Below are 72,089 nucleotides of genomic sequence, written 5' to 3'. Positions count from 1 at the left end.
AGAAAGAACCTTCGGCCTCCTGAAGGCCAGGTTTAGGTGCCTGCATATGACAGGGGGATCCCTAATGTACTCACCAAAGAAGGTGTGCCATATCATCGTGGCCTGCTGTATGCTTCACAACCTGGCTTTGCAATGCCAGGTGCCTTTCCTGCAGGAGGATGGTCCAGATGGTGGTGTTGTAGCAGCTGTGGAGCCTGTGGAGAGTGAAGAGGAGGAGGACGACGGGGACAACACAGACAACAGGGACACAGTGATACAACAGTATTTTCAGTAGCACACAGGTACGAATCAACCACGCCATTTAACATTTACTTAAAGTCTCCTGCCTCTCTACTGTCTGAGTTCCCCCCCAGTTCCTGTTAACTGAGTTGTGACTTTCCCTTCCGTTTTCAGAGCTGAGGGCCCCACTGCGTGACCTCTGCTTTGTTTGCCCATGGACTACAGCTGTGTGACAGTGGTATGTTGTCATCACAATGTAACTGAACATTTTGGCACCGTTATGTCTAATACATTTGTTCAAAATTCAAGCAGACTCCAGATTTTTTTAGTGCAAGAAGTGATTTAATTAAAGTGCTAAATTTAAGGAACATGATTGTAAAACAGGGATGGGTGATGGTGGAGTAATGTCCATGGCAGAGTCCAGTTCTCAGTCGCACAGGTGCATTGTCCATATGCCTGTGGAAGGATGGAGCAGGGGCAGTTCAAGGTTGGACAGGATGACAATGTGGGACAGTGGGATGACATGAGGGGGTATCGTTTGCAGGCGGGGGTCTTGGCATCCTACTCTGTCTTCTTGTGAGATCTCAGGTTCCGCTTGCGGGGTGGTTCTTCTTCTGCAGGAGGTGGAGTTCTGGTGGCCTGTCGTTGTGTGGGGGCCTCCTGTCGACTAGCGCTGGCGGAGGTGGTAGGCTGTTCCTGGTCCAGGCTAGTGACAGGGGCCCTTTGTGGTGCCACATGGTCCCGCAATGTGGTGACTATCTGGTTGAGGGCCACTACGATGGTCCCCATTGCGGAACTAATGTTCCTCAGTTCCTCTCTGAACCCCATGTACTGTTCCTCCTGCAGTACCTGGATCTCCTGGAACCTGGCCAGTACCGTAGCCATCGTCTCCTGGGAGCGGTGGTATGCTCCCATGATGGAGGAGAGGGCCTCTTGGAGAGCCGGTTCCCTGGGCCTGTCCCCCCCCTGTCGCACAGCAGCCCTCCCAGCTCCCCTGTGTTCCTGGGCCTCTGTCCCCTGGACGGTGTGCCCACTACCACTGCCCCCAGGTCCCTGTTGTTGTTGGGGTGGTGGGTCAACCTGGTTGCCCTGTAGTGGTGGACACACCGCTGATTGACGTGTCCTGGGGACAGAGGCATGGGCCCGCTGGGTGGGAGCTGTGCTGGTGTTCCCAGAGGGGGTTAGGTCTGGTGTAGCCTGTGGCTGTCTGTGGGGAACCGACTGTCCCGAGGTCCCCGATGGGCCGGGCGGGTCATCAGGGTCCAGGGAGACAGAGCTGCTGTCGTCACTGGGGGCCTCTTCTGGGGGTGGGATAGACATCTCTGGACCCTCCGTGGCGGTGTGGTGGCGTTCGGGTCCTGCAGGGGTATAAGAGTATGGTTATTGCTTCTGTGTGTGGCATTTCGTGTAATGGGTGGGTGGCCGTGCCCCCCAGTGCTGGCATTCCCTTGTGGGGGCTTTTGTGACGGTGGCTTGTGGGGGTGATGGGTGTGTGCAGTGGGCATGCTTTGGGGATGGGTGTCCATGCTTTGGGGACGCACGCAGGGCTAGGTTTTGGGATGGGTGGGATGTGATGGTGAGCCATTTGCCAGGAGTTGGTGTGATGGGGGTGAGGGTGGGGGTATGATTTGGCATGCAGGTGGGGTGGGGGAATGGAGTAGTGAAGATTTGACTTACCAGAGTCCATTCCTCCGCCTACTCCTGCGAGGCCCTCAGGATGCAGGATGTGCAAGACTTCCTCCTCCCATGCTGTGAATTCTGGGGGAGTAGGTGGGGGTCCGCCACCAGTCTTCTGCACTGCAATGTTGTGCCTTGATACCATGGAACGCACCTTCCCCCATAGGTCGTTCCACCACTTCCTGATGTCGTCCTGATTGCGTGGATGCTGTCCCACTGCGTTGACCCTGTCCACTATTCTGCTCCATAGCTCCATCTTCCTGGCAATGGTGGTGTGCTGCACCTGTGCCCCGAAGAGCTGGGGCTCTACACGAACTATTTCCTCCACCATGACCCTGAGTTCTGCGTCAGAGAACCTGGGGTGTCTTTGGGGTGCCATGGGGTGGTGTGGATGAGGTGAGGGGTGGTGTATGTGTTGTAGAGTGTGGTGAGTGTGGTGGTGTATGGTGTTTTGTGCGTGGAAATTATGTGGGTGATGTTGTGATTTGCCTCTGTGTGATGGTCTACTCTATGCTGTGCTCTCTCTCTCTGTCCTTCACTCGCAATTGTGGTCGTAAGGGTTTGTGGGTGATGTGGGTGTGTGTTTTATATTTAATTGGGTGTGTGGGAGTGGTGTGTGTATGTGTCTCAGGTGTGTGTATTTTGAATTATCCAATGTGGTTGTGTTTTGTAAAGGTGTGTGTATTTTGACCGCAGCGGTGTGTACCGCCAATGGAATACCGCGATTGAAAGACCGCTGCAGGGATTTGTGGGTCGGAATGGGATGGGCGTATTTCTGTTGGCGTGACGGTGGAGGTATGGTCATCGCCAGTTTCCCGCTGACCTTTGGTGTGGCTGACTTTTGTGGATGTCGGGTTTTTGGCGGTTTGCCAGTTGCGGGTCAGAATGACCGTGGCGGTTTACTGCGGCCGCGGTGGTGTTATGGTGGCCTTCTGGCCGGCAGTAAGCGACTTTTACCGCCGAGGTCAGAATGACCCCCTAAGTTTACTCGAAAACCCAAATAACATGTAGTTTATTTAATTTGCACTCTGATGGATTGCACAGTTGCACCCACCTTGCTGCATCACCACGCTTTTATTGGCTTGTACAGATACAGTCCATCCACGTCAACATTTATTTTGCTAGAAGGGTTTTGTTATAGATGTTTTACTAGAAGTGCTAAAACATGATCTGAAGCATAAACACAATACCTCACATGTTTTTACAGTGCATTACTTAACAGAGGTCTAGTTATATCACTAAGGATACAGGGAAAAATCTACCATACCTGTATCGTATAAAAGGTTTGCAAACTATATGCTGCGTTTTCTCTCTAAACGAGGAGTCAAATCTGCAACAAAAGCGCTGCCCCACTGAAACCGAATCAATTAATAAACTTTCCGCCTTTTTGACATCACTTCCGGAAACAGAAGGCAACTGCTATTTAACGCTGCAGGCTTCTGCGGGGAGGCTAGAGCACGTAGACGCACGAGGTGAAACCCAGGACAAACGATGGCCGTTTGAACTGGTTGAGTCAGTGCCTCTTTCACTGAATGAAGAAGTAATGGCCGTAAATTTCCCAACCGCTGTGCAAAAAGTATTCATTAATTCTGTTCTTATCCCTCCGCCCAGTTGAAGCGACATCAAATTGCGTAGATAAAGCACCCAAATACGTTCTAGGTGGAAGAAGAGACACTGAAGGGGTTTTATGTGCCACAGACACAGCGTTCTTTCATCTGATAGCTTAATCTGGCTTTTTCGAAATTCCATGACCGAGCATGCAGACAGCTAATTGCTCTGTACAATGAATGGGAAGGCTAATAGAGCCCTAAGAGAGATTTGCCGTCTTAGAACAAAACTGATCGCAAAAAGCTCTAACTTTTACCATGTGACCAATCATGTACACTTTGTTAATGGCTTTTCTAAGCAAAGCCGTCATTATGTTCGTTCTTTATGTAGTTTGCTCTTTGACTGGAAATGGCAGAGTGTTTAATTGTTTTGGTAACTGAAAGAAGCCTCCCGTTTTTAATTATTTGAATTTTCAGATCTGGATTCCATTTTTGGGAAAGGTGCTTAATCATAATTCTTTTTATTATATTTTCTAAAAACATTCATTTACTTATGTAGGTGGCAGCGATGATGCTTTAAGCACATTTCAGGGAAAGTTACAAGGAAGCGTGCTTATCCTGTTGCATATGCTTTTCGTTTTTGAAAACAAGGACTGGAATTCTTAAATAACAAATTTGAGCTTCAGTTTTTTTTTAGTCATCACGAATAATGATGGTTTCTTAGCAGTGACAGGGATAGCCTTAGTCCAACAGGCAATGACAGGGATAGCCTTAGTCCAACAGCGCCGCAGGAGTAACACAAATTGGCACCATCTTTGAAGCTGTGCCCTGTACTTCCTAAACTGAACCTCTGGCAGCCCCTTCTTGATATTTGCAAAAAACTCTTTGTGCCTCTCAAAAGCAGCTGAAAATGTATCTGATTATTTCGTTGAACTGCCTAATGCACTATAAAATGTATCTCTGATGTTAGAAATTGGGTCTCTAATTGGCAGAGGTATGTACTCACTAGTAGCATTTAATTTACAGCCCCTGGTCACATCTAGTGCAATTTACTAGGGACGTTTAGGTAAATTAAATATGCTAATTGAGTATGAGTCAATGTTGCCATGTTTTAGGGAGAGAGCACATGCACTTTTGCACTGGTAACCAGTGGTAAAGTATCCAGAGTCCTAAAACCAATAAAAATGAGATCAGAAAAAGAGGAGGAGGAACGCAAAAGGTTTGGGATGACCCTTCAGAGAGGGACATTTTCCAACATCTGTTAACTATACTTTTTGCACAAGGATCTATTTCCTATTTTAGAATAGACACACTGTCTTGACTTGAAGTACTATGTTGGTTAAATGTTTTGTTGTTCCATGGCACTTCTTAACCAGCAATCGTACAGCCAGTATATATGGCTTTCTTGAAATAAATAAGCTGTGGTGCTATGAGTACATTTGAGTGAAGCTGTAGGGTTACATAGTGTAGGAGGCTGGCCTGGCTTGTAGTGGGTACCAGAGGTACTTACACCTTGTGCCAGGTCCAGTTATCCCTTATTAGTGTAGAAGAGGTGTTTCTAGCAGCTTAGGCTGATAGAAGGTAGCTATGGCAAAGCAGCTTAGGATGAACTAGGAGACATGCAAAGCTCCTACTATACCACTTATATCATATGCACAATATCATAAGAAAACACAATACACAGAGTTACGAAAAATAAAGGTACTTTATTTTTATGACAATATTCCAAAAGTATCTCAGTGAGTACCCTCAGTAAGAAGGTAAGTAATATACACAAGTTATATGTACACAAACCAAAATTAGGTAAGTAAGAGCAAGAAAAGTAATGCGAACAGTGTAGAAGTACAATAGGTTGCAATAGGCAAGCATAGGTATAGGGGCACCACAAACTATATACTCCAAAAGTGGATTGCGAACCTGGCACAATTGAAAAGAGGTCAGAAAATTGTCCAAGGAGATTGATGCAGTTGTCTTTCTGTTCTGCAGTCAGACAATCTGCCAAAACTATTCCCTCCACTAAGGCATCTGCTTCAGTGGTGGAGAAGAAATCAGGGAGATGGTCACTCTCTTCTTCCTGTCCCTCATCTGTTGCCATGAGCAGGGTGAGATCAGCCCTGTCATAGTAGGGTTTCAGACAGTTGACATGAATCACCCTAAAGGGACTCCTGGCAGTGCCCAGGTCTACCAAATAGATAACCTCACCGTTTTTCTCAACAATTAGATGGGGTCCACTCCATTTGTCTTGGAGTGCTCTTGGGGCCACAGGCTCCAATACCTACACCTTCTGTCCTGGTTGGTACTGGATCAGAACAGCCATCTGGTCATGCCATTGCTATTGCAGCTCCTGGCTGGCCTGAAGGTTTTTGCCGACCTTTTTGCATGTACTCGGCCATTCTGGATCTTAGGCCAAGTACATAATCCACTATGTCCTGTTTAGGAGCTTTTAAAGGTTGTTCCCAACCCTCCTTCACAAGAGTGAGTGGACCTCTTACAGGGTGTCCAAAGAGGAGTTCAAAGGGGCTGAAGCCCACTCCTTTCTGGGGTACCTCCCTGTAAGAAAAAAGGAGGCAAGGTAACAGGACATCCCATCCCCTCCTGAGTTTTTCAGGGAGTCCCATTATCATACCTTTGAGAGTTTTATTAAACCTCTCTACCAGTCCATTAGTCTGTGGATGGTAAGGAGTGGTGAACTTGTAGGTAACACCACACTCCTTCCACATTGCTTTCAAGTATGCCGACATGAAGTTGCTACCTCTGTCTGATACTACCTCTTTAGGAAAACCCACCCTGGAAAAGATTCCCAGGAGGGCCTTTGTCACTGCAGGGGCTGTAGTGGTCCTTAGAGGAATTGCTTCAGGATATCTTGTGGCATGGTCCACAACCACCAAGATAAACCTATTGCCTGAAGCAGTAAGAGGGTCAAGGGGGCCAACTATGTCAACCCCTACCCTTTCAATGGGCACCCCAACCACTGGAAGTGGGATTAGAGGGGCCTTTGGAGTGCCAACAGTCTTGCCACTGGCTCAGGCAGGTCACACAAGACTTGCAAAAATCTTTAGTGTCCTCTGACATCCTAGGCCAGTGAAACAAGGGGACAAGTCTTTCCCATGTTTTGATTTGGCCCAAATGCCCAGCCAAAGGAATGGCATGTGCAAGAGTTAGGAGGAACTCTGTACTGTAGGGGAATGACCAATCTCCTGGCTGATCCATGTTTTGGGTCCCTTGCCTCTGTGTACAAGAGGTTGTCCTCTCAGTAAACTCTATGGCTGTCACTGACATCCCCATTTTCCTGTTTTACAGCTTGCTGTCTGAGACCCTCTAATGTGGGACAGGTTTGCTGTGCCACACTCAGCTCTTCCATGGCAGGCCCCCTCCACCCAAAAGCTCAGCAGTATCTGCTGCCAGCTCATCTGGTGAAGGTTCTGCACAGGGAGGAAATTCCTCTTCCTCAGAAGGGGAATCATCTGTAGAGGGAGGGATAATGGGTAGGGATTTACCCTTGCTACCTCTAGCTTTAGGGAGCACTTGGTCCATTGTTCCAGGATCCAAGTTACCCTGTCCTTTTTGCTTTTTGGCCTGAGCCCTGGTTAAAGCAAAAATATGCCCAGGAATGCCCAGCATTGCTGCATGAGCCTCCAACTCCACTTCTGCCCAAGCTGATGTCTCTAAATTATTCCCTAGTGGACAGTCTACAGGTAAATCTGAGGCAACCACAACTTTCTTTGGACCAGTAACCACCCCCCAGTTGAGATTCACAACAGCCATGGGGTGGCTAAGAGTGTTGTTATGAGCGTCTGTCACTTGGTACTGCTGACCAAGTAGATGCTGTTCAGGGTGGACCAGTTTCTCTATCACCATAGTTACACTGGCTCCTGTGTCCCTGTAGGCCTGAACCTCAACACCATTTATTAGGGGAAGTTGCTTGTACTTATCCATTTTAAGGGGACAAGCAACTAAGGTGGCCAAATCAATCGCACCTTCAGAGACTAAAACAGCCTCTGTGGTCTCCCTAACAAGACCAACCCCAACTACATTGCCAATAGTGAGCCCACCTACACCCTTGGATTGGCTATTTGTAGGTTTCCCGCCACCACTGCTATTACTAGGGGCACTAGAATTTTCAGCAGGGGTTGTGGTAGTGGGAGGTTTGGTGTTTTTCTTTGGACAACTGGAATCAGTTGCCCAATGGCTTTTGACTTTACACAAATAACACCAAGGCTTTTTAGGTTGATTATTGGAAGAGGATTGGGACCCACCACTCCCACCAAAGGATTTTTGTGGGCCTGATGAAGACTCAGTATTTTTACCTTTGTCCCCACCCTTGTCAGAAGACTTACCATCCTTCTTCTTGCCATCCTTGTACCCCCCTGCATGAACTTTTATGTTCACCCTTGTTCTAACCCACTTGTCTGCCTTCTTTCCCAATTTTTGGGGAGAGGTCAGATCTGAGTCCACTAGGTATTGGTGCAACAAGTCAGACACACAGTTGTTCAGAATATGCTCTCTCAGAATAAAATTATACAGGCTTTCATAGTCAGATACCTTACTGCCATGTAACCACCCTTCCAAGGCCTTCACTGAACAGTCCACAAAATCTGTCCAGTCTTGAGAGGACTCTTTTCTGGTGTCTCTGAACTTAATCCTGCATTGTTCAGTGGTTAAGCCAAATCCATCCAAGAGTGCATCCTTCAATACTGTGTAATTGTTAGATTCACTTTCTCTAACAGTGAGGAGCCTATCCCTACCCTTTCCAGTGAAATATAGCCACAAAATAGCAGCCCACTGCCTTTGAGGGACCAACTGTACCATACAGGCCCTCTCAAGTGCAGCAAAACACTTGTTGATGTCACCCCCCTCCTTGTAAGGGGGGACTATCTTGTGCAGATTCCTGGAATCATGCTCTTAAACAGGATTACTATCAGGAATACTGTTCCTGCCACCATGGGGTCCTAACCCCAACCTCTTTCTTTCCTTCTCAATGTCTAGGGATTCCTTATCTAAGGCCAGCTGTTGCTGTTTAAGCTTCAGTCTGGTCTCTTCAACCCTCAACTTTTTGAGTTCCCTTTCTAACAAGTTATCCTCAGGGTGGGTGGGTGGGTTGGGATTGCTTTGACACAGATGAAAAATTGGAAACTTCAGAGGGGGACCTGTCCCTATCTGTCTGGACCCTGGTAACATGGCCTCTAGGAATAAAGGATGCCCTACTGTGATGGGACCCTCCATTACTACCAACATTACTAGGTGTCCTGCTACGGGGCAGACCCTGTTCAGAACCCTCCCCACCCTTCTCAGGGAACTCTCCTGAATCAGACTGGGAAGTTTCTACATGTTCTAACCTCTCTTTTGATGGGCCAGCTTGGGTCTCATCATCTACAATAAGCATGTTGAACAGAAACTCTTTTCTAGGGTTCTTTCCTATAACTAAACCTCTATCTAAGCAGAGACTCCTTAAGCTCTTGTAATTCAAACTGTCATAAGTAGCATTGACAGTGTTGGGAGCAGAATCTACCACAGACATGACAGCAAAAGGTTTAGAGATAGTGAGAAGAGAGAAAAAGTTTCAGAACTTTTTAAAACACAGAGAAAAAAAACTTTTTCTAACTTTTAGAAAACTTTTAGAAGTTTTAAGAAACTTTATAGAACTTTGTAAAAAGTTTTAGAAAAGAAAAGCAAACTTTTTTGGTTAAGTGTACATACACTCAACTGTTTGGTATATGATTCTCTTATGAAACGTACACAATGACAAAGTGGTAAGTAGTTACAAGTACTTATCCCACCGCTGCACATCCAATGTAGGAGGCTGGCCTGGCTTGTAGTGGGTACCAGAGGTACTTACAGCTTGTGCCAGGTTCAGTTATCCCTTATTAGTGTAGAAGAGGTGTTTCTAGCAGCTTAGACTGATAGAAGGTAGCTATGGCAAAGCATCTTATGCTGAACTAGGAGCCATGCAAAGCTCCTACTATACCACTTATACCATATGCACAATATCATAAGAAAACACAATACACAGAGTTACTAAAAATAAAGGTACTTCATTTTTATGACAATATGCCAAATGTATCTCAGTGAGTACCCTCAGTAAGATGGTAAGTAATATACACAAGTTATATGTACACAAACCAAAATTAGGTAAGTAAGAGCAAGAAAAGTAATGCAAACAGTGTAGAATTACAATAGGTTGCAATAGGCAAGCATAGATATAGGGGCAACAAAAACCATATACTCCAAAAGTGGAATGCGAACCACAAATGGACCCCAGACCTATGTGAGCTTGTAGAGGGTCGCTGGGACTGTAAGAAAACAGTGAGGGTTAGAAAAATACCCCACCCCAAGACCCTGAAAAGTAGGAGTAAAGTGCACCTACTACCCCCAGAGAGCACAATAGTAGTGATAGGGGGATTCTGCAGGAAGAACAAACACCAGCAGTGCACTGACAACGGATTTCTGGAGCTGAGTACCTGTAAGACAAGGGGACCAAGTCCAATAGTCGCAACAGTGTCCAGGGGGGACAGGAGCCCAGGAAACCCCGGATGAAGGTGCAAGGAAGCTGCCTCTGGATGGAAGAAGCTTGGAGTTCTGCAAGAAAGAAGAGGACTAGGAACTTCTCCTTTGGAAGACAGCTGTCCCACGTTGCGATGAAGTTTGCAGAGTGTTCCCACGCAGAAATACTACAAACAAGCCTTGCTAGCTGCAAGGGTTGCGGTAGAGGTTTTTGGGTGCTGCTGAGGACCAGGAAAGACCAGGATGCCGCCTTTTGGAGGAGGAGACAGAGGAGGCGCACAGCAACTCAGAGAGCCCTCACAGAAGCAGGCAGCACCCGGAGAAGTACCTCAACAGGCACTTAGAAGAAGAATGAACCGGAGTCCACGCGAAGTTACAAAAGGGGGTCCCACGACGTCGTAGGACAACTCAGAAGGTTGTGCACTGCAGGACCGAGTGCTGGGGACCCAGGCTAGGCTGTGCACAAAGGAAATCCTGGAAGAGTGCACAGGAGCCGGAGCAGCTGCAAATCACTCAGTACACAGCTTTGCAGTCTAACGTGGGGAAGCAAGGACTTACCTCCACCAAACTTGGACTGAAGAGTCACTGGACTGTGGGAGTCACTTGGACAGAGATGCTGTGTTCTAGGGACCACGCTCGTTAGGATGAGAGGGGACCCAGAGGACCAGTGATGCAGTCTTTTGGTGCCTGTGTTAGCAGGGGGAAGATTCCATCGACCCACGGGAGATTTCTTCAGAGCTTCTGATGCAGGGTGAAGGCAGGCTACCCCCAGAGCATGCACCACCTGGAAACAGTCGAGAAAGCCGGCAGGATTAGGCGCTACAATGTTACTGGTAGTCGTCTTGCTACTTTGTTGTGGTTTTGTAGGCGTCCTGGAGCACTCAGCGGTCGATCCTTTGGTAGAAGGAGAAGAGGGAGATGCAGAGGAACTCTGGTAAGCTCTTGCATTCGTTATCTGAAGAATTCCCCAAAGCAGAGACCCTAAATAGCCAGAAAAGGAGGTTTGGCTACCAAGTTCGGAGGATTGGCTACCAAGAGAGGTAAGAGCCTATCAGAAGGAGCCTCTGATGTCACCTGCTGGCACTGGCCACTCAGAGCAGTCCAGTGTGCCCCCAACACCTCTGTTTCCAAGATTGCAGAGGGCTGGGACACACTGGAGGAGCTCTGGGCACCTCCCCTGGGAGGTACTTGTCAAGGGAGTGGTCACTCCCCTTTCCTTTGTCCAGTTTCACACCAGAGCAGTGCTGGGAGATCCCTGAACTGGTGTAGACTGGCTTATGCAGAGACGGGCACCATCTGTGCCCATCACAGCATTTCCAGTGGCTGGGGGAGGCTACTCCTCCCCAGCCCTTCACACCTATTTCCAAAGGGAGAGGGTGTAACACCCTCTCTCAGAGGAAATCCTGTGTTCTGCCTTCCTGGGCCAGGGCTGCCTGGACCCCAGGAGGGCAGAAACCTGTCTGAGGGGTTGGCAGCAGCAGCAGCTGCAGTGGAGACCCCGGAAAGGCAGTTTGGCAGTACCCGGGTTCTGTGCTAGAGACCTGGGGGATCATGGAAGTGTCCCCCCAATACCAGAATGGTATTGGTGTGACAATTCCATGATCTTAGACATGTTACATGGCCATGTTCGGAGTTACCATTGTGACGCTATACATATGTAGTGACCTATGTATAGTGCACGCATGTAATGGTGTCCCCGCACTCACAAAGTCCGGGGAATTAGCCCTGAACGATGTGGGGGCACCTTGGCTAGTGCCAGGGTGCCCATACACTAAGTAACTTGGCACCCAACCTTCACTAGGTGAAGGTTAGACGTATAGGTAACTTATAAGTTACTTATGTGCAGTGGTAAATGGCTGTGAAATAACGTGGACATTATTTCACGCAGGCTGCAGTGGCAGGCCTGTGTAAGAATTGTCAGAGCTCCCTATGGGTGGCAAAAGAAATGCTGCAGCTCATAGGGATCTCCTGCAACCCCAATACCCTGGGTACCTCAGTACAATATACAAGGTAATTATATGGGTGTACCAGTATGCCAATGTGAATTGGTAAATTTAGTCACTAGCCTGTTAGTGACAAATTTGGAAGGCAGAGAGAGCATAACCACTGAGGTTCTGGTTAGCAGAGCCTCAGCGAGACAGTTAGGCATCACACATGGAACACATACAGGGCACATACTATGAGCACTGGGGCCCTGCCTGGCAGGGTCCCAGTGACACATGGACTAAAACAACATGCATATAGTGAAATATGGGGGTAACATGCCAGGCAAGATAGTACTTTCCTACACATAGTGAATACCAAAACAAATATATACATTTAAACAGAAGTATAAGTTTACCTTTGTTAATGTGGCCTATATGGTAGAGGTGTGTGTGAAATTGCAAGGCTTCTTACTTGCAACTTCATGACAGTTTATGAAAAAACCTTGCAAGCTATAAATATGAGGGACATTTTCAGTGGTTATTTACAGCCACAGTAACAAAACCAGTGGGACAGCGATGGACTGTGCTTGTCTTCTGTTTCTGGCTCCAATATGCTGGCACAATATTGCTCTCTCACACTTATTGTTAGTCATCTGATCCCGCCACCATCACCCAAGCTCCTGACTCTGACTTAAACCTCAACCCTCTTTTTAGTGCCCTCTTTCAGGGAGGCAGTGTAACAGGACACACTGCAACATTTGGTAAGCACACTGGTGCTGTGGTCTTTAACAATAATCAATTGGCATTGGTTGTGCTGGAGCACTCATGGAAACAATGGTCAAGTCTCTTCTGGACCTCTTCGGAGTGTTGAGGGAAAAAGAGTCAAACATTAACTTCAAATTTTCAAATCTGTGAAGGCCATTTGGCTATGCACAAAGGACCAGGAATCAGTATTAAAAGTTTAGTAGATTTATTACAGATTAGCAATCATTCCAAGATATGAACATATCAAGATCAGATTATAGAGCTACAAAATCAAAATTGCCAAGCTGAAACACCTACACAGATTTAGGACCTGATTTAGAACTCGGCGGATGGGTTACTCCATCATAACAGTGACAGATATCCTGTCTGCCGAAATCTAAATCCCATAGAAGATAATGGGATTTAGGTTTCGACGGCCAGGATTTGTGACAGAGTAACCCACCTGCTGAGTTCTAAATCAGGCCCTAAGTCTTTTTAATGTAAGGCATATAAGGATTATAATCACAGAAATGCAAAAACTAAGAAATAAGAACTGACATTCTATAGGCGAATCCAAATTACTTCTATCCAGCTCAAATTGAAAGAACCTCCAGTTAGATTCTATCTTAAATAGAGCTAAATACAAGGGTCTCTGGAAAAAGCAAGGTAGGTGTCAGCATCGCAAAGACTCCAGTAGAAGCCTTCAAAACATAAAGAGTTCAGTGTTAGAATGAAGCTAGGCACTGTAAGGACAAGGGGCCTAAAGGTCTTCACCGCTAAGAGTTTAAAAGAGGTATGCTGATATTCTAACAGTGTGGACACTAAATTAATGTGGAAAGTTCCAGGAGTATCTGTATCTTCTGGACACATCATCAGAAAACCAATTAATTCTCCTTTTTACAGAGCACACATGCAGCATGGAGAGATTCTCCTATCCCACTGAACATTAACGAACAAGTTAGCCTTGAGTTTCTTCTTCCGAGATAGTGAATGAAAGGCAGGCACACCAAATCAGTCCTCACCAATGTCTTCTTGCACAACCTTTCTATCTCTAATACACAATACCCCTTTCACTAGTTAAGCAACCAGAAATGTGCACCTACAAAGGAAAACTATGTGAAGCACATAAAACCACATTTCACACATTAAAATGAAGGTCTAGTCAGGGTAGCTTAGCAAAACACCATTAATAAGCATGGTTAATATCAGAGTAAATGTAAACCACAAGCAATCAATACATTGTTACATATGAAACATGCTTTTCAATAATGCAATGTCATTATGTAAGCATAAATGTGAATGAGAAATACGTATTTCATGTTAAAGGTAAACATTACATCTCACAAATAAAGGTGAAACCTCTAACTTCTACAGTGAATCCACTTTTAATGATATAGTTTGGTGCTTCCTTTTTCGTCAATAAGGTTAAGTCACACAGTACATATGATGATGATTGCATTGGAAACTTACTGTTCTAATGTATGGGGGCGCAGCCAGAATTACGCTGCTTCAATCCCCCTCTGATGACAAATCAAGTCATCTCAATTAAGATAACATCTTTATCAGATGGACCAATCAAAACCTCATAGGTTTCAGAAACCTTTACCTAGTGTCTTCAATTGCTTCATTGCATCATAGTATCTACAGTGACTCTTCTCAAGTCCAATTTCTTCTCTCTCCCTTTTCACTTCTTTCCTTGCCTTTACTTTCCTGTATACCGTAAAGGTCACAACCAAGAATATCACACACAAGGCAATGATCACCAAGGGTCCGAAGACAAAGTCTACTATTTCACTTCCTAGATTTCCAAACCATTTGCCAATTGCAGAAAATCATTTTTTAATAGCTTCCAAAGCACCTGTCACCTGTGGCCCCTTCAAATCTTCCTTTAATACTGAAATGTCCAAATCCTTAATTTTGTCAGGTGTATAGGTGCAACTTTTTTTAACCTTTATCATCCATTGGACTCACCATCCTTGGCGAGCAGAATGTCTAACGTAAGACAATTCAGCAAAAAACATAGATCTTATAGCTGCATTTCCGTGTCTACGACCTATAAGGCTCAAGCTGTTTCTACTAGACAACTTATCCACTATGGTAGATAACATTCTAATGTTTATTTCATTCAGGACCACCCCCACAGATGGGATCATTGCACCAACAATATCTCCCACTACTTCTCCAGCACTAACACCTTGTTTAGGCCTAAGATTCATTTCCCAAGCATTATCATTAAAATGCTCCACATGATACATTTTGGGGAAAACTACCCATAAATAATATGTACTGTGCCGTCCTTTCGGCAACTTCAAATCGGCATGTGCTCCACAAATAATGTAAACCCCAAGAATAACAGGATCATCTCCATCCAAAAATAACCTCCAATTTCCTCTCACTTAGAACATATGATCACATTCACTACTTCTCACAAATACAGTATCCACTGTAGATTTGTCTGGCTAGATACACAGTCTTCCCTTATGTTTCCAATCCAAACTCAAAGCAGCTAAATTTCCTGCTACTTAATACTCAATTTCTTCTTTAGCCCACTTATGCTAACTCCTAAGATCCTTTTCTGATTTTGACCTAGCTTCCAAATCTCTCCTCCAGTCTTCAACGGAATTTAGAAATTTCTTCTGAGCATCTGTTAGACTACAGGTCAAATTGTGTTGTTGTGCATAGACAGTATCTAATGTTGTAATTGGCGTAAAGAAGAACCTTGCAATGATGTTTAACTTCTTAGGAGCAGGATGCGGATTCAAATGCTCTAATGTAGGGATCTCTGAAATAATTAAATCAAAGTTTGAAAAGCAGTACTTAAAATGTTGTGTCCCATAAAATAAACTCAACAAAAGACTATTTGTAACTCCATAAGTCAGAGGAATACATGGATGAATGCAGGTAATGTTGTAGATGTATAGCAACCCCCTACATCCCTTGCATCCATGGGGGTCAATGTGCTCATTAATCAACTTAAAATAAGCATTTGAAGAGAAATCTTCTCTAGATGCATCTACAATTAATTCCTTCTCATTAAGTGAATAATACCTACTCCCATCAGCAGGATGAGAAGGTGTCAGGATAGTCTTCGGCTTGTCATTTACTGTACTAGATGCAGGTGAATATGACCCTATAAACAAAGCAATTCGTACTTCTCTAAAAGTGGATGTTGGATGGAATATAACAGCAGCAAAGACTTCTCTGTCTGGTTCCACCAGTGCAAACAGCATAACAAAATCCAATAAATGCAATGCTTGATTTTATTTACAAAAGCTTTGTGAGACTTCCTTAACCCTACTCCATGTTCTCCTAAATGGCCACCCTACGCCTCTTCACCTATGCCTCGGACCCCTTCTTTCTTCCCTATGAAAGTCAATACAAATATCGCTAAAATATGCACAGTTCAGATTCCCTAATGATCATACTAGCACCAGCAATCAAGGAAATTCAAAGTAGAACTCGATCAAAATGTATAATTTAAAGAGGTTCCGCTGGATCTGGAGCGTTATATTTATCTGTTGGCACACCACACATTTATGATACAGTCCATCATTCTGAATCTTGGATTCAGTGTCTTGTCTTGGTTCTTAAATATTCAACATTGGGTTTCACCTTAATGCGGACAGGCTCAACACCTTTGATGAGAGTGCTAACGCGTCCCTTTATGATAATGTATTACACATCAGGACTCATTTTAGGCCAATGAATCTTTTGACCCAGTTGAGAGACAACTTACGACGAGATAGCTAATCAATATGTCAATCAATACGTCAATAATGTCATCAATATTTATCATAACAATACATTTCAAAGTCATTAATCAATTCAAAACTCTACCATGACCTTGCAGCGATGAATAACCACACCAGTTTAGTAGAATTTTATATGTTTTATTCCCTATTGATTACAAATCTAAGAGCATATGCGTTAATCTCAAAACCAAGAAACATCAAATCAAATCAAATCATTAACATTTATAAAGCGCGCTACTCACCCGTGCGGGTCTCAAGGCGCTAGGGGAAAAAGGGGGGTTATCGCTGCTCGAACAGCCAGGTCTTCAGGAGTCTCCGGAAAGCGGAGTGGTCCTGGGTGGTCCTGAGGCTGGTGGGGAGGGAGTTCCAGGTCTTGGCCGCCAGGAAGGAGAAAGATCTCCCACCCGCCGTGGAGCGGCGGATGCGAGGGACAGCAGTGAGTGAGAGGCCAGAGGAGCGGAGGAGGCGGGTGGGGACGTAGAAGCTGAGGCGTCTGTTGAGGTATTCCGGTCCCTTGTCGTGGAGGGCTTTGTGTGCGTGGGTGAGAAGTCGGAAGGTGATCCTTTTGCTGACTGGGAGCCAATGCAGGTGTCTCAGGTGTGCGGAGATGTGGCTGCTGCGGGGTATGTCGAGGATGAGGCGGGCCGAGGCGTTTTGAATGCGTTGCAGGCGATTTTGGAGTTTGGCTGAGGTCCCGGCATAGAGGGTGTTGCCGTAGTCCAGGCGGCTTGTGACGAGGGCGTGGGTCACGGTTTTTCTGGTGTCGGCGGGGATCCAGCGGAAGATCTTGCGGAGCATGCGGAGGGTGAGGAAGCAGGCGGAGGACACGGCGTTGACTTGCTTGGTCATGGTGAGAAGAGGGTCCAAGATGAAGCCAAGGTTGCGGGCGTGGTCTGTGGGGGTCGGTGCGGTGCCGAGGGCCGTGGGCCACCAGGAGTCGTCCCAGGCGGACGGGGTGTTGCCGAGGATGAGGACTTCCGTTTTTTCAGAGTTCAGCTTTAGGCGGCTGAGCCTCATCCAATCTGCGACGTCCTTCATACCCTCTTGTAGGTTGGTCTTGGCGCTGGCGGGGTCCTTGGTGAGGGAGAGTATAAGTTGGGTGTCGTCGGCGTAGGAGGTGATGATGATGTCGTGCTTGCGTACGATGTTGGCGAGGGGGCTCATGTAGACATTGAAGAGTGTCGGGCTGAGTGATGAGCCTTGGGGTACGCCGCAGATGATCTCGGTGGGTTCTGAGCGAAACGGAGGGAGGTAAACTGTTTGGGAACGGTTTGAGAGGAAGGAGGCGATCCAGTCCAGGGCCTGGCCTTGGATTCCGGTGGAGCGGAGGCGGGAGATTAGGGTGCGGTGACAGACGGTGTCAAAGGCAGCCGAGAGGTCGAGCAGAATGAGGGCGACAGTTTCACCGTTGTCCATCAGGGTTCTGATGTCGTCAGTGACTGAGATGAGGGCGGTTTCAGTGCTGTGGTTGGTTCGGAATCCGGTTTGTGAGGGGTCGAGCAGGTTGTTGTCTTCCAGGAAGGTGGTCAGCTGTTTGTTGACGGTCTTCTCTATTACTTTGGCTGGGAAAGGCAGAAGAGAGATGGGGCGGAAGTTTTTCAGGTCGCTCGGGTCAGCCGTAGGTTTCTTTAGTAGGGCGTTGACTTCGGCGTGTTTCCAGCATTCGGGGAAGGTAGCAGAAGAAAAAGAAGAGTTGATGACGGTCTGGAGATGCGGGGCGATGATGTCGTCGGCTTTGTTAAAGATGAAGTGCGGGCAGGGGTCCGAAGGGGCGCTGGAGTGGATAGAGTTCATGATGGATTTGGTTTCTTCCGTGTTGATGTGGGACCAGTTGTTGAGGGTGATGGCCGTGGATGCCGGTTCGGTGGTGTTTGGTTGGGTCTGGTGTCCGAAGCTGTCGTGGAGGTCGCTAATCTTGCGATGGAAGAAAGTGGCGAGGGATTCGCACAGATCCTGTGAGGGCGTGACGGCGTTGGCGTTGGCGCTGGGGTTGGAGAACTCCTTGACGATGCTGAAGAGTTCTCTGCTGTTGTGTCTGTTTTTGTCCAGTCTGTCGGTGAAAAAGTTTTCTTGAGGGCGGTCATGTTGTCAGCGGTGCGGTCCTTGCGCCAGGCTTTCTCAAGGGCGCGACAAGTTTTCTTTGATTCTTTGAGGGTGTCAGAGAACCAGAGAGGTTTTTTGGTGTTGGTCTGTCGATGCGTGCGTTTGAGGGGAGCAAGGATGTCTGCGCAGTTGGAGATCCAGATTGTGAGGTTGAGGGCTGCATCGTTGGGGTCTGTGGTGAGGGTGGGTTGGTTGGCGGCGAGTGCGGAGAAGAGTTGCTCTTCGGGGATCTTGCTCCACTGTCGACGAGGGATGGGTTGGGTGCGGAGGTGGCGGGTCTCGCGTCGGAATGTGAAGTGGACGCAGCTGTGGTCGGTCCAGTGTAGGGCGGAGGCGTGGCTGAAGAAGACGTGTTTGCTGGCGGAGAAGATGGGGTCAAGCGTGAGTCCGGCGATGTGGGTGACGGTGTTCACCAGTTGTTTGAGGCCGAGGTTGGCGAGGTTGTCGAGCAGGGTGGTGGTGTTGGGGTCGTTGTTTTGTTCCAGATGGAAGTTGAGGTCACCTAGGAGGATGTAGTCCGGCGAGGCGAGGGCGTGCGAGGAGATGAAGTCGGCGATGGCGTCGCTGAAAGGGGCGCGTGGCCCGGGAGGACGGTAGATGAGGGATCCTCTGAGGGTGGTCACGATATGGCATCTTTGGTAAGATTTAATTAAGGCGAGAATCACAAACATCAGAGCGTAACACGACGTGAACATAGATCAGTTTAGCAGAGTGTCAATAACGCATCAGTTCAACAAAGCATAGATTCAGTCGTTTGTCTATTTGTGTCAGTTAGTGAACCCCTGTCCTAACCACTGATTAGCATTGGCATGTTGGGCTTCATGCAAAACAATTTAGAACACCAATTTGGAAAACATCTAACTATAGTCCCTGTCAAAAGTAAGCAGTTGGTACCTAGAAAGGAAAAGCAAACAGACAAATCACAATAGCATTGTCATAATTACCCTCTAAAGTTTAGTTTAGCGCACAGGCCCAGTCTTCGTCTTCAGGACATCAGTCAAATTGCCATGAGTCATGACTCAGCTCCGGGGCAAAAAGGGGCCCTTCCCTCATAAGGAGGTAAAGTGTAAATTGGATAAATCTAAGGGCGAGGATGGTTTTAAGTAAACCAACAAGTCACCAAACAGAGTGACAGAGTTTCTGGATAAAATCAATAGCATTCCCTAACCCACCTCAATGGCTCCCCGTGTCATGGGTTTTTATCCCTTTGTTGTTGTACATTCCCCCAAAATTCTATTGGACATTTGTTATACCCCACTATCTTTAACCTATCAGAAAACACATTATGGCCCTCATTACACAACCCTGGTGGTCCAAGACCGCCAGGGCTGTTGTGGCTGAAGCACCACCAACAGGCTGGCGGTGCTTCAGAGGGGATTACGACCGCTGCGGTAGCGCCATGGTCGCACCGCCGGGGCCGGTGGTTTCCCGCCACATTTGCCCCGGCGGTGATAATCCACCAGGGCAGCGATGCTTGCAGCGCTGCCCAGGGGATTACGAGCCCCCCTACCGCCAGCCTTTTCCTGGCGGTTTGAACTGCCAGGAAAAGGCTGGCGGTATGGGGAGTCGCAGGGCCACTGTGGGCCCCTGCACTGACCATGCCACTGGCATGGGCAGTGCAGGGGCCCCCTGACAGGGCCTCATGCAGCTTTTCACTGTTTGCATGGCAGACAGTGAAAAGCGCGACGGATGCAACTACACCCGTCGCACGCCCGCAACACCGCCGGCTCCATTTGGAGCCAGCTCCCATGTTGCAGCCCACATCCCCGCTGGGCCGGCGGGTGGAAACTCTGTTTCTGCCCGCCGGCCCAGCGGGGATGTCATTATGGGCACTGCGGGAGTGCGCCGCATTGGCGGCCGCACGACGGTTACAACTTGGCGGGCGGCAATGACCGCCTATGTCACCTAACTTTCACCCCATATTATTTTACAAGTCTTTGATTGGTTCCCTATTCGATGTCTTTGGAGGTGGCACGTCCGGTATGATTTAATCTTTCTGTAATTCTTTGCATATCTTTTGGTCAGTAGCTTCATTGTCTTCACCGGTTTGAACGGCCTTGTACATTACATTAATCTACACTGTTTCATTTTGTTTTAACATCATCCTACAAGCAATGGAAAAATTAATGGAAACGGATCTAGCATGGTTAATTCGTCTTCTAGTTTGAAGGAAAAAAATAAAATAAAAGGTCGTGTCCCCTTGTGAGTCAGCATACTGCAAGATAGAAAAATACATTTAATATGAGAGCCAAGCAGCTAAACTTCGGCTCATGCTAGCTTAAGGCCTCTAAGGATTTCAGCACAAATTCAATGATACATTTATTAATAATTAGTATAAACTTATTCAATATAATAGTAATACATAAAAATGTAAGTCATTATTATTAGTCCACGTATACAGTGGCGGCCACTCCCTGTGGTCACATTTCAAGTGCACGTTTAAGCAAAATTATTATTGCAGTTTCTATGCGACATTATGACACATTCATTCAGAATGATTTCATGTTAATATAGAGTATATAAGCTACGCGATCTCAAGAGCTATGTCCTTTCCTGAAAAATCCCATACCTCAGCTTTCACCATGTCTCTAAGATATGGTGGTAGCTCATCAATCATCATCGTAGGAAACAGTCCAACAGAAAGATAGGCCCTCATTATGAGTGTGGTGGTGTGAAGACCGCCACACTCACGGTGGCGGTCTTACTGCCACCAGGCCTGCAGTGAAGACTACCGTATTATAACTGCAGCAGTTTAGCCGAAGCCACACTGCCACAACGCCGCTGATACCGCCAGGGCGGTCAGACCACCGGGCCAGAGGTGAGCCCCTCTGCACGGTGGAAGCCGTAAGATCTCCGTGATATTATGAGTCAGCACACAGCCAGACGTTTCGTGGTGCTCGCACTGCCGCGAAAACCCTGGTGGTAACACACCTGGTGACAGGAATCCCCATTCCTGTCACTGGCACACGCATCCTCACATGTCCACACACTTGAAAATAACCCCCACCCATCTAGACACTTGCAAACACACACACCCACCCATCCACACACCTACAAACACACCCCCCACCCGACCGCACACTTGCAAACACCCCTGACCCGACTGCATGCATACATACAAACACCCCCACACACAGACATACAAAAACCACCACTCATCTGCACACCTTCATACACGCACCCACACTCATCAACACACTCACTCTCACACTGACATGCACAAACCCCTACTCGCTCTCACACTGACATAACACACCCCCATTCATCAACACACTTGCTCTCACACTGACATATACACACCCCCACTCATCAACTCACTTGCTCTTACACTGACATACACAGACCCCACTTGCTTGCACACACCTATAAAAACACCCCTACTCTCATGCATCCCAATACACACACCTACTCACTCACACCCGACAACCCCCTACCCTCTGCTTCCATTCACACACACACACACACACTCCATGCAAACATACATACACTCATGCACTCATACACACCCATACTGCTACACATACACATGTGCGCACACACCACACACATGCACACAACGCCCCTCCACACCCCTTCCCACTTTCCAACGGTCCACCTAAGTGTCTGGGTGAGGTGATCATCCGGGAGGGGATGGGTGTCAGCATTTCCACCACCAGCGCCGTACTGCCGTGCAGGAACTGCCATGCCATATTACATCTTGTAATGCAGCGGGCGGAGTCCTTTTGGTGTGGCAGTGCTGATGGTGGAACCGCCTCTCACCCGCCGTCGGTCAGGCCGATGGTGTCCCTTAAATGGGCGGAAATCCTTGGGTGAAACCAAATACAGCGGTCTTCGAATGCCCGCGAATTTGGCGGTCCTTCCAAAAGACTGCTGAAATCGTAATGAGGGCCATAATCTCTTGGTAATTTAAAGGAACATCTTCATCATGGACCTGTAGCTCAATACCTCTTGGGGTACAATAGATGGTACACTTGAGCTTACAGAAGAGGGCTCTTCCCAAGAGACTCACAGGTCTAGAATTAGATACAACAAATTGATGATTCTCTTCAAAGGCACCAATTTTAACATGTACTTCTTCTCTGACCGTGTTTGTCATTTGTTTCTTTGCAACGTCTACAACTTGGATTCTTTTTTTCCTAGAGAGGTAGGTTTAAAACCTCCAAGGTACTGATAGTAGAGTGGGTAGCACCTGTATCGACCAAAAAATATGTGGGTGGCCATTCACCTCACCAACCATGAATGGACCATTCCGGGGCACCTCTAAGACTGCACCAAGCACTCAGTCTTCCTCCCACCTCAGGCACCATCATAAGGCCGTCTCAGGACCATGGTCTTCAAACCCTTCAAAAATAGGGAATTGCTGGAACACACTCTAATTCTGAGAAAATATCATGATGAAGATTTGAGACCTGATTCACATTTTGTCTGGGATGATGCACATTTTGTTCTGGCATCGAGATTGTGGGACCTGCATCATCAGACCTTGAGGGTTATCTGGTCACAGTCCGTGCCTGCACAGAATTATTATACTGTGGTTCTGTAAATCCTGAACTTTGGGGATTAAGATGTCATTCCTTGTGCCAATGGCCCAACTTATTGCAATGATGACAAGGAATTGTCTTTTTCAAAGTAGCCACTTTAATTCCAGTACTCAGGTCATCTGAGACACCATATCTTCTAATGTGCTGGGAAAACTCATTTCCACTTTGCATCATCAACGTTCTCTGCTGAAACACTCCTTGCTTGGGACCCCAATTTCCCATGAAAGGCTGAATCTGACTTTCTCTCTGTGAAGCTTTCATCTGTGCCACTGTTAAGTTTTTTTTCAGTTGCTTCTGCTTCATCTCCTTTTCATCACTGCAATATTTCGCATACCTCAATATCTCATCAAATGACTTGTTCTGCCAACAAATCAAGTGCTGCTGAATCATTGAGCTAATCTCAGGCCTCAATCCCATCACACACCTGGAAATAAATCTTCTCCAATCTACTATGCCTCTTAAATACCTGCAATAATCTCTCAGAAAAGGAATGCTCTGATTCTTTGGGCTCCTGGGTTGTTCTTTCAATCTTAAGTCAAAGCCAAAACCTTTGCTGGTATTTTTCCTTTAAAAAAACCCATCACTTGCTGATACTTCTTCCTCACCAATGATGAAGAGGCATTTGTGATCGAATTTCTTGCAGGCTCCTTTTCTGGCCACTTCACAGCTACTTTACATTCCACCTACAAATCACTCAGTACCACAGTGTCAAAGAATGTATTCAGACCCACCCACAAAACCTCGAGATTTTCACATACCCATCAACCTGTTTATACCATTCCACAGGTTTCTCTCTCTTATTAGTGAATGACGCAATATCACTTTGGCCCCAAGGTACAAGGACATAGCCTTCACCATGCACTTCCCTCAGTGGATAGGCCGAAGTACCCTCTCTTTCCCCTTAAGGTGGAGGCTGTTCTCCCTTTTGGTTTCTTTTGTTCTTTCTTTTTCTTCCATCTATTCTTCCATCTGTCTGTTTCACTCCACTTTTGAATGTTCTTAATGAATTACCTATGTTAGAATTTCATTCATGTGGTTCTCATGCTACAATCAAAATATACGCTATAACTTTTCTGCAATGACTTGGTTTGATTAAAATCTATATCATAAGCTTGAGACAATTCAAGCAATTTATCATGAGCTTGTCCTGCATGTTTGTGTTGCTCAAATGTGAATTTACCTTTAAAAACAGAGGAAAAGAGTCAACTGGCAAAACAGGAACAGTTCCTGTAATTAAACATAATGGCCTGGAGAACAGTAGCAGAACTGGGATCTGAACTGCCTCTCAATGTACATCAGTAAGGAGTGGTGTTTAATACATTTCTCTGAGTGCCACAAAATAATTGGTTAATAATATGAACTGTTGTCATGGCGTTATAAATAAAGTCTTGATAACAACTGCAGGTGGGCCTTGACCCTTGCATGGACACAATGTCCACGCAAGGTCACAATGTTGGCCAGCGAGTGTGTTTCTAGATGTCTGGTCTGAGGGGCATGTGGTTGCTGCATGTTGCTGTGTGTGGTGTGTTCTGATAGGTTCAGTGTTTCTAACTACATGTGCCATCTAACTTTATGGTGTTTTTGGAAATGCATGCATCCCTGTGGCCATGTGTGTTTTATCGGAGCCAATCACCTCGGACCATTGTGGTGTCTCTGCGCCTATGTGAGGGATTTCATCTAAGTTTCCTGCTTGCATGTTTGTCTGCCGACTACCCACCACCCCTTCTGTGGCCTGTCAGTCAGTAACCTCAGGCCTAGGTCTCCGAGCCTGCCTGACTACGCATCTTCATGCCGGGGATGATGGAGAGTTCATGACAGGGGAATATATTAGTGGTGATGCAACTTCATTCTTTTTTATGAATGTATCATTGTGTGCATCAACATCAAATATTCCAGTATTAACATTACCACTCTAGTTGAATTTTCAGCTGCACCACCTAATCCATACGACATTACAGTAACATTGTTGGTGGCTTGTTGTCTCACGTCTCTAGATACTTACATTCTACCCAATTTGTAGGATTGCGTTTTAACCGCAGAAAAACCCCACTTGTAGGAAACCACACAAAAACATTAATACAATGAAAACGGGCAACTATGACGTGCACAAACCGGTCAGCCACTGGGGGAGCTAGGAGAACCAGTTTGTGAACCACTCCTGCTCAGGGGTACCTCCTTCTTCACGTATATCTTTTTGTAGTTCATAAAATACTTGGACGACAAGAGTCAGAGTCTCAGTGCCCATGTCATTGCCAGGTATGAACGTACAGCAAGATGCACCAATCTTTGTGCATTTTCCACCCTCCACTGCAGTCATCAAGTCCAACACATATTGATGTTGCATCACCCTGAAGCAGATGGCTCTCAGTTATTTCTTGATTGCATTAAGGCCAAGCTCAGTGCAGTTCATCATTATGAGCATTTCCCACCTGGTTATTTGCAGCTAGCAGGCATTTGCTTTTGTCTGCAAGGTGAAGTAGGATATGAGCCCTCCTGCTGATACTTGTGCATTGGTGAACAGTCTGAATTCCTCCTGAATATCCATAAACTGAGGCCAGCCAAGATAATCAGCAGTTCTTTTCTCCCAAGCCTGATGCAACAGAGTTGTTTTCTTTCTTAGGGGGTGTTGGTACAGTTATGACAGATCTTCTCTAGGAATGACCAGGGTTGGGGTACGTATGGTGATGAGGGAGCAGAGGCCACACCATCCAGGGATGAGCTGAGTGTATGCAAACTCTCCGCGTTGCCATTAAGTGTTGATCAGCAGTTTTCATTTTTACCTAGCGGAATGGTTCATTTGCCTCAGAAACATATGGGATACAGTGTGAGTTTCCGTACAATTAGGGGTTGCCCCTTCCCTTCTATCTATGTATTTCTATCTGTCTTGGTGACCCAGATTTCCTGACACAGAGGGGCACATTTATACTCCGTCTGCGCCAAATGTGCGCCAAAATTTTTGATGCACAATCGGCGCAAAACTTGCCCCATATTTAAACTTTGACGCCAGAGCCCGCGGACGTCAAAATCCTGCTGTGTGCGTAATTTTTTGGATGCGGGAAACCGCTTTGCGTTGATCATATGCAAGGTAGGTGTTCCCGTCCAAAAAATGACTTAAACGCCCGTGCGTCGTATTTATGCTTCCGGGCAAAAATGCCACACGGCCAGGAGGCGGAGTCGGAAAATGACGCACAGCCCGATTTGTATAAAAAATTAAAGCCTGGGTCAGAGCAGCCGTTAAAATGGGGTAAACACAACTGTTTTTAATCAGAACGCACATAAGCAACAGCAGAGCAGCAGAGCAGCAAAAGGGAGACATGGAGGTGCGTCTCATCCAGCGTGCACGCAGACGCAGAGCCCAGCAGCAACAACAGCAGCTACCACAACACCAGCAGGGACCCCAAAGGCAGCGCAGAAGGCAGGAGAGGATATTCCGCACCAGAACAACTCTTCATGGACTCAGGGAACATGACATCATCCAGAGGTACAGGTTGAACTGGCAGGCCATTCAGCAGCTGCTGCACAACATTGAGCCACAGTTGGCACCCACCTTGCTGACACCCCGCACCATCCCAACAAAAACCAAGCTGCTAGCTGTACTTCACATGTTTGGCAAGTGGCTCCTTTCAAAGCACTGGCACCCTGGTTGCCGGAATATCACAGCCATCATTTTCTGTATTCTTGCCCAAAGTACTGGCTGCCATCATTGGACTCACACCCCGCCACATCTGCTTCCCAAACACACTGCAGAAGCAGCATTAGACAAAACAGGGGTTTTACCTCATTAGTGGCTTCCCACACGTCCTTGGTTCCATCGACTGCACACATGTACGCCTTGTGCCACCTGCTGCATCTGAACACCTCTACCGCAGCAGGAAGCACACACATTCCATCAACGTGCAGGCCATTGTCGATCACCAAGGATTGATCACCAACATTGTGGCAAAGTATCCTGGGAGTGTCCATGACTCATTCATCTTCTGTCACTCTACCATCAATCAACACTTCCAGGATGGACGATATGGCAATGGACTACTTGTTGGTAAGTACAAAAAACTACTTATATACACACTGCACAGCAACCCTCTAGGACACACAACACATACCCCACAACAGCAACATGTGGACAGGAACACACTTAGGTCATGACATCGCTAGCCATGTTTGATAGGTCTGCAGTGAACCTGTCACACATCTGAAAGTAGTGTACAGTCGAATGTTAAGACGTCAATGATCACAACGTATGGAGAGGTTTGGCCAATTGTCACCTTGCAAAATGTAAGCATCTCACTGATGTTTTAATTAATCCATTGCATAAGTCTAAAGGTATGGGATGTCCAAGGTACATAGATGCTAATGTGTTACCACCACTGTCAAAATGAATCTGTGTATGGAACTATCATCTCACCCCCAGTGAAGACACAGGGACACCTGTATCACAAGTCACAATGCTAGGCAGTGCACACTGTACTGCAGATACCCAAACATACTGCTGACAACCGGTCAGCAGGCAAACACTCGTTAAGCCAAGGAAACAACCCAATGCAGATGGTACATCCTACAAGCCTAGGAAGGAACACATTAACACAAAAGAGTCACAGACAAGACAAGACAACCACTGCCATGCAAAGTGATATTAATGGGACAAGCTACATCAACATGATCCCAATCATTTTCTCTTTCAGCTGATCAGGGGTATGGGATCCAGCCATGGATTATGACACCATTTGGCAACCCAAGCACTGCTGCAGAGTGTGCCTACAATGATGCACATAGGAGGACACACAGCATAGTGGAGAGGACCTTCGGCATCCTCAAGCCGAGATTCAGGTACCTCGACATCACTGGTGGCAGCCTCCTATATTCCCCAGAAATGGTCTGTAAGATCATTCTAACATGTGCCATCCTGCACAACATTTGCATACAAAGGAACATTCCTCTCTTAGAACCAGAGCCACACATGCCTGAAGAGGAGGAAGAGGAGGATGCTGGCCTGCAACATGAGGGGGAACAACAAAACACAGCTGCTGGATTGCCTAGGCGCTAACATATTGTGAACAATTTCTTTTAAAACAACTCACCATCACCACTGTATTAACTAATGTAAATAAACACCGATAATAATCACCATATCATGGTCTGGCTAATCATTTGTGCTAACCTTTATATCTAACTATCTGAATGAGAGTGTAGCCTCATGGAGCATTGCTGATATACCGATCAGGACACAGAAATTTCTTGAGCAATTGTGATGCGTAGCATACGACAGTCACATACACACACACTGTAAATGACATATATCCTGTACATTTCACCTTTGAAGGGCAATAGCAGAGGACCACACATATTTCACACATACATTTTGGCAACATGGTTCATCACAGCATATGGCACCCAACTAAGACACCATCAGTCAATAAGGGAAAAAAATGGCTCATACATGAGGCAGCGGATGTTCAATTGCATTGGTAACAGGAATGTATGACCAGACCCTTGACAGCAGTAAGCCGTACAGCACCTATCTTTGCAAGGACTATCTGTGACTAGAGATCCCTAGAAGCAGAACATAGGCAGCACAAGTGCCATACCTCTGACAAGCAGTGCGCACATGACATTCCATGTACGTCAGCCCATTTCCTAACTCCTGACACACCCATGCTCCTGGTCTCAACCCACCTGTCTGAAGAGGGCCCTGGAATGGTAATATGTGTACCGCGATACTCCCTCCTCTACACACACAGACTAACAATAGTAATCCAGTCTGCTACACCCTTTCCTATGGTATGCCATTGTCATAGTACAGCTGACTGCATGGACGCCAGGTCAATTCATACACTGGCTTGTAGTTTCTAAGCCCTGTTATCACCTGTAGATAGCTTCCCATGTGAAAGGTACTGTTGGCCATTTGAAATAGAATCTCACCTACAGGACTTGTGAGAAACTGATGCAGCACACACCTGAGATGACCTCCATGCACACCACCCATTTGAACATGCACTGCCCATGCAGATGATTGGAACAGCATAGAAGTTGCCATTTTGTCAAATACACTGTTGTGCATTGCTAGTAATTAAGCCGTGTAACACAGCCCTTGGGTTTATGTGTCACCTTCAAAAACACAGGACAAACACAGTTTTCCATGTCAACTGTCTTGTTCTTCCTCCGACCAGTCTTAGTCAGACCACTGAGTATGTACCTTGTGGAATTGCTGGATCCTGATTGACCCTGCATCCTGTCAGCCTGACTGGCACCTGTCTGTGCGTTACCCTAAAGGTTCCTTGTGGCTACATATGTACCATACTTGCGTTACCAAACCTCACATTCCTCACGGGGTATTTTGTCATGTGCTTCCTCAATGCATACCCAAATAAATTGTATAGCATCATCTGCTTTTTAATTGTACCATATTAGTAAAATTGTCTTGGTATACCAAAATCATGGCCTATCCCTTGTCTGGGTCTCATGAATGCATGAACGACAAAGAGTGACAGTGTACCATGGCCGTATGCAGGGATTGGGTATGGTGCCTCCAGCTGAACCAGCTACCTCTGATAATGTGCATGAAAAGCCCACACATTTTGGGACCCTGACAGTTCACACGCTGAATCACATTGCTCACAACATATTGAAGGCCTGTGCGTGCTGAATAGCTGCAAGATTAATCAACACAGAGGCTATGATGTTCCCAGATGCAGTGGGAACTTTACAGGCCAACCTGTGTACAAATGTTGTAATGACACCTGCCGGAACATGACTCCTGAGATATGATCTCACTCAGCACACCAAGGTTGCCCTACTGACAGTCTCATAACATGTCTGCAGTGACAGGGTGGGACCATCCCCATGTAGGTTCTCATGTCCTCATCGGCTTTACTCACATTGATCTCCGAAGGTTACTCAGTAGATACAGGAATAGCTGCCACTGGCTCATGATGAGACCTGGACGTAACTGTGACAACATAGACCCATAAAAATATACAGGATCAACATTGGACCACAAACCTGAACCAGACACCTCTGTGCAATTGATCACTGGAAATATGTGGCACGTGCTGCCTCGTCTGCTGGTCCACCACTGCCACTGGAGAGTTGTGGCTCAGTCATATGACCACAACTGTGGCATGATATAATAGTTGGTGGTCACCTTTGGCTGTCTGTGCCAATACCATGGTACCCACTTAGTCTGTACATGTGCCAGATTCATGGTGGGTTCACCAACAAGTGACTAGGAAGCAGTTACCAAATTTCTAGGACATGGGATGGGCAACTTTTGGACCATTGACATGAACAATCGTCTGCCATCTAACCGGTGCATGCTTTGCCATTTGTGGTGTCTACGTCACCCAAAATCTTGGAAGTGCACACAACTGATGTTGCTACATGTATGACTAGCACATGTCCTCTCTCATTTCCCCACTGACTTGCATCTAAGGTTTGGACACATTGACTTCACATTCATACATGCATATTTTCAATAATGCATCTTGTGATGCACACACACACTGGGTCGACAACTACATTAGTAGCCAATGCACACACATTGAGCCATAGGCATTGAGGTCTTGTACCTATGTGTGTCACCTTGCTATCCTCTCCTGATGCCAAACCTGCCCAATTTGTGCAATACATATATGTAGGTCACACATATGGCCATCTAGTGCGTCAGCCAAGTGTGAGAATCCTGTTAAGGAAGAAGCGGATCATGGTCCGCAGCAGTATTATGTCTCACAAGTGACCATACACCGTCAACACCAAAGTGGGTGCAATCAGCCTATCTCAGTTATGTCACAAATGAAACATTACATTAAAATGGCAAAATTACCCAAACCCAGTTACTGCCCTGAAATTTTGACCGAAAAACGACACATTATGCCCTGAAAATTGGTTAAGTGTTAAGACCATTTCCAAATATATGGATGCGGCCTAATTTTTACTCATGTGCTTAGAAAAAAATGACGCACATACTGTATGCATTAAAAATTATGACGCATAACGATAAAAACGGCGGCCATTTTATGCAGGAAGTGATGTAATAGGATATCTTGTTTACAGATTATCTACAGTGGGGGTACTTTTACTTTCACTTTGCAGTCTGTGATTCTTCTAGACTGTGTGGCTGTGTTCTGAGTTTTGTCCAGTGAAATTGTGCTTTTGTCTCCTGTGTGCTCCATTACTTGTTGGTTTGTTATCTAAATTTGTTGTTGTATACTGTCTGAGTGTTTATTGTGTACTATTGTCCAGTATTGTATTGTCTTTGTTGTCTGTGGGAGAGTCTGTTGTGGGTAGTGTTAGTTTGGGGATAGTTGGGCTCTTTTCGTTGTTAAGTTTACTTTTTTGTACTTCTACTTTCCCCCTTTTCTCCTTTGATCTTCTTTATCCCCTATTCCCCTTTTTCGGTGCGAAGATGTTGGGTAGGCCACGTCTTGGCAAGATAGGTGAGGAGGAGCTTGGGGGTTTATATGGTTGGTGTGACATTTCCTCCCACTTATGATTGAGGCAGGGGGGCGGGTGATACAGGGGTATCACACCGAGGCACGTCAAATCCGGTGGGGAAAGGTCCTGCATCACTTGCAGCGCATATATGGGAGCCAAAGGAATGACCATCAGCTAAAGCACCGCTGGGCTGACCTCATCTCCAGGGAGCAAGATCTGCTGGACCACCTTGGAATAGTGATTGGTGGCCCTGTTGGTGAGTACAAATCATATAAATGTGCATGATTAAAAGCTCTGTTGTGACATCAGATGATTTGTACAATATCTGCCGGCTATGTTGTTGAGTGTGTGGAATGCTATGGAAACATACAGGGTCATTGATGGACTATGTGAAGGACCACAATTGCTAGCTTTCATGAAGCAAGTGCTCTGCAAACTTACTGAATACTTTTGCTTAATGTAAGTTGGTGCAGCCTTTGTGTCAGACAGCAACACAAATTAGGAGCCAATCATGTCTATATAGGTCATATTTGCCAGTGAGGTATAGATTTTCCAAAATATTACCGACCTTTGTTGATGCAACAGATAGACTGACTTTAGAAACACTACATGATGCAGAAAATGAGTGCAGGCTTCACGTCAATTGATGATAGCAATGTGGCCCACACATATGTCTCATGTGTGTCTGGTGAGTGTGTAAGGAAAGCGTTCACGGAAGTTCTATGAATGTGGGATTAGGGATTATTGCGGTCCATCATCATTTTGGATACATGTCTGATCTGGATTTGGAAACATAGGGAAAAAGTGCAAGGTGCCTTCAGCTAACATCTTACACTGGTATTTGGTGTTCCACCTTTTGTTTAGGGATGGCAGGCCAATGGTATGCACATGGGTTCATATCTCTATGGTTGGTGCAACTCATCATAGCTGGGCCACATCAAATGAAGAAACTGTAACAACATGAGGGCTTACAAATGTCCCTGACCCTCTGTACATTGTACCTATGTGTCATACATTTGTCATGGCCACAATGGCTGTTTGACTGGTAATGCACTCCTCAAGGAAACAGGCTTTGGATGTCTCTCTTGGATGCACATGATGAGACGAATACACTCCATTATTATGTCTGCTCACTAATGAAAGAGCATGTTTGCCACCACATGATAGTTAGGGCCACTGCATGTGTGCAGATATGTGTGTAAATGTCACAGGAGACCCATGGTATGTACATGTTAGCCGTGCTATATCGGATGCAGTATCATCATGTCTGAGTGGCTTTACTTACTTATGTAACCTTAAACATAGTTTTTGTCTTTGGAATTGTTGGTCAGTGCACAGATTTTGAGCACATTTCTTCCTTCCATGCCTTACAGGTGGCCCAGCACCTTACACTGTGGGCAAGGTGGCTTCATTCAAGGTCCCTGACAACTCCAGTAAGTGTTGATATGTCTGTTATGTGTTGTGTTTGCTGGTGATGTGTGATGGACTCCTGTGTGTTGAACAAATAGCAAGGTGTGATGCGCTGGCCCATCAATTGTCTTGTTCCATGAGTGGGAATTCATTATCTCAGCTTTTTGGAGTTTGCCAATGCTTATCCTATTGTCTTATCTAGGAATTCTAGGTCATTCCTGTAGGCCCCGCAGTGTGAATTAGGTTGAGTCAAGTGGATAACACTTGTATCAACAAGAGTCGCACTGGACATAATCTCAGATTTAGTCAGCCTGTCAGACCCACATTCTCCCAGAATGGGGCTGCAAAATGCTTACCCACAGACTTCTGCTTCCCTATTCACTAATGTACTTAAGAAACTGTAGGTTGAACATCCTAGCAGCATGTAGCTCCACATGTAGTGCTACAAGTATGTGGCACTTGAGTGCAATGGCCTAGGTGTGCATGCAAATCATGGCCAGGGGTGTTCTTGCAACTCTGTGTTTGTTGTAAGTCATGGCTTACTAGAAGTATATGATGTGGACAAAAGTCTGCATTGCAAGACATGTGTGGCGCTGGGATAGGTCAAGTGTTTGCTGTCTCTTATTTGTAGATACACCTTACCTGTGGTGTGTGTGTTGAGCCAAACACATGTCCAGCTTTCATAAGCTTCCTGGATGTCCATGTTGTTGGAAATTGATAGTTGTTTCTCCACCCCCCCCACCCACAAACACAGGCATGGGTTTGTGAATAGTGTACCTAGGACTGATGATATAAGTATGTTACACAGACATGTAAATCAGTGATTCTTTGGTCGGAACCTAGAATACACACTCAGGTATAGCACATAAGTACTATAATAGCAAGTCCATTTACAACTTACAGATCATGTGGCCCTAGATTTCCATCCCATACACTGACATTTGTAGCCCTGACATTGGCGGAGGATGTGCAGCATGATTGTTAGCTGACAACTGGCAGAACTCTGATGCCAAAATCATGCCAGTTGTTACCCATCTTGTAGGGTTTGGATGTGCTATGTGTGATACGACCTTTGTAGGCTGGCCTGCCATGTACTTCCTGAAGGACATTCAATGATCTGTATGATGATAGGAGCTGTTACAAGTACAGTAGATGTACTGTCTAATTTACTTATTGTGCCATTTCACACAATGCAGTTTGTCTTCACAGCTGCTAACATGACACCCATCCAGGTCCATGATTTCCAGAGGCTGGTAATGCGTTACCAGCATATCGTGCTGGTAGAGTCGGGGTTCAGAAGGATGGCCCGAAGATACAGGACCGAACGTGCCTCCGGAGCCTGGAGGGCTTTCCCACAGGTTGGCCCTACTTTGCCCACCACAGCCACCATCAGCATGACCACCACTACCACCCAGGTGGCACCACCCACAGCTGGGGCCGTTGTCCCAACAACAACTGCAAGTGCTCCAGGCCCTAGCAGTGGACCACCTTCAGGGCAGCCCACAGGCATGGACAATACACGCCCACACACGTCCTCAGCTGGTACGCAGACCACCCCAGCTGCAACAATTGACCCTGCTGCTTTTTTGGACATGCAGCGCAAAATGGACCGTGTCCTCCGGAAAATGAGTCACCTGCGGCGGGATGTTCGCCATATCAACAGGCGTGTGCAGTCCATTAAGCGTACCCTCTGGAGGGCCAACCTCTAGACTTTGTTGATGGACATGATTCCCTCCCCTCCCTCCTCTTTCCTTATTCTTGTACTTAGTGGGCTTAGGGGGCTTAGTGTTAGGTTAGTGTAGGCTGTTAGTTTAGTTAGTGTTAGTGGGTGGGGGTCCTGATTATTTCATTTTTTTCTTTTTGAGTGTGTCTGGCTATGTTGGGGTTCTTGTGTGTTTAAAAAAATATATTAAAAAAATAAAAAATATATATATTTGTTTAGGATAGTAAAGTATGTGTTTAGGTTAGTATCTGTTGTCCTCCATTTGTCCCATCTCATGAGGGGGGTGGGGGGATGATGTTTAGAATGTTTTGTTACATGTGATAAGTAAGTTTAGCTTAGATTAGTTAGGGACTGTTGTGGGTAATGAGTAGTTAGGGTAGATTAGGGTAGGTAAGAATTTTCCCTGGGTTTCCTCTTCTGTTATTACTGTTTAATAAATATGTAGTGAACCCTTTACAGTATGTGTAAAATGCTTGTTGACCAGGGCCTTGGCATAAGTGTACATGAATTCTGTTCTATTACATTTGTGTCCTATGCAACAAACAAATCCCAACTGAGCTGTAAGATTGGCAGCTACCCCAGAGCTACCTTAAAAAGATTCCACCATTCATTGCAACCACCAATCACAGTTACTATGGATCCCAACGTGTTCTTTTCATTACGTATGTTTTCAAAGTCACAAACCGTGCTTCCAGATTTGGTATTGTGGACACCGTGTTATGTCTGACTGCAGTGTGATGTTCATGGAAACCCTTATTAGCTGAGTGGTAGTAAGCACTCTTGTAGTATAGTGTTCATGACTCACATAGATCATTTGTGACACTGTTCAGCATGATTACTTATTTGGATGTAAACTCAGACACCTTCATTCATGCAGTTTGTTGACTGTTTGCTTACATTTGTGGGCACTGTTAAATGTGTTAGCATTCCATGGTGGCAACATTTTGCTGCCACTATTTGATGGCTTAGATATCCCTTGAGGAAGCATTATTCTGTCCAAAACAGCATTATGGTGTATGGTATCTATTTTCATCATATATTACCCTCAGGAAGGGCAGAGTATGGTGCAATCCAGGCCACTGTCCATAGTTATCAGACTGCATAATTTCAGGACAGTTGTATTGACAAGCTATCTAATTTGACAGGAGGCAAAATTCAGGGATCTACTGCACGGTTGTTGTGTCACATTACACAGAGACAAAGTGGTTATGTAAGTGCTATTTATTGAAAAGTGCTGTAGTGCTATATGTACATTGTCCATTATTGTGAGTCCATTATAGTGACATCTTCCATTGTGATTCTACACAAGTGCTAAAGGAAAATGCATTTGACATGCTGGGGTGATGTGTCAGACAGTGCAGAGGGACAGGATTTGCCAATGATTAAGTGAGAGACAATCACTGGGCAGGCTGACAAGATATACAGTGGTTTGCAGAACAGTCATTAAGTACAGTTGTTGTAAGACTGGCATGTTACAAAGCACAGGACTTTGGTAATAGTTGGCCATGTGGCAGGGACTAGTGCTTCCGGGTACTTTTCCGTGTGAAGGTGATCTGTTCCACGTCTTCTTCTTCTGATGTGTGTGTTGCCTCCTCTGTCCTTGGTGGTGGTGGTTGTGACGGGGCAACACACACCTCAGAGTTAGAAGACGTAGAGTCAGACATCCCGTTCGCTGCTACCTGTGGGGGTCTTAAGGGCAGTACTGCTGCAAGGAGGATCTGCGGGTTCTTGAGAATAGCAGCCACATCACGATGGTAGGCAGCCAGGTCGGCCCTGAGGGGGTCATGATTGCATTCGTGCATGCAGTGGAAGGTTTGGGGTGCGAGGTGTTGTGGCAACTCCCTTACTGCAGTGGTGAATTCCTTTACAGTTTGTTGTAGTCCTTGCAGGATGGAGGTTAGCGCCTGCATGTCTGCTGCCTGATCTGCAGATAACATCATGCACGAATGCACCCCCTCTAGGCTGGCTGCCATAGTTTGCATCCCCACCCGCACCTCATTGGCCAGCTCCCGCTGTACTCCGACTACAGTTCTCTCAAAGCTGGTGCCTGTGTCATCTGAGTCCTCAGTTGTATTGGAGCTGGCAGGTCTTACAATTGGGGTTGTGGGTGGGTCCTCTGTGATGGCTGCTTGTTCTGTGCTCCTCCTTGTGACTGAAGGTGGGGTCTGGAGGCTTCCAAGGACATCTTGGAGCATCTGGTGGCTGATGTTTGTCAGCTCGTCATCCATGTCATCAGGGTAGTCCTGGACAGGCATATCTGCAGGAGATCCATCGTCCTCTGCAATGAAATAGGGTACAATTAGTGTGTCTGTGTTGTGGCATTGGTGATGTGACATGCTTGCCTTGTGATGATTTCACATTGTGATCTTGTTTCCTGTTCATTGCTCCAGTCTTTCAGATGGACATTCTCCCAGGCCAATGCCCCACCTGCATGTCACATGTATTGTGGTAAGTTATTAGATTTGTCTGCATCATCTTCTCTAGTGTGATTGGCCACCTTCTTGTCCTATTCAAACCTCCGTCTACATTCATTCTAATGGTGTGGCCTTTCACTGGCTATGGGTGTTCTGGTGGCTCTAGCAGCACACTTAACAATCTCGACCTGCCCCAGTCTCTGATCTTTCACATTCACTTATAAGTAGTTGAAATGTAGCGTATCCTATGCATAGCATTGTTATGGGACAATATGCATGTTAGCATCGGTAATGTGTACTGCTGATGTTGGGGAATGTGTGGTACATTGGATTGCCCTGATAGTCGTAGCAGTGTCCTATTTCCTCCTCTGACTGTGCAGGTGTATTTCTGTGACCAGTTACATGTGTCCTCCCCCTCAATGCTGTTGTCTGAGCAGTATGACGTTTGGGATGTTGCATTGTGACCCAGGCACAGGATAGACCCTGACATATGCAGCATGGGTATGACATTAGTGCTGTGTACCTCCTAATGTCGAGGACATTGGCTGATGTTTGCGGCAACTATGGGCATTCACATTTGACAGGACTAGAACATTTGTCTTGTTTTAGGGGATTGTTGATGTTGTCATCCTGAACCCTCTAATTTGGGAGTGTTTGATCCATGGGGACGTTCCTGTCATTAGCTACTTGACCAGCACACACAGTTGAGGTGGTAGTGGCAACTGTTGTCACTGTTACATTCCAGTTGTCGGTATGGCTAGAGGTTGTTAATTGGGCCCAAGTTAATGTAGGGAGTATAGTGGCTGACGTATGACGGGATGTCAGTTTGACGTTGTGCCCTTCCCTCCTGGCGTGGCTTTGCCTTTGCTACATCGTTGGCATGGCAGCATACCCCCATGGGACTGTTGTTGGTGTTGTGTTATGGTGTGCCCCAGCTTCTCTCTGTACAGGCCATGCCCCCATGGCGTACCCCTTTACCCATGCCACTTCATGTATATCATGGCTTCCATGCATTTTGTGGTCGGTATCCCCCCCGTTTACAGTCAACATTTGTGCATTTTTGTCGCCCATGCGACTTACCCTGTATTTGTGTTGTCCCCTGGTAGTCTGCGCTGTCCTGTCCTTGAATCTCTGTGACGATCTCCTCAGGGATGACAGCTGCGACCATCTCCTCCATGTGGTCCAGGGCCTCCTGGTGTGCTGGACTCCCACCTCCAGTCTGCAGTGCTGCCTTCCTGTTCCTGGTCATCTCTTCCTTGGTCCTGCGCTTGCAGTCATGCCAGCGTTTCTTGCACTCGATGACTGTTCTGCGTACTTCTGCCACACTGTTAATCTTGTCAACAATTTGTTGCCATATTGCCTCTCTCCTACTGATTGGCAACTTTGAGGTGACAGTTGGCGCTGGTGTTCCGTCACCTCTTTAACCAGGATTTCCTGTTCCTCTGCACTGAAGCAACACTTTCTTTTCTTCTTCAAACTGTCCTGGGTCTTGTGTGGGTCCTCCTGGCTGTTTCCTGGTCTGTTGTCATCTTCCTGGGGTCTGTAAAGGCATCTGGAATCCATTTTGGCTCTCCTCTGCTGAAATGGCTGTGTTCGTGGGGAATTATGACGCTATTGCGTCAAAAAACGCTGCATATCCGGTTTGCGGTGTCGTAAATTGACCCACAGTCATTTGCGCCGCGTTAACGTCGTTTTGCTTTACAACTTGACGCTGCGGTGTGCGTACATTTTATTTACTTACACCTGTGGTTTGTGCCGCTGTGCGTCAAAGTATACATTTGACGCCCGCACGGAGCACCGAAATGGCGTTAGCCGGCGGGAATATTTTTGACGCAAAACTTCGCCAGCGCAGTTATGCGTCAAAAGGTATAAATATGGGCCAGAGTATCTATACTGTTATTCAACCCTCCCCTGTGAGACACATTTCCCTTCATATCATCGAGATGGATGGCCTAGCACAGAAACTCCATATCTGGAGTCCACGTGTTGTTAAAAAAGGTAGCTACAGATATGCTAAGGGCCACCCTGGGACCACAGATGACAGCAGGAGTGGATGTGTTTGTGAACTGGTTAGGCAAGAATCTTTTTGGGGAAAGTCTAGAGGCCAAACAGTATCTTATGGTGCCTTTCCTTGCATCAAATCTAGCTCATTTTGGATATCACTAGGCTCGGTGAGAAGGTATAATGCTGTGGGATTGGTCTTGTGGCAGGTCAGACTTACTACCACCCTGTGGGGGTTCTAGTTTATCAGGTTGTATTTTGACCCAAATCCTACATAGGTATTAATAGAGAAGGCATTTTGCTTTTTCAGGAGCTACCTCTTGAGACAAGTAAAGCCTATCTGCGCCTACTACATGTGGTATCACCGAACAGACGTAACATAACCCAGCTGATGTCTTGGAACCCACAGTGGTCATGTGCTGATACCACATGTGTAAAAGGAAGATGTGTAGTGTGTGTGGAATGCTAGTTTTAGGTGCAGTGTAATTATAGGTGATGTGAGAGAGGTCCCTTCGCAAGGTCAGTGGTCATTCCTGGATGGATTCCTTTAGAGTAGGCAGATCTTTGGAAGTACAGGGATGCGGTAACACCCTAGTAAACAGAAAGTGAATAAATGTATAAAAACACATAACTTATAGAAAATCATAGATCTTGAGATCATTCTGGAGGAGATGTCCTAAGTCCTCTGGTGACAGGAGGTCTTGGTTGTAAACAGTTCGGAAAAATTGTCTATGGACCGGGTTGTAGTTCAGGATCCCATTGGGGGTATTGATGTGGAAAGTTCTTGGAGCAGTTTGTGACTCTCAATCCTTTAGGGGGTACTAGTGCGGCTGCTGGGAAAGTGATGGTCTGCCATAGAGGTGGTGCACTGAGCAGCTCAACTGCAGACCTGTTGAATAAGAGCTTGGTTTGGTTGCTATAAAAGAAAAAATATAATTTCCTTGCATGTCGCCAATTATTTCTTAGGGGTTCCATGATTTTTTGTCATTTTAGAGAGGCACCTGAGGATGGCCCCACTCGAGGTATCTAATTTGGAAAAAATAGGTAATTGTTAATGAACATATTAATTTTATGGGTTGTTGGACCGTCTCTCTCCCTGTGCCTGACTAGGTGTATGGCTGTAAGTATGTTTTACGGGGGGATCTCATGAACATGTGAGTAATTTGAACTATTAACTGGTGCTCTGCATCGCCAGCCCCCCAGTCTCCTATTGTGTGCATGGGGGTGCCATTGGTATGGGTGGTGCTTTTGACCTACATGTACGCATGAGATGTATAAAGAAGAGGCGTGTCGCACTGAACGTTGTTGGGCGATCACACCATGCCCTGAGGTCATGTGTGTACCCCCCTAGTCCCTCATGAGACATGCAATGTGGCCTTCCTTATGGGCTAGGTGTCTTGACCACACAACTTTGCTAGAGATGTCTTTTTGGGCTAGTCTTAGTCTTCTTTTCATTGGTATCTAGGCATTCCCCTAGACCTTTGCATGATTTGTTTTCTTAATTGTCATGAAAGGGAGGGGGTAGGAGATTTGTTCTGTGGCCCCCATGTGCCTCTCATATTGTGGTGTCCGACATTGAGACTGTGGCTTCCTTCAGACAGTGTGTGTTGGCTGATTTCTAGGCCTGATACAGGGGTGAGCACATTTCGCTGTTCTTCTCTGCTCGAGTTGTGGTGGGTGTTTTGTCCTCCCTTTTCCCAGCACCCCCCTCCCTCAGATCACCTCTTTCCTGGGAATTTATGCATTATGCATGTGGTTCCCAGCTGTAACTCAAAACATCCTTGAGGAAAGGAGAAAGCAAAATATTGCTGCATGAAGAGTCCTGTGCAAGGCCAAGAACTCGTCAAAGCTTGCCCAAATAATGGGAATGGACAGGGACGGCTGGGTGTTCTGGTGAACTGCCTCTACTGACCCAACGCCATGTAGTGCTTCACAATCTGTCACAACTTGTGTGTGTGTGCTGTGGAGGTGATGAGCTTCTCATGATCCCAAGCATATGGGAAATCTGGCTCCCGACACTGAAGGACAGCTTTGTTTTGGAATTAAAAAGGTGCCTCCATTTGGCTGGAGTCTGTAAGCTTTTGAGGGCACTATTGCCGTTGGGATTTCACACCAAATGCAATTCTCTGTCCCTGCTGGGGACCTGAAAATGGGGACCTTTTGACTTGGTAATTAGAACCTTCTCCAATTCATTTGTGGGTGCTAGGACCTGGGTGCCTGCTTTTTAAGCTCTGGTCGGGGAGCAGCCCTGCCCCCTTCATCAGACTGCCCTCCCCCTGGGGTGTCGCCAGTCAACCCTTCCCTGGGTGATCAGCAGCAAAAGGGACCTCAGCTCCCACCGGCACCCTGAATGGCAGACTCTAGTGAGCATAGTCAATTGTCGGAACACGTACAGCAGCCCTGAGTTTCCCAAATGCATGTAAAGGCTTGAATCTCTAATGATGTCTTGTTCGCCTTACTTTTGAGTTTTAGTGCAGTGAATTTTAACGTGTGCGTGAAATGGATGCTTTGCATTGGGAGTGTTAAGTTACTGCACATTTGAGTTTTGCATTTGCGTGAAGGTATTACTTCACCAAACAGTTACCCCCTCCCTGCCCTGGTTGTGGCCCCGGCACTTATGGGGTGAGTTATCTGTCTGTGGTTGCTGATGTGTTGGTCTAACTACCTGACCCCTGTTGCAGTGGTGTAGCAGTGGTCTGACTTTCTTGCAGCTGAGTATAAGGTGCATTTAGCTTTTCCTGTGCTCAGTTTTGTGGATGGAAATTTTGTGGGACTGGCCCGGCTCATCAACTTCTATCCTTAGCTGGCATCTGTCAGCCATGTGGCCCATTCTGTGGCAATAGAAACATTCTATAGGGTCTGGCTGCTGCCAACCTCCCTGATTTCTATTGTTATAGCTGGGTTGAAACCCTCTAGTGCAGTGGTTTTCAAACGTGTTAATGCTGCGCCCCCCCAGTGGGAAACAATAAATCATCGGGCCCCCCTCAGAATTTTTCATAGCTATTCTATTAAGTTGACAATGTTTAAATACATCTAGACTTCTTTAAACATTGCAGTTAAGTTCTGTTACCTTTTTACAAATGCAATAAACATTTTCTGCTCAAAACAAAGCACTATTATCTGCATAATCCATCTTTTGGCCAGGGCCTGGTGGCCCCCTTTGGATCACTTGAGGCCTCCCTAGCGGAGTCTACCCCCAAGTTTGAAGACCCCTGCTCCAGGGTTTTGTGGGGGAGCTCACTTCAGAACTGGTGCCATTTGCATGCTTGATGCCAACGTGGCCCCTTCGAGGGCGGTCTTTTTCAATTTGTGCTGGACCAACTAAGTGGTATCCCTCTGGGCCTGCTCCTGTTTTTCCCTGCCCTTTTCATGTTTCTTTTTGTGATAATGTAATATGTGAGCTTGTATTCCTGCCAGGGTTTGATGTCTAGTCCTACTACGCTGTACAAACCGCTTTGTATATCAGTGGGCAACTGCTTCTTGAGGACATTATAAAAAGATATAACCTGGGGGCCTCTATTCATCCCTGCTTGTCCTGTCTCCTGTCATCACCATTCTGTCATCCTATCTAGAAAATCGGTTATGATCTCCACAGGTTTCATGGTTTCTGCCATTAACCCTCCTACAGCTGGCCAGTTAGGGAACATTTTCCTCAGGGCCGCAATATTTGGTACCTGTATGAATTGAATGCAGCCCCGTCATGCTTGGTATTTGTTAACATGATTGCTGGGATGCAGGCTTGAGCAAACACCATGTTAGTCTGCTCTCTGATAATACTACTTAGCAGATTTTTAACTGCCTATCGCTAGGGTTATTCCCATGGTGTTCTTCTCAAAGCATGATACCCATTTCCCTGACCCATCCAATAACAACAACAGTTTGGCTCTTAGCCCTTTGTTATCCATCTGAGCTCATGGCACATAGATGGTCCCTGATGTGCCCTTCTGCAGTAGTGGGCACATTCTCGTTTTGGGAAGCTCCACTGGTTTCTTCTCAACATATCTTTCTCATCTCCTTAGACAATCCTGCATTCCACTTGTGATCTCCCCCTCTGTGCTGGATGCAATCTTCTGCAACATCTATGTCCTCTTGTTTGAAGGATCCCTCCTCTAGCCAGGGTCTTCCATACTGGTGACTTCCTTTGATCCAGAGAACTAATAGGTGACTAAAGGGTTGCACAAAGATCTCACCTTCCTCTCAAGCTACTATCACTCTTGGGGTTAATATATCTGTCCTGCATGTTTGGGAGAAGCAGCAGACGTCTTCATCACTGGTCCCTTTGTGCTCACGCAAATGTGCCATCTTGGTTCTCCTGGGTCTAAGTTGTGTTTGCACCAGGCTAGCTTTGTCTCTAATTTTCTGGTCAGCCCCTCTCCTTCGTTGTCTTTCAGGTGAGGCTCGGACCCCAGTCTAAAACCTTTCCTCTAAATCTACCTCAGATTCTTCCTCATCCGGGTCTCTGTACCTACCCCTGATCTCCTCAGGTGGAAGGTGTGCTGCTCTACTCTCTTGTTGTACTTCCAATGTGCGCTCTCTCTCTCTCTCTCTCTCGCTCCTTAGTTCACACCTTTCCTCTAAATCCCACCTAATTTGCTTCCTAAGCTGTGATCTATGCACTGTTCTTCTTAGTCGGGAAGTGCCCTCAAACTCACTTTCTGTTGTTTCCCCAGCTACCTGAGCGTACCCTGTGGCTTCCTCCTTGTCATTGGATTCCGGAGGACTGGGACCCCTTTCCTCATGCCTGCTAGTTGTCTCACTGTGCAGAACAGCTATGAATCTCTTTGTCACATTGGTATGTTCCCCAGTACGAGTAGGAGTGTGTGCTCTCTGTGCCACCGAGATTCGGTGGGCTGAATGTAAGGGACGGGGGATCAAACTTCGGGAGCTCTAGTACTTAACTGGGGTGGCGCTGGAATTGCCTGGGATTGTTGGCCTACTAGTTTTTCATGTCTAGACCTCACAGTTTATTGTTTGGTAGAGATCCTTTGGGCTCTCTCAACAGGTGAATTGTTGTAATCTCTTGCAGGGATTACAGGCATCTGGGAAAGCACCTTCATACCTGTATATGATGGAGGAGGTGCAGATGCCTGAACACTGTAGTGCAGTGTTATTGGCCTGGGCCTCCTCGAAAATGGCCCATAATTCTAGTAATGCTTCTATCCTGTCCTTCTTTTGCCCTGTTTATTTTGTCCATATTTATTTTTTCTTGTGTTCAATTATGTTAGTGCCTTGGTGTGTGTGTGTCATTCGTGGCAAAATTTGTTAAGCCTTTAGTGGTGATTCCATGCTAAGCCTGGGTAGTTTTTTAGGGAACAGTTACTTTTATAACTTTTATGATTTCAGGGGATCTTAATTTATACACGTCTAACTTTTCTCTTTTTAGGGAATCTTTAGCTTTTACTCTGATAGTGGGGAATTAATCAAACAGGGATTACTAGTTCTACTCTGGTAGTGGGGAAATATGTAAAAGGGGATTGCTAGAGCTAATGAGCGCGGGTTATTTGCAGATTCATCAAAATAAACATTTAACTAATACAATTAACAATGCATTTAAAAGGTAACAACCTAGAAGAAAGTGCAGTTGTTAAATCAGACTTATAAAATTTGACATCAAAATAGTGAGCTTTATTTTGGTATCAAATAGCAATTTGTGAGAATTAACAATCATTGACAAAAACAATACTCAAGACAAAACACAGTTAACTTAATTTACCAGCACCACCATATCAAAACAACACCATTTCAACTTACACAAAGAAAAGCTGACAAAGCACCAAGTGGTGACTTTGTTAAAAACAATGTAGCCTCTTCCTAGCGCCTGTTAACCTGTGGCTAAGGGAAGCTCCATGCAGTACTCAGGACTAAGTGAGCATGATAATCTTGTCAATATCGCTCCTGGGCAAGATAACAATTCATGTGGAGAAAAAAGTAACTTTAGGCACTTCTTGGCCAAACACAAGCTACAAACAAGGGAAAGGGGCTCCACAAACAAAGGGGGCAAAGTACCATATTAAGCAATAAAAATGAAAACTCCCCTTGGGAAAACCAATCCAGCATACAAAGATCTTTTAACTTATACAGAACACTCCAAAATCCTTGCAAGCGTGAATATGTACCACATCCATATTGAGTTTGCACAGAACTTTAATCTTGTACAAAAACATTGTACATTACAATCAATTATTGCAAAATACCTAAATCCATTATAAAGTAGTATTTCCAAATTATTAAAACCCTACAACATTCAAAAGGGTGGTTCCACAATCCCCACCATCAGTTAGTACATGAATCTGCCACCTCCCCACAATGCAGAGCAAACAGTATACAAAAAACCTATTTCCAAACTACAAATAAATTACAAAAAGGGAGAAGACACAAGACAATGCATATAAATCTATTCCCATGTTGTTGGTCGACTATAACCATGAACAGTAATATGTTGTGTTTCACTGGAATAGCCATCTACCACATTACAGTATAAATTGGATCCTGTATAGGCAAAATACATTGATGCATTTCGGTGGCATTCATGGTATATTGCCATCTTCTTCAGGGCAAAGATTAAAATATGTCCACAGTCTTCCACAAACATACTTAACATTTTTTTTTTTTTTTGGCGACCTGCAGAACAAATATAGCAAGCATCATCAATGCGGACACCTAATTTAAACATTTTTCAAATCTCTATGGTACTTTGCCGGGATTTGAGGAGAGGCTAGGCGTCTTATTATTTACTGAGGCCAGTGATTCCTTTTTCCCGTATTATGTTATATAAAAGAAACAAAGGATGTAATTCACAGCATCGCCCTTGGCAAAGTTGCTAGACTCGATGGGGTCCCGGGCAACTTATTTGATGCTGACCTTGTAAGGTAGGCAAACTATATATATATATATATATATATATATCAGATGTCAAATGCAATTCTGGAGAGTGCTGAAATTCCTTTCTACTGTAGTTGGAAAGTAGCATAGATAGTCCCCATCTACAAGAAGAGTTCTAGGACTTCCCCCTTAGTTATAAACCAATCAGCTTTATTGACGTGACACAGAAGGTTTTCTGCAGGCAGCTTCTGGTCAGACATGACCTTTTGATGGAAGAACACAATGAGCTATCCAATATTAAAACTGGGTTCACAAGATATGTGAGTACCACAGACCAAGTCTTTAGACTTCTTACCATTTACTGGAAGACGGTCATTCTGCAGAGGTCACATCTCTACTTGGTGTTTGTGGACTTGAAGTCTGCATATGACCTGGTACTTCGCCAAAAATTATGGGAGACACTGAAAACGAAAAACGTTCCTTGAGGCTTGTTGATCATTATTGTGCATTTGCACCAGGATACCTATGCCTAGAGTTGGTGGGGGTATCAGGGCCAGTTGATGGAGCATATTGGGATCCACAAAGGTGTCCGGCAGGGATGTGTATTTCCCCTAACTTGTTTTTCAGATATCTCATGAATATGATTGCTTGTATCGATGATTGCGACAACGATGCACTTAGGGTGGCAGGCATAAAAGTTCCTCTGCTCTTGTTCATAGATGATACTTTATTGATTTCTAAGATGCCAGCTGGCCTGCAGGCCTTGGTTGACCAGTTTGCCGCTTTTTGTACTGACTGTGGGCTGGTAATCAACCATGCAAAAGCAAAATTTATGACTATCAATCCCCACAGGTCATTCAGGGGCTCAATTTTTCTCGATGGAAGCAGTCTCAACAGGGTTACCTTCTTTTATTATCTCAGAAAAAGGCTAACCCTGTCTATGCAGTGGCTTTCTTAAGTTAATAAAAGTAGTTTGGGCTTAGGCCACCATGCAGCTGACATCTTGAGACTGTTTTGCGCCTCAAAAACGAGACCTATTTCGCCAGCAATTAAGGTCTATAGGGCCAAGGCTGAGGGCACTGCCCTTTTTGCGGCTGAATATCGGGTACATCAGGCCTGTCATCGCTAGCGTAGCCGGAATAATTTCCTACGGTCCTTGCTGTGCCTTCTGAAAAGTACACCCCTTCTTCCTTTAAGGTGTGACATCGGTATTCATTCTATTTCTTCTGGGACTCAGTTACATCCTTTATTGTTTTGATCTAGGCTCAAGTACACTCTTGAACTAGCTTCATATTATAACGCATTTAATGATATAGTTGAAGCAGATAAAAGCGACAGAATAAAGTGGGTATGCTATGTCAAGGGCATGTTGATGCAACTTGGCTTAGAAGCCAATTGGTGTGACTGTGAGGGTTGCCCTTCCTTTTTCAAGCAGATTCTAAAGGATGTCCATTGGGCTTATGTGTAGGGTTGTGAAGTGAGTAAAAGGTCTTATGGGTCACTTACTACTGAATTCCTAGACTACAAACCATTTTGTCAGATAAATGTGTTTTAGATTTTATTCCACTTCACGCAGCCAGACTCCTGTATAATAAGCTTCTCCACAGCATTTAACAGCTGCTGTCTTTTTGCTCAAGATGGAAATCAAAAACCACTAAGAGTATTACCTGTCCAGTGTGCAACTGTACTGAGGAGCACTTTATCCCATTTCTTTTTTTTCAGTCCAGTGTATGCCAGACAGAGAAAGGGGTGGCTCCTTTCAATCTGCAGATTGTTGGGGGTCAGATAGTGCACAACTGCACTTATGGTGCTGCATGTTGATACTACAGTTTCTATTGCTTGTGCTGCCGCCAAATACCTGCAGTGGAGCTGGAGCATAGGAGCTAGAGCATTGGGGTAGAAGCAGCCCTATGCATAGTTGGGGATCGTAAATTTATTTACAAAAGGCTTTTGAGAACTTTGTATTAAGGTTGAGCCCTGCTTGATGGACTTTTGACCCTCTTTTTTAAATTACTGAATTTTTTAAAAATTTCATCTATTGTGATTATAACAATGGTTTCTACTGGATTGTCTTTTTAGATTTATTTGTCACTTTGTTCTGTGTGTTTTCTTTGCACGTTCATGGTATATACAAACTGAATGAAGTACTTTTTGACTTTGACTTTGAATTATAAAGTACAATTACTCCACTGTACATTACAGTTATTAAAAAAGTCTCAGTGCAAACAATATCTTAGTGGCTCGTAATTCACATTCTCATAATATCACCCACCCATTTAGTGCAATCTGTGGGGTGCCTTATTATCATAATGTTTCAGAATTCTAATTCTCTTAAAGGCATAACCTCTTCTCCATTCAAATAACTATGAACTCACAAATAGTTTGCCCATAGACGACCCACCCTTTATCTTTATTAAAAGCACTTTTACCGCCATTCAGTTGCTACCATGGTGTATTAACTATGAATATATACAAACTAGCATGCATTACAGTGCCTCAGCATGCAATGTCTTCACTCATCCATTCTCTATATTTAAATCTCTACATCCTCCAGAGGGCTGAATATAGAGACTGGATAAAGATGCTATTGAGTTATTGTCCTACATACTAGTTAAGGCCAACCGAAAAGAATACTTAAGTTGTAAGACATAAGTCCTAGACACTATGGGGGTCATTATGACCCCGGCAACGGTGGTAATGTGGCGGTGGTGCCTCCAACAGACTGGCGGTACATACTGCCACATTATGACATTGGTGGGTTGGCGCCATGGCAGTAGCAGCTGTCGGGCTGCAGATAAGAATCTCCAGCCTGACGGCCGCTATTGTACCACCTCAGGTATTTTGACCCTGCCTACCACCATGGTTTTCGTGGTGTTCGTAACACCACGAAAACCCTGGCAGAATGCCCTATCAGTGACAGGGAATTCATTCACGCACACACTCATGCACACACCCCCGCACAACACCCCCCTCTCCTGTCAGAAACCCGACTTATGTGGATCCAGGGGGTCTTCAGGCAGGGGACGGGACGGGGCCCTGCTACTGCCAGCAGCACCCGCCAGCAGAACACCGCCAGGCCGTATTATTTTTCATAATATGGCTGGTGGTGGTCTACTGGCTTGGCGCTGCTGGTGGTAGCAGCGTCATCTTAACGCCATCCGCCATCATGGCCACAGCTGGATTTCCACCCTTCTTGTGGTGGAAATCCAGCTGTGGTCATTATTCGACGGATGGCTGTTAGCCGTGACGATGGTCTTTTGGCGGCAGTCGCAGCGGTGGTAGGAGGTATTTACCGCCAATGTCATAATGATGCCCAATATATATATATCTAAACAAATTTGTATAAGGAGTACAATTCTTAACTCTGAGAATCACATTGGTGAAAAGCCGCTAGATATACTCGCAAGTAGGAGCCCATTTTAAACATAGAGAATGGACGAGTGAAGATGTGGCACTGAGGTACTGTGCTGCAAACTAGGTTGAAGGCAAGTGAGAATAACTTTTGAGTTTACAACAAATGATTGTTGGTTTACAAACTTTTTCTCTTATTATCTACATGAGTTTGTGCAGATTCCTCAAGTGGGGTCAAACTTATAAAGGGAGATATAAAAGTGTTCATGTGGTAATAATGTTGATGCTGTTTAATAAATCAGAATGAAAATGTGCAGGTTTTTAATATGTAAAGCCCCGTGCAGGAATCTCAGGTTCATGTAGATCGGAGAAGCGATAGGAGACTTAGTTAAGGAGGGGGTCAATTTTCACTCATTTGTTAATATCTGTGGCACAACTCTACAGATCTGCGCAACTCTCAGTAGAAACTTATGGTTAACTTAGGCTTTCATTCAGTGCAGTAAATGAGTATTATACTTAAGGTGGTGAGTCAACCCTCGGGCTTTTTAGCTCTTCTCTACAAAAATAAACACTGAAATCTATGCATAAAACTAGAACTTTATTCACTCAGGGAAATGACTTTGCTTGGATTGATGTGGCTTCATTCAGAACTTTTCCCGAAATTAGTTTATTAAAAAAGGCAACTTTAAATTTTCTTTTGCAACTGACATTACAAGAGGCAGGGTTCACTCTCCACTCCCCACAAAACAAATTGAGACAAGCAGCAACTGGACAGGGGGAGCACCCCAAGCAACAGGCTCATGAGGTGAAGTCTTAAATGGATACCCACAATAAATACTAAAAATAAATAAAGGCAATACTAGTAATAAAAAAAGAACATATAATAAAAATAAGTGAACAAATTGGGCCAAATTCTGCATGTCCAACTGCAGTAGGTTGTCTGCTGGGCCAGGCCAAAGTTAAAGAAAAAATATGGTTAAAATACTAAACCTAAAAACCACCAACATTTGATGGTTATGGTTAGCTCTTCAAGTAACAACTCACACAAGAGACAGGTGAAGTATAATGTGCACATCAGATGCACTAGTTACCAATATGTAACAACAACAAAATTCACAACATCAATACCTAAAAGGACACTCAAACCAATACATAAAACTATATTAATGGCCATCTCTTTCATAGTGCTAATTTGATACATAATTCCATCTGAAAGATTATACATGAAATGTATAATTGCATATCTCACAGCAAGGGTGAGATAATGAGCATTACATTTGGTGTGAGATTTATGGTTTACATTGTTGATGTGTGAGTTATTGGTTGAGGAGATAACTGCAAATATCTAGAACGATCAGAGATTGAGCAGGTGGAGAAGGTGTTGAAACCACATTTTTCATCTCATGTGGTTTGAAGAGACTTGTCCTTTGTGAACATTTCTGCTGTACCTATTCCGGATGGGATTGTGTGGGATAAAGTAATGTTTGATATATATGGTCCTACTGAAATAATTCAAATACCGTATGTTCTAAAGTTATTGATGAATGATATAGTTATACCAGGCATAGTATCTGATGATTGGGATGTGAAGACGGTTGATTCCATGTTGACAGAATTGCAGTATTATACTGTCTATGAAAATGAAGATGCTTACCAGTTCAGAGATAATTATGGTGACATGTTTTGTTATAATTAATATGGACACCACTTTATTCATAAAGCCAGTAGCCCTAAATCGATATTTGAGTATATGCAATGGGAACATTGCCCGACTCCTCCACAGGGGAGTTCTAAAACTTATTCTGATAAATTTGCATATTTTTCTGGGCATCATCAGCAAAGTGCTAAGTCGTATTATTTTAAAGTTACTCCGCATGCTAATAAGCAAATGTTATTGACTTATACTAAATTACTGTATTCAAAATCATTTGTTTCCCAACTATCTATTGAAGGGTATGAATACTGGTCCAAAAATGTTGATTTGAAAAGTGTTTGGGGAACAAAACATTGGCAAATGCGGGGTAGGGAAACATTGTTTAGGGCGTGTATTATTCCTGTCCAAATGATTTTCTTAAATGACACTGTACAACAGACTAGCTGTTTGGGCTTAGCAACAATTACAGAATTGAATATGTCTGGCATACCTGTCCCTTCCAAAATGAAAGATTAGCAGCAGTATATTAATGCCACGTTTAGTGAGCTTATGGACTGGGTCCAGAATGGTACGCTTAACACTTCATTGACACGTCCAGGCGGGTGGTTATTATGGCCCATTGACACTGATGGGTGTCATCAACGTTTTGTCACCTCCTCGGGGGGTTTCAGGACTAGTAGGGCAGACCCTCACTACATCTCACCAGAACATGCTGATATCGTTACTACATATAGCGTGTGGAAGCTTTGTCAACAATGGTTCAAATCTTCCACGCTAGATGCAGTTAAGACACATCTCACGTTGCTGTCTAATTATACTGACTTGCAAGACTTTTTGTCAGGTCCAAGAGTACCCCGGAGGAAACGTTTTTTGTATGAAGTGTACAATGAGATATGTAAACTTTCACAACAGGAGGCAGCGGCCCGGTTGAGGCAGATAGATCAGGAAAATTTGAAAAAAGCATTGTCTGTTGTGGATAATGGAATGCATACCCTGTCCGACCGTGTATATACGATTGACAACATTGTTTCCTCTGTTATAGACATTATTAGATCAGATATGTCTTCTTTATACCATGGACAGAGTCAAACGCAGTCCATTATGCAGTTGGGTTGGACACTACAGACTTTGAAGGCGGGTCGCGTTCTGTGGCAGCACATCAGAGCCAGGGAAATATTTTTTTCCTTTAATTTGACGTGTCAGCAACAGCTGCTGGCCAAAAAGGAGGCGACATATGTAATGTTGAATATTGAAAAGTTGGAGAAGTTGCCTTTTACGGTGGCTGAGATTCCGTCCGCTGAATGGTTGATACACTGGGTTATAAATTTCCACTCTGCAATTCACTTCTTGTTTGAAGCATATTCCGGTGAGCAGATATGAGCAATTGGGAGACAGTTACATTCATGAGGTGTGGGAGCTTCCCTTTTTATACAGATGTCTTAATGGGATGAGGGAGGTTTTTCTTAGCAGCAGCGAATGCGAAACTTCTGTCAGCCATTCGATGGTTTGTAAGCAGCTGTCCTTGCATGGGGCATGTAATGCCTCGGTTGCGAATTTGGCTTGCTATCTGAAGGGAGTTCCAGTCCCCATGATTAAGAACACATTCCAGGTGCTTTCAAACGGCAGCTATGTCCTTCTTAACAGTGAAGCCTGTTGTGGGATGCAGGCCGGAATAGTTTACGTGGTCGTGGTCACCAGGGCCGTTACGTGCTGCGGGAATGTGTTATTTCCCCCCAATAGATTGAGGGAGGTAGCAGACATCTGGCTTCACATTGCTACTTCCAAGGTAAATTTCGACAAGTTGAGTCAACTAAAGGCTCTATTGTTTCAAAAGCATGTGGCCCTTACATCTGCACGCGAGACCTACGCACTTCAGGTGGCGTGGTCATCTGCGGAAATACAGTCCCTGTTAAATACTAACTTTCCGAGCCACTTTGGTGAACTCGTGGGACGTATATTTAATGCATCCAACACTGCTGGAATTGCACATTTTTTCAAAGTCGTTGGTGTTGGTTTTGCTCACGCCTTCTCTTCCATTTTCGGTTTGATACCTTCGGCTATTCATTCTATTTTCTGAAGCATTTTTGGAGGATTTCCGATAACTTTGGCTTTATTGGCTGGTGTTTTGCTGTTGCTGTTGTTCTTTCGCAATGGCTGTCCTGCTGCAACAAGATCCAATGTGGGCGCTCCCGTCAGCGCGGCTGTGTCGTGAGTGCATGATGCAGCATTTTGGAGCAACACTCCTGGGACATTTGGAGTGTGACTGGTCTTTGTCATTCCAACCAGTTTTGGATTGTGTGCAGCCCGTGTTTCGGTGCCTTTGGTGCTCGTTTGAACATACAATGGCTCTCTGTCTCTCACTGCAGCACCCCCCAGTGGTTGATGCTAATCTGTTGATGTTCCCGATTAGGGCTCATTCCCAGACGTGTGCACTGCAGTTGCGCTTGCTTCGCGAGGCGGTTTACGAGATTCCCTTCCTGGAGGAAGATGGTATTGTCTCGTTCATAGGCCCTGCACGGGATGCCACCTTGGATGGTTCTGGGGCTTTGGAACACACCTGCTCCATGATAATATTTGGCGTGGATTTTCCAGTGTTGACATCTGCCGAAGTGGAGGATCTCCTGTTTTCCGTGGCTTCGATTTGAGATTTTTATTTTTTTCTAAATTGACATTGTAACGATTTGGTTTTTCCGTCACATGCTTGCAAATTTAAAATTAGTTTTGTGCTTTGGTGTCCTCTGGACTTGTCGAAAGGTAATTTGAATATTTTTTGATTGGGGCACATTTTAATTTTTCGTTTTGATTAGAACCACTGACTACCGACAAGGGGAGGGTGTAGTGTGGTCATTTTTATGTATCTTTTGCGCGATAGCTTCAGGCGCTAGGCCTTTGTGCACTTTGCCCTGGATGTATTTTATTCCTTTGCTCGCAGCATAGAGCCTCTGTGCACTTTGCTCTAAATGCATTTTATTCAGCTTCGTACTGTTATTTTTCAGATAGCCAGTTCTACGGTCTTGTTTTATTTTTTATATCACACTGTTTAGCCTACTTCAGCACTGGAGTTCTCAATAATACATTCTTGCTCACTTTGTGCTTCAGTCAAGGATACGGTCTGGTACATTGCCAATAGACGTGGTAGGAGTTTAGTCTTTGGATTACAGATATACATTCTTGCGTAGGAACATTTTGTGATCACGCTGACATGTTAGTTATAAAAACACTTCCTTGTCCTAATACACGCAAGAGGGAGATTCCGACCAGGGAACAACAACTAGACGCTGACTGCCCTGTTGCAGATGCTGAACAAGATCACAGGCCTTTGCTCAGGTATGAGGGTTGATGTCTTCCCAGGGAATCTAAAAGGCAAGCTTAGAGCTTAACATGCCGTGCTCGAAATAGAACAGTCTCAGAGAGAAAGTAACCTATTAAAACTATGATAGCGTTATTCTTATGTTTCACTCTCCTCGTGACTATTTCAATCTTACTGTGTTGTATGGTTCTGGTTATTGCGGTTCACGCCTTAATATCTAACATGCAGTCGTTTTATTAAAAACAATCTATAAAACTCAAACTGCCTTTGTCATTTGTATATGAGATCATACTGTAAATGAGAGAGCTGGTGGGGACCGGAGTGACCACGACTTCCCTGAGAAGTTCTAAAGATGTAATGCGCTCGGCTGCCCAATCATCCCTCCCCCTTGGGAGAGATGAGGCACTGCTAGTTAGCTGGAGCAAAACCGGATTTAAGGTGACAGAGGTCCTTCCAAGTGGGTAGGACTTAGGGGGTCATTCTGACCCCGGCGGTCTAAGACCACCGGGGCCATGGTCGGCGGGAGCACCGCCGACAGGCCGGCGGTGCCCCGCAGGGCATTCTGACCGCGGCGGTTCGGCCGCGGTCAGAAGAGGCAAACCGGCGGTCTCCCGCCGGTTTACAGCTGCCCTTAGAATCCCCCATGGCGGCGCAGCTTGCTGCGCCGCCATGGGGGATTCTGACACCCCCTACCGCCAGAACCGCAAGGAACAGGATGGCGGTAGGGGGTGCCGTGGGGCCCCTGGGGGCCCCTGCCGTGCCCATGCCAATGGCATGGGCACGGCAGGGGCCCCCGTAAGAGGGCCCCGCAAAGTATTTCAGTGTCTGCTAAGCAGACACTGAAATACGCGACGGGTGCAACTGCACCCGTCGCACCCCTGCAACTCCGCCAGCTCAATTCTGAGCCGGCGTCCTCGTTGCAGGGGCATTTCCTCTGGGCCGGCGGGCGCTCTTTTGGAGAGCGCCCGCCGGCCCAGAGGAAATGTCTAAATGGCCGCCGCGGTCTTTTGACCGCGGTGCGGTCATTCAGCGGCGGTACCTTGGCGGACGGCCTCCGCCATCCGCCAGGGTCATAATCAGGCCCTTAGTCTCCCACACTAGGAACGACAGTAGTCTCATTTAGGATAATGAGAGCAGATAGATCAGGAAAATTTGAAAAAAGCATTGTCTGTTGTGGATAATGGAATGCATACCCTGTCCGACCGTGTATATACGATTGACAACATTGTTTCCTCTGCTATAGACATTATTAGATCAGATATGTCTTCTTTATACCATGGACAGAGTCAAACGCGGTCCATAATGCAGTTGGGTTGGACACTTCAGACTTTAAAGGCGGGTCGCGTTCCGTGGCGGCACATCAGAGCCAGGGAAATATTTTTTTCCTTTAATTTGACGCGTCAACAACAGCTGATAGCCAAAAAGGAGGTGACATTTGTAATGTTGAATATTGAAAAGTTGGAGAAGTTGCCTTTTACGGTGGCTGAGATTCCGTACGTTTTTTAAAAATGTATTAGGCAAGTGTTGGGACAATAAGGGCCTGATTCCAACTTTGGAGGACGGTGTTAAACCGTCCCAAAAGTGGCGGATATACCACCTACCGTATTACGAGTCCATTATATCCTATGGAACTCGTAATACGGTAGGTGGTATATCCGCCACTTTTGGGACGGTTTAACACCGTCCTCCAAAGTTGGAATCAGGCCCTAAGTCTTCTGCATGTCTCTGAAGAGCATGCTTCCCCTGCCTTATGCCTTATGGTAATTTATAGGGTAATTTATAGGGCGGTCACTAAATGTTTTCTGGATCCCTACCTCGGTAAACATGACAAAGATGTATGTCCACTGAGGATCTCCCTGTTTACATGGACTGAGCCCCTAGAGCTTAGCTCTGAGGTTGAGGGGAATCTGCATAGTGCACCCCTATTTCACAGAGAGTAAGTACAGCCCTCTCTACCAAGACAGTGGTAGACTAACAGTGGTGGCAGCAATACATCTATAGTCAGGGATACCTGTCTACTTGTACCCTTGGTCGGGGTGGGAGGTACTAGACATCCTCCTGATCAAGTCTATGCAGTCTTGCCTGCCTATGGTCCTGTTGTCTTTGTCTACCTGGGATGTGTGTTTGAGAGCCAGTAGGTTCCCTAGGGGATAGTGGTGAGGTCAGCCTTTGTGTTTAATCTGAGCTGAGCTGTTCTGCTTGACTTTCCATCTCTCCCGTGTCCCTCCCCATTCCTTGCAGAAGCCTGGTGGGCTGGGGTAGACACTTGCTCTTATCTGTGTTTAGCTGCAGTAACTGCCAGGAGAGACCCTCGCCCCTTTTTCCGTTTGGTGATGGTCAGTGCCTCCTGGTCTGGAGTTAATTAAATTTTCTCTTTGGGGAATAACTAGGACTGATAACATGAGTCTGTCCTGAAGCACAGTAACTCATCCTGTACCTGCCTTGTACATGCAGTGAGCATGATACACATTGGTCTAATGCTGGAGGGGCACCCATGATTCAAAAGTAGCAGACCCTCTGATTTGATCAGTCTATCAATAAGAGGTGATAAAAGTCTGGCCTGAGTGGTCAGTGGTTGTTCAAGACTGGTCTTCGGTTCAAATAAGCATCTACAGAAGCCAGCTGTGGGCCCGTGGTGTAAAGGCAAGGAAGCTTGCTCACCGTGTCTGAACTTGAGAGATTTTTCTCTGTGTTGGGTGGATTCTTTTGTAAAGGACTTTGCCAGCTATGAAAGAGCAAAGAGATCAATCAGCAGCCTGAAAGCAGACGGCCAGCTGTGTTGTGAGGCTTGTCAAGCATTGGCTTAGAAGACAAGGAAATTGCAAACAGCTAGGAAAGCATGCAGCACAGCAAAAGAGACAGAAGTAGACAGGGAAGCTGATTCCAGACCTTGAAGGTGAGATCACTTTGCTCAGACCCCTCCCCTATGCTGCAGGACCCTGTGTGATAATAGCAGTTACCAACTGTAGCTGGTGGAAGAGTGTCCTGGGGTACCTCTACCTTTTACTTTATGACACATAGGGGTACCAGGGTGTACTGACATTCTGGCCAGCCAATACCCTCCGACAGCTATCCAGTGGCTGCTGATCTAGTGGGACTCCAGTAAACTGTGCCAAGACATCAGGTGCCTGTAATCAGATCCCTGACGCCTCCAGAGCGATGTCCTTGCTAAGGACGCAAGGGCACTTCTGTTCTTTGAGTGGTGGGTTTTGGGGCTGATCTGGAGCATTTGACTTTACTTCATATGCTGAAACTACACCATTGCAATCCAAGGATTAGTATCATGGCTCTTGCAAATGAGATCAACCCTGTGCACGATGGTCTGTAATATGCAATGCTAATTGTGTGTCTACATGCTAACTGTGTTTTTATAGTACTTAGCATCTCTGCACTATAATAATATTTGGGGTTAGTACTCTGGCTCAGAGGGCTGTAGAGTTGTGTGATTTTCACTGTTTATTCTAGTTTTATGTGTAGTGTATTTTTCTTGTGTGCATTAAAGTACTTTTCTTTTTAAAAAGTAAAGCACTCATTGGACATTGATCTTATTAGCTGGCAGTACGGTGTGTACTGTATTCTGAATGTCTAAATCCACCTCAGCTCCTTGGGTAAGCCTTGGACTGCTACTCTGAGAGAGTCAAGCGCTGGAGAGAAGTACCTGTTTATCCAGTTTTGGGTCCATTACCACTGAGACCCCAGGACTCCAGCGGGGACCTCTCCAGTTGATGCAATTGGAGCGTAGTAACCCCTGAGTACCCTTGTGCCCAGGAAACCAGGTCTAACAGCGGGCAAGTAGAGCAGATTCCAGTGCATGGGCACTTGCAAACATTTTCTGAGCAGCCAAAAAGTTTGATCTGTGGTATGACTGAGTGCCATATTGATGTCAGAACAATGGGGGGTGGGGGCATTGTAAGGCAGGCGTAGGGGAAGCGAGGCATGCACATGGTGTGAACAGTGAGTCGTGGAGTTATTTTTTAGATTTCATTCCTTACTGCCCTCCAAATTAAGAAGAGGCAGCTCCTCCGAAATGGTGAATGAGCATCACCCCACTGGCTAAGAGCCAGCAGCTGAAAAATAAAACAATATTTTATTATCATTCTATTTTTAAGCTGCCAGGTGATCCTACCTTGTGCAGGAAGGAATAGGGCTGGGCTTTGGGAGGGGGGCCAGGAATGGAGAGCACTTAAGTGTGCATGTCAGTTTGTCTAGCCGTTTTAGGCCGGTCTAGCAGACATGCACACTTAGGTATGTCCAAAACATGTTTTTGTGTTTGAATACTATAATGTAGGTCCATGTATGATAATAAATGAGGCCGACACAGAGTGTGCACATGAAAATGACTTGCCTTTTGGTTCACTATCAACATTGTTGTCAGGATGGTGGAGGTATGAATGTTTCTAACTTCATGTTTGAATTCTATCAGTTTTCAAAAGTACCTCTCAATGAAGTGATATGATCTTATGTACGAAGGTGAAATGCTTCAGTATGTTAATGGAACTATATATATCCTGGAACCCCAGTACCCTAGGGACCTAGGTACCATATACTAGGGAATTATAAGGGTGTTCCAGTGTGCCAATTAGAATTGGTGAAAATGGTCACTAGCCTATAGTGACAATTTTAAAGGCAGAGAGAGCATAAGCACTGAGGTTCTGATTCGCAGAGCGTCAGTGACACAGTTAGTCACTACACAAGGGAGTATTAAAGCAGAAGTTGTGCAGAATTCACTCTTCTGGTTGCCTCTACCTTATAGTTGACCTTCTGAACAGTAACCATTCATCAACAGTAGAGGGGCATTCATGTGAGTAGATTTAGAAGGCACTGGTTTGAGGTTTCTTGTGTCTCTTTTCACAAGATGTGTGGGCTGACAGTTTGTACAGTAATATTAGTGTAGGAACAAGACCATGACTGAGTTGCATAGGGTTGCTAGCCATTGACGCAGCAGACTGAGACAAAAAGATGCATTGGACCATGACCCGAGTGATTACTGATGGGTAAGACTTTTGCAAGTAATCCCTCGATCACCTTTTCATATTAATGTGTCTCCCTTCGTATTATGGGTACGTCTGGATGTGGGTCTCATGCTTATTGAGTTGCGGGATAAGGACCAACTAGGAGGAAACTGCTCAGAGGTTGTTTGTGTTCCCATTCAGGGGGGTGTGATCTGTCAGGTCAGACAGTCTGTGTCTATTGGAAAGGACCAATACTAATTTGCATATTAATGCACCACTCTAAGGGATTGGAATGTGGCTCTGGGTGAGGGCCTGTTTTCGAAATGTCAGCAAGCATTTTATCTTTTTTCACTTTTTCTAGATTTTTTATTCTTACCTAGAAATATACTTTCCTTTTACTTGATCTTTTGCACTCTGGAGGTGAGAGTGATGTATTCCAGCTTTCTAACAAGAATCCATGATTCTGTGAATAATATTGATTGTGGCAGTGAATGGTATTTGTTAGTGCCCCGAAAGTTTCAGTTATGATGTACTAAAAATTTGGGGGCAGATTTACCAACACTTTCCACCAGGTTTTCATCAAAAAAGTCACACACATACACAGCGCAGTGTATTGGTGGGCTTTTACTTTCCAATGCAAATCATAGTTTGCATTGCTAAAATTGTCTAAAGTAGTGTAAAGTAGCACTATGCACTACTTTATGCTACTTTTTGACAATGAGGCATACCGTGGGTAGTACATGGGCATTTCCATGCAACCAGTCATAGGTTTTAACGCAAGTCCTTTTCCACTAACATTTGTTTACAACGATTTTCCCAAATGTTACACCTCCAGCAGGCAGATGTAACAATCAAGCAAGTTTTAAAAGTCTCCACATTTTTCCTACTTTGCATGAGTGTTGCACTCTACAAAGTGGGAAAAGTATCAAAGCATAGTTTTTGTACTGGATGAGTTCCCTTCCCGTAGAGACCAAACATTTTACATAACACAGGCCCCTGCACCATTGTGCATTAGCACATGGTGGTCTAAGTTGCACCAGCGCTAGGGCAGAGAAAAATAGTGCCATGTCTTGGGAGAAATGGTGCTTTTTCTCTCACCCTTTAACGCAAAGCAGCACAGCCACTTAGGTGGCTGTACTGTGTTGCACAGAAAGTAAGTAAATATGCCCCTTAGTTTGCAGTAGGACTGTAGCACTTGCATGAATTGGCACATGTCCAGTCCATCTCCCTTACCTGTTAATGATAACTTCATGAAAGCCTCCCATATACTGTTGTTCTCCTCAGCTTTTTCCTGCAGGTAATGGTTAAACTTATTTGTTCCTCATATTTCTTTTCAGTGCCAAATTGACCTTAATTATATCCTTTAAGAGTTATTCCTGATGTGTTCCTTCTGACCAATGGTTGGAGTGCATTTAAAAAAGTATGGGAACTCTGTTGTTGTGTGCAGTGAGGGTGGGGTAAGTGTGCATGGGGGCCATGGTCAAAGGCATGGCTAAAAAACAATCTAACTTTTTTTAGGTCTTTCACCTTCAGGTAACTATACATAAAATAATGCACAGCGGATATGAAAATTAAATGCATAATATGTTAATCAGTGGGAAATGCACTATTGCACATTATGAAACCTGTATTAGTTAATGCTCTGCACCAGAAAGCCACAAACTTGAAACCTGGTTTGAGCAGTGAAGAACAGTGACTTGTGTATGCTTAGTGCTACGAGCTCCCAGTCTGTGAGAGAAAACTTGTGTTACATGCACACACTATAAGATAGACTGCTACAAATGCAAAACAAGGTTTAAGATAAAAAAGTGCTTTCAAACTATAGATTTTAGTAATTCACAGACTTTATGTAGTGCAATTTTTCGAATATTGGGCCAGATGTAGCAATATACCAAATTGCGACTTGCAATTTGCGAGTCCCTGCGACTCGCAAATTGCAAGTCGCAATTTGGTATGCAGAAAGGTGTCTCAGACACCTTCTGCGAGTCGCTATGGGGTCGCAATTTGCACCCCCATAGCGACTCTGAGCACTCACGGGGATGGAGGCCTGCTGGGAACAGCAGACCTCCATGTCCGTGACTGCTTTTAAATAAAGCAGTTTTTTTTTCCCAAGTGTAGCCCGTTTTCCTTGGACCACTGCCTGCCCTGAAAAAATATTTTTGGGTCCAGTGACAAAATGGAAGGGGTCCCATGGGGACCCCTTCCCGTTTGCGAGTGGGTTACCATCCACTTCAAGTGGATGGTAACTGCGACTCCATTTGTGACCGCGTACGAGGTCGCAAATGGAATTGCATACCACTGCGACTCACAAATAGGAAGGGAACACCCCTTCCTATTTGCGACTCGGAAATGTATTTTGCGAGTCGGTTCCGACTCACAAAATGCATTTCTACATAGCAAACACGCATTTGCGACTCGCAAACAGCGATTTTCGCCGTTTGCGAGTCGCAAAGTGTTTGCTACATCTGGCCCATTGTCTTTTAAGAGCACACACTTCACAGCTCAGCTGGTGACTCCCTTGCAATACCACTCCAAAAGGATAAGGCCCATATTTATGGGAAAATGACGGACTACGATGCTGCGCCAAAAATGGCAACGCCGCGCTCCGTCATTTTCACATCGCAGGTATATTACGTATTTAATTGAACAGCACAGGTTTGCGCCAAAATGTATAAATATGGGCCTTAATATCTCTTCACTTTCTTCACGCCCACTTCGAATAACACATGTATTTTTGTCCTGACTCATTTGCTGCACACTTTTTTCTTTCTCTAAATGACAATGGGTGATTTTGAATTTCACCCACCAAAAATGATAGGAGCCAGAAATCTTTGCATTGTAGATTTAGGAAGATACATATATGTCCACAGGGAGAGATGTAGACTTCTATGAACATTTCAGATTTTTTTGCTGTTCCATACTTACTAATAAGGATTATGTGCAGGGTGGATGACATGAAGGAGTAATTGGAGATGTGCATTAGCACAGGAGATGTGCATTAGCACAATTTCGTTTGTTTCATTTCTTTCCTTGTGGGAAACATATTGTCAGATTGAGAAGCCCCTTCACCCACGTTTTATTGAAAAATTGTGGAGCTGCATGCCCATTCCGACCCTGGAAACACTTTTAGGGGCATATTTATAATCCCCTAGGGCTACCTTACGCCACATTTGCATAATTATTTTTTATGTTAATCTAGCCCAACGAGGCCGAAATCCCTGCGATGTATTTACAGAGTGGCGCAATACATGCATTGTGCCACTCTGTAACCCTTTGAGTTACATTATGCCTGCCTGCGTCATTGTTTATGTCCATGAAGGTGTACCTTCCTGCTCATAAACAATCATCCCTGCAATGAGAGGCACCCTTGCAGCATTGGAGCTAGGGAGCAGTTTGTGCACCAGAACTGAGGAAAGTACAGGAATGCGTCATATCTCTGTCAATATGACGCATCCCTGCACTTTCCAAATGACGCAGGGCGGCGCCGCAAGCTGGCTTGCAGCACCACACTGTGTTATTTCCTCGTAAGAGAGGCCCTTAATCCTGACATTTGAATAAGTAATGATACATGTGTTATAGGCTGGGACAGTATATAAGATATGTTTGCTTCTACCCCAAAGTTTTGACTTTGTGGAGGTTCTAAACGGTGTATGATGTCACCCTGCATGTTTTCCGTGAACACCCAACCCTACCCAACATCCTACGCCTGTGCAAAATCCATCATATTTGCATATTTTCCACTATCCACAGTGAAATATCAGCTGGAAAAACACTAAAGCTGTTTTTTCCGACTCCTGTGTTGGAGTTTTAGACAGCAAATTGAACTTGTTGTGCACCTAAGTCACACTTTGATGCATGAACGATTTGTGAATCAGGCTCTTACTTTAAAGACAAATGTTATGAGTGATTTCTTATTTATACAACAGAGACAGTAGTTTTTTGCATGGAAGTGTTTCGAAAACCTTGTCAAATCATGTAGCTATCGATACTGCTTTTCTAATCACCTTAATACCTTGCCTCAAAATACTTAAGTAATATTGAACAGAAATCTATGTATGTTTAGGCTATGGTACAATCTAATTTGCCCAAGATATGAGCACCCTTCGGTGAACCATTTTTGCTGCTATTGAAAAGCCTGTTTGCAATCATGAGATTTTTTTTTTAAAAATGAGCCTGTCAAAAATGGTTGTGCTTACTAAAGCTTGATGCACACTTGATGTCAACTTTATTCAAATAACTTGTGGCCTGCCAAGAGCACAAACTAGCCCTTGTCCAATTGTATTAGATGTAAAAAAACATTAATTGCCGAATCCGACCACTTCAAGGCATGGGTTTGGGCGGTTATTGGGGTCAAAGTCTTACAACAATTCTTATTCTATTGTTTATTCTCTGTTGTATGCCTTACTTACTGCTATATGCTAAATAAATGAATATATTTAATTATCAATCTATTTGTCTATTGCTTTGTGTTCTTCGCACTGGTTACATCTTCAGTTTAGAATTTGCTTCATAAGATTCTACATCACTTCCAAGGTCTTATTGTGACCTGATCGCTATATGTGGATGAAAATATAGACTTGCTATCTACTGTTCGTTAAAAACTAAAACCCCGGAAATCTCAGGGTTTTAGAGTTCATTATCTTCTCAAATGTTCCCTGCAAATTCCTCTTTTGTCTTTGTCATCACATACCTCCCGATATCTCGCCACCCTTCCTTGAGTTCATTTGGTAAGTCATTAAAATATTTGCAAACTGTTTTTTTCAGTATGAAATGTACTTTGGTAGTCTTGGCAACTGTTGCTATTTTCTCCCTCCCTTTCTCCGATTACTTTAAATTAAAAAATTCTTGCATAGATTTATTTTATTTTTCTGAATTCATTATCATTTTTAATATAAGTTTAACTGACAGTACTTCACTTGCCTTCTGAGTAAGGTTGTGATAAAACAAATGTTGCAAACTGTAAGGAAATGCCTCTTTTTGCATGATCACCCTCAAAGTTTTGGACTGATGCTGCTGGTTTTCCCACTTTGAGAGTGCACAGAGGCCTGCCAACGCGATATCAGTGCCAGTGCTCTGACCCTTAACAATATATGTTTAATTGGCTTATACCCAATTTGCATAAGTTAACTTCCTTATAAGACCCTAGTACATGGTATGAGGGGACCCAAAGCCTGTAAGTTAAAGTGTTCCTCCTGGGCTGCGGCACTTAGGAAACAATGAAATTACGCAGCGTGGCGCTGCAAGCCAGCTTATAGCGCCACGCTGTGTCATTTCAAAAGTGCAGGGATGTGTCATATTTACATAAATATGACCCATTCCTGTACTTTCTACTTTGCTGGCGCACAAACTGCTGAATAGCACCATGGTTCAAGGGTGCATGTTCTGCAGGAATGATTGTTTATATGTGAAAGGATACCTTCATGCACATAAACAATTTGTAATGTCATTTTCCTTTCTCAACGTGTCCTTCAGAATGTAGAAAGAGTAAAAAACACAAGAAATAATGTTATTTCTCCCTGATGGGCCAATTTAACGTCACCCCTGAGGTAGTGTAGGAATCTGGCACATTGCCAACCTTGTAAATCTGGGAATGCATCAGATTCCTTCAGGTTTTTATGGGTGTCCTTTGGGAACACCCACAGCAACACCCAAGAAATCCCCCTTCCATGCAAAGTTATGCATAAAAGGGGGCCATATTTACAAGGCCATGAAAAGCCGCGCAAGGTGGCTTTGCACGATCTTGTAAATATGGGCCAGCACACTTCCCCACAGGAGAATTTAAAAAATGATGCTCCAGTCGCACATTGTGCAACTAGGGCCTTGTAAATGAGGCCCTTAGTGGGCCACCATAAATGTGATAAAGTTAAACATGTCTCCCCCCAATCCAGTGCAGACAGGTAGAGCAGTTTTAAACAACTATCTCGACTTTGCGATTAAATAGACCTTCCTAATTAATATATATGTTACCCCTAAGGAAAACCTGTTGAGCCCTGAAGTTCTAACAGTAAAAAACTCATATTGTTGTTTTTACTGTAGAAAAGCTAGCAGCCCCATTGGCAAGTATAGGGTTACAAACTGACAACTCAGCTGTGCTAAATTCTGATTGGGACTTTGGGAGCACTACAATTTGCACTTCAAGGTATCAAAAGAATTGTTACATTAAGCATGACTTGATGACTTTAGAAAGTTGCCACTCTGTTGCCCAAGTTTTTCAGTGGCCATTTACAGTTGCTGGCCATGAGACCTCTGTCAGTCCTCTTGGGGATGTGAATGGCTCCCAAGAAAGGGCTCATAGAGGTCTGTTGTTGGAAGCAGTGTTACTTCTCCCTTGCATGAGAGTGTGAGCCCAAAAGATGAGTTCCAAAAGATGAGCTCCAAAGGGGAAGCTGCATTTGAAGGGTAACTGGTGAACACACACGAGAGGGACTGCACTTTTTTCTGGTAGACAGGCTGGTGTCAGGGACTGGGAGGAGGAAACAGTAGTGAAACAAGTGGGCATGGAGGCCTCGGGTAAACACTGCCTCTAGTATGGGCTACTTAGCTGACACAACGAGAGAAGGGTTCTGTCATCATGAAAGTGGGAAGAATATTGCAATTTCCAGGAATAGTCATTCCCTGAGTCCCATACAGAAGAGTTGAACTCCCAGAGTCAGTTGATGGACTTCCACTTACAGTTCCAGGGCCACAAAAGCTGAAGAAGCCGCCTTGGCGAGTTGATAGCCACAATCGGTCACACCTTACCACGATACTTCCTAGGAAGTACTACGATACTTTAAAAAATATAAAAAAATCAGTAAACATTTAAAAAATAAACCGCTCAACACTTTATTTCTCAAATATAGTGTACTACTGTGTAGTTTAATTTTTTTACATATTATCTTTAAAAAAATCAAATGACTGCAGTAACATCATGCTATGTAGAAAGTATGGCGTTAATTAGAAAAATTACTAAAAATATTAATTTGTAAAAAAAACTACACTGTATTACACTATATTTCACAAATATAGTTCACTACAGTGTAGTATTTTTTTTATTTTTTACAAAAAAAAAAATTCTGTAAGTACCTCAGTACTTTGTATGTACTTGTGTGGTAAATGTTTAAATATATTTGGAAAAATATTAATACATTTCCCAACCTACTACCACTTTACTAAAGTAGTGGAAGTAGGTGGGGAACAACAAAAAAAACCTACTGCTTACTTATATCTAAGGTCCTAATCAGGCACAACCAAAGTGTCATGATAAATACAAGGTTGCTTTTTAAGGTCGAACACACAAGCGCTCTGGCCCCTGTTGTAATCTCTCTGTGGGGTTTTCACCACACCCACCACACACCCATCAATTTTGTTGGTTCATGGGCTTGCCTCTTAAAATCCACTTGATTTCATTTGTGAAAGGCATGCATACGTTATGCCTTTTCCGGTGTTTAGCCCTCCTCTAGAGCACTGGTAAACTACTGAAAACATAAGACGCTCCATGTTTTCCTCATGGCTTCTGGACTACTTTTTCTTTTATTTCCTACACAGCGAGATCTGGCTGGGTAGTAGTCGAGCGCCTTGCATGACATCAAGCCTGTTTTATGGATAATTGTGTAGCTGCTGATACATTTGACTGGCAGTGAACTTATGGTTCCTTTTGTGTGCTCCTTCATGCTCATGCTCACGACGTGGCGCTTTAACTCTGCTTGTTTTGTTTTGTAAATGTTTAAGCCTGGACGAACATACACCATACACTATATACCCCATTCCTGGCATGCTGTATACATTTCTCAATTTATTTAATCAAAAAACAACCAAATTTAAATTTATTTCTGCTGCAAAAATGTAAATAACAGTTGAAGTACTATTCCCAGAGAGTCATGGTGGGCTGCACTCCATTTCCACACACGGATATGAACAAAAAGCTAATAATTCATATTTGAAGGCTACAAACCTTCATTTCTCTCCAAAATGATTAATATTCAGACCAGCATCAAAACTTCCAAGGCAAGTTATCATTGTTAATAACTCAATTTTCCTGCAGTAGCTTTGTTTCTCCATGTGACAGGTTTATGTTTTGCACAAATGACGCACGCTGTCCACTACGACGATTACACAATGATCGGCACACTATATTGCCTGGTCATTGGTTACAACAGCTCAAAATTGCGTTGACCGAATCACAAGAAAGTCGTAAATCTGTACCTGAACTGTCACACCCTTGCACGGATACAGATTTTTGACTATCGATAATTTACATAGGTCTCCAGAAACAGCTGGGAAACTGCCAACAGTTGTATCTTCCAGGTGTAAACATGCATGTCAATTAGCGGTAGTCAGGGGTTACAGCTGTTACTCCTGTCTTTCCCCTTGGTAGCCTAGGCACAACCCTTGCTACTCTTTTTTCAGGGGTCTTTGAAGGAAGCAGTAGGAAAAGAAACCACAGCTCTTAGAACCCCTTATGCTTTACTTAGTTTTGACTAGTTGCCCTTAACTCAACTTCTCAGCAACAAAGAGGATTGCAAGATGTTAAGAAGAGGACAAGGGGTCACCACTGTGATGTCACTGAGAAGAGATCGGAGCGTGTTTGAATCACTTCTGCAACCCAAGAATCCTAACCATTGAAGCTGTGGCCTTTTACCACTGGTCCCAGGGCCAGACCTATGAAGGGTATTGTTTAACCTCTTAGCCTTGGGAGGTATTCTCCCCAACATTTTGCCAGCATCTTCCACTTTTTCTAACCTAGTTTTTACTGCTATTAGGACTCTGTGCATTTTATCACTGCTAACCAATTGTGAAAGTGCTTGTGCTCTCTCCTCTAAACATAGTAATATTGGCTTATCCTCAGTTGGAATATTTAAGGTACTTATAAGTACAGGTGCCCAGGGCCCGTAGATTAAATACCACCAGTGGGTCTGCAGCACTGGTTATTCCACCCATTTAAGTAGCCCTATAGACATGCCAATGGCTTGCCATTGCAGAGCCTGTGTGTGCCTTTTCAACCTGCCATTTTTACCTTTTTAGGTCAAGCATAGCAACACACAAGTGCTACTTTTCCAAAATGTTGTTCTCTATATGGGCTTTTAACCACGGCCACCTCACACCCATTACTATCGCTTGTTCATGGGCTTGCCCTTCAAAAATCCTTTGTTATTTTTAATAAATGCTTTATGTCTGTCCCTCTTTGGGGTGGTTTGGTTACCACCTTGGGCATCGACTCTGTTACATGGCGAATTGCACTGTTGCTGAGATGTTTGACTGCAAACAAATTCTTTTTCCTTTTGTGTGTCTCCTTCAAGCTCATGCCGTGGCGCTTGGAATCTGCTCGCTGATGTGAAACTGTTTTCAATTTATGTGGCAAGAAATGTTCAGTTAGGAGTTTACAACGCTAATAGCACTAACTCAAGCAATGCAAGACCCATTTCATTGCAAATGCTTGTTACTTTTGTTAATGTAGCCATTAGCCAATGATATACCTCCTTGTGATGGCTGTACTGTTGTATACCACAATGTGACTGCAGTGAACTGTGAGGCAATATACCAGTGTTTTGTCACATATAACTTAGAGAGTACTTCACTAATTTAAAGCTAATATTTACCCCATAATGTATGATCCTTCCAAATTTCATCTATATCCATTTGGCCACTTTCACACTACATCTCTTCAAACTACACTCTACTACACCACACGCCACTCCAGTCTACGCCAGTACATTGTATACCACTACTCTCTATGCTACTCCACTCTACACTATTAAACTCTACATCACTTGACTCTGTTCCACTTCACTCTACGTTAGTCCAATCTATGCCATTCCACTCTATGGCACTCCACTCTGTGACACTCCACTGTATTCTACTCCACTGTATGCCACTCCAGTCTACTCCATTCCAATCTACGCTATCCCACTCTATACCACTCCACTAACAACCACCCTATTCAACACCACTCCATGCTATGATATTCCACATTATAACACTCTACTCTACAGTACAACACTGCACGCTACTCCACTCTACACTATTCCAATGTATGTGACTCCAAACTACGTGCTCCACTGTATGTCACTCCACCGAAGGGTATTCCACCCTCTGCCACTTCACTCTACACCACTCAATTCTACACCACTCCACTGTACACCAATCCACTGTATGCTACTTCACTCTATGACACTCAACTGTACTCACTCTTCTCAAGGCTATTCCACTCTATGATCTCCACTCTACAGCACTGAACTCTAAACTACTCCACTCTATGCTATTCCACTCTATGCCATTCCGCTCCACACCATACCATTCTACTTCACTCCATGCTCTTTGTTTCACCCTATGCCCCTTCACTCCAATAAATGCCACGATACTATACGCTATTCCACTCTACACCACTCCACTATACTCCACTCTACTCTGTTCCACTCTATGCCACTCTAGGCCACTCCACCCTATGCTGTTCCACCGAACAACACTCAACTCTATGCTACTATATGCCACTATAACTTGCATCATTACATGCTACACCTCTTCACTGTATGCCTCTCCACTCTACACCACTCCACACTGTACCCTTCCACACTTGCTATTTAACTCTACTCACTCTGCTCTACACCACTCTACTGTATACCACTACACTCTACACAGCTCCACTGTAGGCCATTCCACTCTATGCTATTCTACTATACGACACCCAACTCTAGCCACTATGTGACATTTCACTGTATGCCATTACTCTCTAAGGCCCTCATAACAACCCTGGCGGTCGGTGTTAAAGCGGTGGTAATACCGCCAACAGGCCAGCTGTAAAAAAATTAGATCACAACCATGGCGGAAACAGCCAACATAGACAGCCACTTTAACACTCCGACCGCCACGGCAGTAGAAACAAACACCGTGGCGGTAACCGCCAACAGACAGGCGGAAGACAAGGTTCCGCCCACTGTATTACAAGAGGACTATCCGCCACCTTTTCCGGGGCGGTACCAACGACATCAAAAGCACGGCGGAAACAGTCTGTGGAACGGAAACCACTCACCTTTTAACACCCAACGAGGACCCAGGAGGCCATGGAGCCCGAGTTACAGGTCCTGCCCATGTTGCTTTACCTCCTCTTGTATCAGAAGCAGCAAAGATGACGGCAACGACCATGGTGAGTATTGCACTTAGCACACATGGGGGGAGGGAAAAGAGAGTGACACCTGTGTGCCCACCCCAACTACAGGTACAGCTGCCACCCCCTGTACCAGCACCACCCTCCCAGCAGTCCCTCAGCGAGTTTCCCCTACCCTCTCACCCAGGAGGGTGGGCATCTCCTTCACCCCAGGCACCTCAGGCCCTGCCCCAGTTAGCCCTGTTGTCCCGAGTGAGGAGGCTGTTGACCTCCTGAGATCCATCTCTGTTGGGCAGTCAACCATAGTGAATGCCATCCAGGGGCTGGCAGGCCATTTGCAACAAACAAACATCCTGGAGAGCATTCACTCTGGCATGGCGGCCCAACAGAGATCAATCCAGGCTTTGGCCTCCTCCCTGATGGAGCCATTGTGCCTGTCTCTAGCCTCCCCCCTCCAACTTCTTCTACCCTGTCCGATACCCCTCAACCCCAACCACACATACAGAACAGCATGCACCCAAGACAACACACAGGAGAGGTTCAGGCAAAAACAAGCACCACACATCATCCCACAGGCACTCACACAAACACCATCCAGAATCAGACACATCAACATCCACTGCCTCCACTGTGTACCCCTCATCCTCCTTGTCCACCACCTCCATCACCATCATGCCTATCACTACACACCCCTCACTGGCAGTCACTACCCCCACATCCATGCACATATCCCCTGTGTCCTCTCCCACTGTGTCTGTGCCCCCTCCTCCCAAAGTACACAAACGCAAACACTCAGACACCCAACAGCCATCCACCTCACAACAGCATCCAGCCCATGTACCTACACCCAAACACAGCAGACTGACACCTCCTACAACCACTCCCTGTTCCTCCACTCCCAGACCTTCACCCTCTTCCCGCTTCAGTGTCCCTAAGAATTTTTTCCTCTCCGCCATTGACCTCTTCCCTCCCTCTCCCCCCTATCCTTCACGTCAGGCCAGGGTGGTCAGAACCCAGGCTAGCACCTCAGCCACCCAGTCCACGGCCACAGTAATGTCAGCAGCTACTGCAGGTGGGAGAGGCTCCAGGGAACCAACCATAATCATGGTGCAGAAGGAGATAGACGCACATAGGGAACACCTGTAACTCGGGCTCCAAAGCGGCTTGGTTCTTCCTTAAGTCTCCAGGGGTGAGTCGTTTCCCTTCTATGCACTGTTTCCGCCGTGCTTTTGATGTCATTGGTACCGCCCCGGAAAAGGTGGTGGATAGGCCTGTTGTAATAGTGTGGGCTGTACATTTTCTTCCGCCTGGCTGTTGGCGGTTTTGAACTTAGGGACACCCTGAAGGTGTGCTAGAAACACAGATTGAAGTTTACAAGGTTCATACAAGTATCAATAACTCTTACAGAATGTTCTTCTTGACACTTCTGTTCATCAGGGAAACACAGAATTAAATATCTAGTCCTTGTCTAATAGCAGTTCAAGCACCAAGGTCATAGGGAGGGTCAGGAGTAAGAACAAGCAAAGAGCACTTGAGGACATTTACGGAGAAGGGACTGGAGACATGTCTATAATCTTGAGGATGCTGATACTCAGGCCTGCTTACTGCTATAGGAACATTAGTGCTCACTAACCTTATACTGAGTACTTAGCCAAGGTGTTTAGCTTGTCTGGAGCTTGAAGAAGGGCTCGAGGACCCGACTCTTGATGCCGCCAGGGAACAAGAAGAGCTGAGTGGGAGGTGGAGACAATGGATGCGCCCAGGGAGCTGGAGCCCAGGGAATCACCAGAGGAACTTGAACTGTAGAAAACTGGAGTGTTGGAAGTCTAGGCAACTCAGGAGGTGAGTGCAGGAATGATGCTTGCATGGTCTAGAAAGAGGCCAATTGCCAATGCAGGTTCAGAGGGTGTATTTATGTGTATTTATCCCA

Source organism: Pleurodeles waltl, chromosome 1_2 (genome assembly GCF_031143425.1).
Source record: "Pleurodeles waltl isolate 20211129_DDA chromosome 1_2, aPleWal1.hap1.20221129, whole genome shotgun sequence".
Taxonomy (NCBI): Eukaryota; Metazoa; Chordata; class Amphibia; order Caudata; family Salamandridae; genus Pleurodeles; species Pleurodeles waltl.
This window is presented reverse-complemented; position numbering follows the sequence as displayed.